Genomic DNA, 72,089 nt, shown 5'->3' with positions numbered 1-72,089 from the left:
GGCCGACTTCATATGGTAATCAAGCCCAGGCCTTCCTTTTGATCCTTTTCAGGTGAAAAGGTGCCACAGGAGGTGTCTTTCTGCTTAAGTTGGAGGGGTTATTGATTGGGCAACATGTTGGAGGTAGTGCTGGCCCAGAAAGAGACACGCACCCACCCCCCATTTCACAAATTGAAATCTACTTTATAGATAGATTACCAATTATTAACGAAGTGGTTGATGGGCCATGGCTGGGGTGGGGGTGGGGGGGATGCGGCTGGGTGTGCAGGCAGGCTAAAACACCTTAGTAGTTGATAAATAACATGCTGAATTTGGCTTCTGTCATTTTGGCTGAGGCTTGACCAAGGCGCACACACAAAAACACCCACACGTCGACCAGTTTTGAAATAAACAGTGGCAAGGTACATCTCAGCCTGAGGACCGCAAACATTGGGAATTCCCCCAGAACCTTCCCACTTCAGGGAACTGCATGTGGCAAAGATTGACCATCCTTCTCTGCTGGTGCTTTGATTCCTAATAAACTGAGTGTGTTCTGCTGTGCTCTCGGGACCCACTGACTCTTACAGTTTGCCCATTCACCTGCTGGCTTTCACTTAAAGCACATTTGATTGATTGCAGTGTGGCTCTTTGGGTAGTCTTGGAAGCCAACTGGGTACAACTCTTCCCAAGGAGCTTTCTGTCTGACTGTCTGCCTGTCTTTTGAAGAATCCTCAGGCACAAGCTAGGCCACTCAAATGGGAATCAATCAATTGGTGGAGAGAGAGCAAGGGACAGAATTGCCACCAAACTGATCGTGACTGGCGGCAGGTTTCCTCCAGGGAGAACACAGATTGGAGGGGACCGGAGAAGCGGATAGGGGTCTGAGCACCATAGTTGGAAGACATAGCGAGATGGGGTGCATATGCAGAAGAGCTTACAATGTCGCTCCAAGGACCTCTGAATGACCCAAGCAGTCAGGAGATGATGCATGGCCACCGTGTGTGTGTTTGTGTGTGTGTGATAGCCCTTCCTTGAGGATTGATGGTCGATTTCTATTGAGGGCAGGCAGACCACACTGGCAAGCCAGTAAGGACTATGCCACAGGGTTCTCCCTATCCTCCCTAACACCCACCAGGCCACCTGTCACCCGCCCCCACTGCAATCCAATCCAATTCTTACTCAAACATTTTCGTTGGCTTGTTTGTTGGGGGTGGGTGGGGAAGATCATGTGTTTGTTTTCTTTTTTAAACCCTTTTAAACTTGTACTTTAGCCGCATGTCATACCATCAATAAGCGCCATCCTATTTGATTCCATACAATTTTCTTCTTTCCTGTAGCTGTGATATTGATAGTGGTGGTGATGATGATGATCATGGTGATGCTTTTCTCATGGTGGCAATACTAGACTAGACACAACAGAACATTCTGCAATCACAACTTCCTTTTCTGTGTCCCTTTGCCAAACTCTTGAGATGGAGGAGCCGAGATCATAACTCCATACTCCCTAAAAGTAGTTTGGAAAGTGTTTGAGAGCCAGACGTATGTCCATTTTTAAAGACAGATGAAATCACCATTCTCAGATAAATCTCCTTTCAGATGGCTTTCCAGGAATCCAGGAGAGATAATCCCTTCAGGACCAGTGGTGATACCAGGAGGTGGAGGGAGGGTGGGGTGGAAAGGTGGAGTCTATTTACAAGGATCTACATAGAACCTCCTCCATGGGGGGATGGGCTACAGAAAAGTGGGTGAAGGGAGACATCGGACAGTGTAAGATATAACAAAATACTAATAATTTATCAATTATCAAGGGTTCATGAGGGAGGTGGGAGGGGGAAATGATGAGCTGATACCAAAGCTTCAGGCAGAAACCAAATGTTTTGAGAATGATGATGGCAACACATGTACAAATGTGCTTGACACAATGGATGGATGGACGGTTGGATGGATGGATGGGTTTAATCTGTCTGTAAAAATAGATACACTTTTGCTCTTGAGAACTATTAAAACTGTTTTTACAGAGCAGGGTGTTGTGAGATCAGCTCTTCCTTCTGAAAAGTTTGCCAAAGAGACACAGAAAAGAAAATCATCATCATCACCACCACCATCATCATCAATCCCAGCTGCAGGGAAGAAGGAAAGGTTCTAGAAACTAATAGGATGACAAGAGGATGGCTGTAATGATGGTATGACATGTGGCTAATACGCAAGTTTAAACGGTTTTAAAAAAAATAAAACAAAACACCCGATTTGCCTCCACAAACCTAACCAATACGCCAACCAAAAAGGTAGTGCAAGAATTGGATTGCATTGTGGGAGTGGCAGGGCATAGGCGGGCAGATAGGTGTTAAGAAGGATAGGGAGAACCCAGGAGGCATAGTCCTCAGGGGCTTTCATGGGCAAAAAATGCCAGGCAAAATTTTTATTCCAAATGACAGTAAAAGGGCAGGCAGGGCACTGGAGACTGATCTAGGGATAAATCTGAGGTGGTTTGCTTTGATACAATATAATCCTCACAGGTTACATTCTACCACTGTATGTGTGAGTGTATGTCCCTTTTAGACATGCAATTTTGAATTTCCCGCCCAGGGGGCCCCCATTTGGTGACACTACAGGCAGGGAACAATGCTGGACCTAGGAGCAAAGAATGGACTTCTCTGCAGTGCAACTCCAAAAGTGTCTCAGGATTACTGCTTCTGACAGTTAACATTTACCCCAAACGACCCTCAAGATTACCGCCAGGGAACTTAACCAAATAACTCAATCACGAAAATGATGGCAATGGGTTTCAAAAAGAAAAGGAAAAGGAAAAAAAAAACTCTGATCAGATTCAGCAAGGTGGCAGGACAAGCAAAATCCAAGGAAGGCAGCCCTCACACAAAAGTTCCTTCAGCCCTGGGAAGTGAGCAGAAAAGGTCAGGACACCTGGAAGACCTCCGGCAGATAAGAGAACATCCAAGTCTAAAGGAAAGCCATCTTTAAAAAAAAATTGTTATTGGAAGCTCGTACAACTCTTATCAAAATCCATCCATCCATCAAATGTGTCAAGCACATTTATACCAGTGTTGCCATCATCATTCTCAAAATATTTGCTTTCTGCTTGAGCCTTTGCTATCAGCTCCTCATTTCCCCCCTCCCTCCCCGCTCCCCCCCCACCTCATGAACCCTTGATATTTAAAAATTATTAGTATTTTGTTATAACTTACACTGTCCAATGTCTCTTTTCACCCTTTTTTTCTTCTTCATCTCCCCAGAAAGGAGATTCTAAGTAGATACTTGTAAATTGGTTCCTGTTTTCCACCTCACCCTTCCTCTACCCTTCTGGTATCCTCACTGTTGCTGAGGGAATTATCTCTCTTGGATTGCAGGAAATCCATCTGAAAGGTTATATTCACCTGAGAAGGGTGATTTCTTCTGTCTGTAAAAATAGACACACATCTGGCTCTCGAGATCTTTTAAAACACTCTTTAGGGAATAGGGAGTTAGGAGATCGGCTCTTCCGTCTCAAACGTTTGTCAAAGAGACACATAAGAGAACGTTTTGATTGCAGAATGTTCTGTTGTGTCTAGTCTAGTATTGCCACGATTGGAAAATCATCATCATCATCGTCATCATCACCACGACCTTCATCATCAGCCACAGTTAAAGGGAAGAAAAATATTCTAGAATTTAAAAGCATGACAATAGGATGGCGGTATTGATGGTATGACATGCGGCTAAAGTGCAAGTTTAAACGGTTTAAAACCGAACGATACAAACAAGCAAAACACCTGATCTTTTCCCACATCCCCAAAAAACAAACCAACCAAAAAATTTGTGTAAGAATTTGAGTGTTTGTGCGGGAGGCAAGAGATGATGGCTTGTGGGGGTGTTTGGTGTTAGGTGGGACAGGGAGAACTCAGGTGGAATAATCCACAGTGGCTTGCCTGGGTCGTATGCCGGACCTCAATGGAAATCTATATCACTCCTCAAGCAAGGGCTATCACACACACACACACACACACACACACACTCACACATGTGCGCGTGCGCACGCGCAGTGTGCATGGGTCATCTGCTGACTGCTTGGGTCAGTCAGATTCCTGGAGCCACATTGTAAGCCCTTTGGCATATGTGCCCCATCTCTCTATGTGTTCCAATCACGGTGGTCTGACCCCTGCCTGCTACTCTGGTGCCACTCATAACTGTGATTTCTGGAGGGGAAACCCATCGCAGCCAGTCACGATCAGTTTGGTGGCAATTCTGTCCTTTTGTTCTCAACTCCACCGATTAATTGATTCCCATTTGAGCGGCCTAGCTAGTGACTGAGAATCGTCAACAGACAGGCCGACAGACAGGCAGACAGGCAGATACACAGACGGACAGATGCTTGGGAAGAGTTGCACCCGGTTGATTTCAAAGACAGTCCAATGAGCCACAACACAAGAAATCATACGAGCTTCTAGTGAAAGCCAGCGGGTGAATGGGCAACCCAGAGGAGTGAGTGGGTCGCGAGAGCACATCAGAATACACTCAGCTTATTGGGCATCAAACCACCAGCAGGGAAGGATGATCAATCCTTACCACACCCAGGACCTAGAAGTGAGAATGTTTTTGGGGAATTCCCAATGTTTGCAGTCCTCAGGCTGGGGTGTTCCTAGCTACTGTTTATTTCATAATTGGTCAATGTATGTGTGAGAGAGAGAGCGTGGCGGGAGATGTGGATGTATTAGGCCATAAGCTGGTCCATGTGTTTCTTGGTGTGTGACTAGTCCCCTTTGCCTCTGTTTACCTTGTAACAAAAAGAGTTGTGAGATAACTCAATTCTTTATGACCTTGCAGCTAAAAGCAGTGTGAGATAACTCAGTTATTTATGACCTCTTGAGATTCTTTTGAACCTTGCATGTCCTTGTGCTTATCTTAGAATATAGTGGTGTTATTATTCAAATGTTTAGAAAGTGTGACTCCTTCAGTAACATTTGCATAGATAAGAGGTTAGGGATGTTTTTCAAAGCAAGTTCTCTGATGTTCGTTTTGTAACCATTCCCTTGTTAGAAGAGTGTAAAAACCAAGGTTTGAACATACTTCAGTCCATCAGACTGTTGTCCTCCCAATCCCATGCTTTCTATATGGCTCTTTCTTTTATTCTTTCATCTGCACGCATCATTTCAGACGCGGTTTGATGGGGGATAGCTGGTCTAATCACCCGCATTTTTGGCGCCCAACAGGGGGCTTTGAAAACTGAGCATCCCGTGACAGAAACCACTGAATAGCAAGGCCGTGAATCTTTACAGTGAAAATTAGGGTAAGTGGTGAAACGTTGGGAGTAACAAATAATGGGACAGACTTCTAGTAAATGTATGTATGTAAATATGCTTCCAAATATGTTAAGAGCTAGAGGAGCAAAAGTAACCAACCAAAGATTAGAAGAGCCTTTTGATTTTGTGGTTAGGGTATGTCACCTCCTGCTGCTGACCTGCAGGGTACTGATCTGCTTCAGCTTAGACCAAATTATGGTCTAATACTGAGAGCCTCGTGCATTGGAGCAAACATTGTGGCAAACAGTGAGGGAAGATGGACCCCGCGGGTTGGAGGGCACTCAGAATGGGACTGATGCCACAGTACAGCTGCAGCTAGGTCCACGGGTCCCTCAAGGTGGGTCACGGTGTCGGCGAGTGAGAGGCAGAAACCACACGACTCAAAGGTTGCATGTGATTGTTCCAATTTTATTCATGCAAAGCTTCAACTTATATATTCTTTTCCTAAGCTTAAATCTTATGGCTTGAGGTCATACATGGGGAAATTCTCAAGACCATGACCAGTTACATAATCACATTTCTTTACTCTCCATCAGATACTCTGCATGATTCCTGGTTAAAATTTAGTACATCTTGAAACGAAAACTGTCTCAAACACAAGTGTGATAAACATAAACCTTCTAACAATAAGTGAGCACACTTTATCACACTAGGGCATATTGTTCGAACTATGAAATCAATAAAGCATTAATGCATTTCATTATCAAACACAAAAATTACTTGACAGACTTTGGCTGTTCCTTCTTCAGGTGTTCCTCTAGGGCTTTCATTTATTGTTTTCTTTCCCACTAAGTTCCCATAAATCAAACTCCCACTGGTCTTTCTGTACCAAGGCATGAGTTGCCTCAAATAGGCAGCTTTGCTTCAGTGGAAGTCAAGTTGCCCTACAATAGGTAGCTTTACTTCATTGGACTTCGACCACCACGGGGGCTTCAGCGCCTTGCAATGAAGATCAGGGAGTCTTGCAAGCAAGGACAGGGCCCGTGGCCAACTGACATCTCGTGAGTAACTCCAATCATTTCTCACTTGGGGAGGGTCCGTGGGAACTTTCGTCAGCGTGGGTGTCCTGCTGAGTAGCTTGACTTGTCCTCTCATTCCGCTGTTGCTTCTCAGTTTGTAGTATCAGCACGTCCATCCGAACATAGGTTTTGGCAGTGTTTTGGTAAACCTCCTCAGCCAGCGTGTCCTTGGGTGAAGCCCTGCCGGTGCATGATGCAACTATCCTTTTCGGGCACGCTTGTGTGCGCGCATACACACACACACACACACACACACACACACACACACTCACTCAGACAGTCAGGATTTGTGCACTTCTGAAACGCGCAACCCCCCGGGTTTTTAAATAATACTTCGAAATATAAACAGTTTTAATTTAAAAATAAAAGGGATACATTTTTACCTTTTAAATTGGAAGGGATTTCTTTGAGAAATGAAACCGGAAACCAGAACTATGCAGAAGGAGGGGGAGGTGAATGCTCTTTGGTGCTCCCCAGACAGTTGCAAACACGTGCCTCTTCCCTATTGGCTGTGCTCATTCCTGTCGCCAATCACATCTTGTATATCGAATGAGGTGCTCGAAGGGAATGGTATTTAAGAGCGGCGGCTGGCCCTCTCCTCCGGAGAGCTCAAGTTCCGCTGGCCTGTCGGAGCCCACAGCCCTCTCTTCTCCCCCGAAACTGCTCCTTCTTCCGCAGCATGGCTTCGAAAGACCCTCCTGCTCATTCTAAGCGAACCCAAGACCGAAGAAAGAGGACTGTCTGGAATGCTTCTCAATCTGACATCTTACAAGCCTCATTTGCTCGAGACCCGTATCCAGGCTTCACGGCCAGAGAAGAACTTGCCAGAGCCATCGGCGTGGCAGAGGACAGAATCTTCCTGTGGTTCAAAAACCGCAGAAGTCGACAGCTCAGGAGGAGCCGACTGAGCTCCGTGCCCCCTCCGGGACAGCCGTGCCCCGTGCCGCCTCGCACCACCTCTCCAGCCAGGGCGCCGACGGCAGACAGACGCAAGAGGACTGTCATCAGCAAAGATCAAAGTGCCCACCTGGTGCAAGCGTTTGAGAAGCAGCCATTCCCCGGCGTGAAAGCCAGGCAAGAACTGGCACGCCAGACAGGCCTTCCGGAAGCTCGGATTGACACGTGGTTCCAGAACCGAAGGGCTCGACACCCACATCACGCCAGGGTGCAGCTGGATCACCGCGGGCCCCAGCAATGCAGCTCCAGCCCGGTCTTCGCATGTCCGGTTCTGCAGCCACCTGAGCAAAGCACACCCATAGATGCCCAGAGACCGCCCTCCCTGGGCTTCGTAGGCGGCGGCGGAGGTGATGGAGACAGCAATCCGTTAGCTTGCGTCATGGGAGGCCAAGCCTCTGTGGGCCCGGTGACCCATCAGGGGCAAATGCCACAGGAGTTCACCCAGGCGGGAAGCACTCCGGAGACAAGGACACTCTACTTGGACCTTTCCAGCTGCGGAAACCAAGGTCCCGAACAACAAGACATTCTTTCGGATGCCGGGCAGTGGAAAGGCACTTCATTGTGGGAGCATCCAAACCTGTTCTGGCAGAGACCGGCTCCTGCACACACACCAGCCCCAGTGGGATGGGGGCCTTGCCTGGCCGTCAGCATGAGTGCCCAGCGGCAGCTGACTGGGCACAACCAGCAGGCAACACTGCTGCAGGAAAACCATCCTCTGCTTGCCCAAGCCTCTCCACAAGGCACTAGCTTCTTGGACCAACTCCTCGACGACCTGGAAATTCAGGAGAATGCCCAGCCCTTGGTGAATCAACAGGAAGCAGGCCTGCAATGTGAGCCACCACTGCAATTCCCTATCAGCGAGGAGCTCTATCAGGAGTACCTAAGAGACTTTTAAAACGCCCCGAATGCCCGGGAGACTCACTAAAACCCTCTGAAAAGCACCAATCATACCTTATACGTTAAAAAAAAAGAAAACACGAAGCAGATTTAAAACCATCTTAAATGCCCCACAAATCAGTAAGAAACAACAGCAACACAATGATACCCTAAAAAAGGCACCCTTAAGGAGTAGATATCTATGTATATTTATATAATATATAAGTGATTCTATGTAAACGATTAATATATAATATGTACACTATTTATACATCATAGATCATTTTTTACATATAGTACATATAAAAACTGAAACCCCTCCAAAACCATTCATAAACCATGGAATACATTTAAAAAGACCCAAAGGGACCAAAGAAGCCCTTTAGGACCCCTTGCAGATCATTCGTAATTTCCTCCCTGCAAGAGAGTAAAACCCTACATAGAGTTGATCAGGTGTCCAGTGAGCTTCTTCATGTCCCCGGCCCCACCAATTGAGGTCATCGAGCTGCAAGCTGATTAACAGGCTAAATGCCACCCCTTCACTCTCAAGAGCCTCAAGTTGAGAGCACATCATGTATCTCTTGCAGCACACGTGTGGCAGGAAAGCCCACCCCTAACTGGATGGGAGGGCTCTAGAGTCAAGATTGACAAGCTAAGCTTGGTCTCTGAGTCTGCTTGACCTTAGGTGTCTTTGAATTCTTCTCCAGGGCATAATCTATGGGCCTTATGGGAAGGGTGTGGAGTCTTCTTCGGGTGGGGCAGGAAACGGGTCTCAATGCTTTTGATAGCTGACAACACTCAGGAATGTAGCCTTCAAGAAGTTGCCCTGGGAATTCATGTAGCAGCATAGCAACCCTGTGCAGTGAAGTGCCTTAAGACTGGCATTGTTATGGTGCGTGGTGGTGGTGGTGGCGGGGACACGGTCAGGAGCGACTTTGACTTCGGAGACCGTGAGTGGGATACACCTCCAACCCAGGAAAGTGAAGGTCCCCTCCAGGGGAGCCCCAGCCTCCCAGACTACTTAACGGATGAACACTGACAGTTGGTTCTCACACACGGTCTTGCGGGTTGTGTTTCACACACTCTGGTGACTATGAAATGCCCAGATCTATGCTTGAGTCTCCGTGTGAATGAATGGATTCCATTTGAGCTTCCATTCTGAGCACTGCGTGGACGGTGGAAGACCAACAAGCACTTTTCAGTGGATTTGCCTCTGTGGCTCTGACGACTGGATAAGGGGGTAGATTGGCAAAGGTCTAAAGCTTTGCCCAGATAGAAGGCAGTCTGTGAGTGTGTGTGTGACTTATTGCAAACACTTCCTCCCTCACCACCCGGCCAGGGAGGAGCATTCTGGTCTGCAGCTCCTTGCCCAGGGTGAACATACCCCCGAGGTAAATCGGGCTGGAGTGTGGGTGGCTGTATAATACCAGCACCACTTGGTCAGGGGTCAGGAGGACCTAGAACCAAGCTCTGCAATATTGGCAATCCTGTTACAGCACCACTATCACCACCACCACCATGGCCAACCGCACCCCAACCCCCACCCAGGATGTTGAGGGAACATTCAGTTATGCTACCACCACTGGTCACCCACTGTTGGTATTGAGCCAAGCTTATAAAACACAGGGACATCGCATGTCTCTGTCGTGTTGTTTAGATTTTCATATTCACCACAATCAATAGTCAGACGTGTATAGAGGATATGAAGGTCAAAACACACACTTCTGTCCTTCCCACCCGATTCACACAGGCACCCTGCTTTTGGTGAAAACAGATAGCTCATGGAGAGAAAGACAGACAGATAAGTAAGTAGACTGTTAGAAAGGTAGACACAGCTATAAGATGATAGATAGATACATAGATACATAGATACATAGATACATAGATAGATAGATAGATAGATAGATAGATAGATAGATAGATAGATAGATTGACGATACATAACATCACCAAGAAGGCCTTCAACAGGCTCTCAGAGGAAAGCTTCACACTGTCTGTGAAGCCTTACTTAGGCAAGTAGGCCAATAGTAACCTAAGAGGGGAGTTTCATCAGGTCACAGCTTGATTCGAGTGCTAGGAGAGAAAAGTCTTTTCAAGTCCCTTCCCTTCTGGCTTCCTCCCTGGTGATGGGAGAGTTGAGCTGCTGCCCTGGCCTGTGCTGCACTACCTGTGGCTCAAGCCAAACCACTGATCGGTTAGGTTTTGAGGTTTTTTGGAGACCTTTGTCGCCACACTGCAGCTGTGTGCATCCCTTGAGCTTGTGGCTGGTGTATATTGCCTGCTGCCCCACTCCCCACCTCTGAACCCTCTTGCCCTCCCGCCAAGCGCGTCCTGCAAGGCTCCACCTGGTGACCCAGTGCCTCCTTGGCCAAGAGATCGGGCTGGCCTTGCGCGGGGAGACATGCACCCCGGTTGGCCTTTCTCACCTCCAAGTGACAGCGCGTGGCAGAAGCACAGAGGTCAGCAGACCGCACACTGTCTTTCCCTCTTGGCCGACTTAGAGGGACGTAGGCGCGCCTGGCTCCCTCTCGCTGGGTTGACCAGAGAGAACCAGGACCGCGGAGAGCAGCGAGGGAAAGGATAAGAGAAGAGTAGAGAAGAGAAGAGAAACAGAGTGGAGTAGCATATGGGGGCGGCCGGGATATGAGAGTTAGTTAGAGCAACAGCCACAGAGAAGGGATCTTGTCATCCACCTGGTCACAGCTAGGGGGAACCGGAGGGAGTCCAATTCAGGTGACCCTTAGACCATAAGCGCATGTGCGCTATAGCACTCACATTGGAAAACCCCTCCCTCCTACACTCAGCCACTTTGATCCTTTCCTCTCAGAGACTAGAGAAGGCCCTCCTGTGTTAGGTTTCTCTGTGTCTGTCTCTCTCTCATGTACCCATCCATCCACCCATCCACCCATCCACCCATCCATCCATACAATCATCCATCATCTGTTATCACAAAGGAAGAAGGCCTGCGCGCCAAGATGTGGGTGGGAAGGGAGGCTGTATGTTTGAACCTTCATCCCCATATCCCCATATATACGATGGCAGTGAGTAATAGAACCAAAAAGTGACAAAAACAATGCGATGCTTCTCTACGTTAGATGGGATTTATATGCTTCAGGGGGCACCTGGTGTTGGTGAGTTAGTACATTGTGGTCAGACTGGGGCAGAAGTGGGTTCGGACTAGGTGGCGGAAAGAGGTAATGGTGGTTCTGCTGCTGCTGTGCCTGCATGATTGCATTGACTGAAGCGTGGTCATGACACTCCTAAAACTTGACCAGGTGGGCCTGGTACTGTACACACACACACACACACACACACACACACACACACAGACACATAACCAGCCATCCTCCGAAGCACACACATACCGGGTTCCTAAAATGTTTGCCAAATCCTCCCTCACCCCTTCTAAGCACTCAGGTCCCAACCCACTCAACTCATAAAGCAGTGGGACCTCTGGTCTCATCAGAAAAACTGCTGGAGATTCGCAAGAGAGGGTCTAGAGTCTGAGCTGCTTTTCGACTGAATCCCAGTGCTGGCGGTTGGAGGCTCCGCCAGGTGGCAGGCCTTCGGAATTAAGGGTGGGCCAGTGGGACCAGGCCACACTCCTGTGGACCACTCAAGCCTCCCTCTTCCTTGACTTTGCAGGTGGAGAGATTGGAGTTCCCCTAGGGCTCTTCTCCATGGATCGCTGCCTCCTCCCACTCCCTTCCCATCCCAGCCCATCCTGGGTGTCCCCGAAACAAGCAGTGTCTAGTTCGCTTGCCCAAGGTAGTGTCAAAGTCCAACTTCAGATCAACAACAGAATAAAACAAAACAAAACACAAAACGGTCACCCTGACAGCAATGACCATGCCTCTCTAGCCAGAGACCAGGTTATTGAGATGCTAAAACGGCCGGCTTCATATGGTAATCAAGCCCAGGCCTTCCTTTTGATCCTTTTCAGGTGAAAAGGTGCCACAGGAGGTGTCTTTCTGCTTAAGTTGGAGGGGTTATTGATTGGGCAACATGTTGGAGGTAGTGCTGGCCCTGAAAGAGACATGCACCCACCCCCCCATTTCACAAATTGAAATCTACTTTATAGATAGATTACCAATTATTAACGAAGTGGTTGATGGGCCATGGCTGGGGTGGGGGTGAGGTGGATGCGGCTGGGTGTGCAGGCAGGCTAAAACACCTTAGTAGTTGATAAATAACATGCTGAATTTGGCTTCTGTCATTTTGGCTGAGGCTTGACCAAGGCGCACACACAAAAACACCCACACGTCGACCAGTTTTGAAATAAACAGTGGCAAGGTACATCTCAGCCTGAGGACCGCAAACATTGGGAATTCCCCCAGAACCTTCCCACTTCAGGGAACTGCATGTGGCAAAGATTGACCATCCTTCTCTGCTGGTGCTTTGATTCCTAATAAACTGAGTGTGTTCTGCTGTGCTCTCGGGACCCACTGACTCTTACAGTTTGCCCATTCACCTGCTGGCTTTCACTTAAAGCACATTTGATTGATTGCAGTGTGGCTCTTTGGGTTGTCTTGGAAGCCAACTGGGTACAACTCTTCCCAAGGAGCTTTCTGTCTGTCTGTCTGCCTGTCTTTTGAAGAATCCTCAGGCACAAGCTAGGCCACTCAAATGGGAATCAATCAATTGGTGGAGAGAGAGCAAGGGACAGAATTGCCACCAAACTGATCGTGACTGGCGGCAGGTTTCCTCCAGAGAGAACACAGATTGGAGGGGACCGGAGAAGCGGATAGGGGTCTGAGCACCATAGTTGGAAGACATAGCGAGACGGGGTGCATATGCAGAAGAGCTTACAATGTCGCTCCAAGGACCTCTGAATGACCCAAGCAGTCAGGAGATGATGCATGGCCACCGTGTGTGTGTTTGTGTGTGTGCGATAGCCCTTCCTTGAGGATTGATGGTCGATTTCTATTGAGGGCAGGCAGACCACACTGGCAAGCCAGTAAGGACTATGCCACAGGGTTCTCCCTATCCTCCCTAACACCCACCAGGCCACCTGTCACCCGCCCCCACTGCAATCCAATCCAATTCTTACTCAAACTTTTTCGTTGGCTTGTTTGTTGGGGGTGGGTGGGGAAGATCATGTGTTTGTTTTCTTTTTTAAACCCTTTTAAACTTGTACTTTAGCCGCATGTCATACCATCAATAAGCGCCATCCTATTTGATTCCATACAATTTTCTTCTTTCCTGTAGCTGTGATATTGATAGTGGTGGTGATGATGATGATCATGGTGATGCTTTTCTCATGGTGGCAATACTAGACTAGACACAACAGAACATTCTGCAATCACAACTTCCTTTTCTGTGTCCCTTTGCCAAACTCTTGAGATGGAGGAGCCGAGATCATAACTCCATACTCCCTAAAAGTAGTTTGGAAAGTGTTTGAGAGCCAGACGTATGTCCATTTTTACAGACAGATGAAATCACCATTCTCAGATAAATCTCCTTTCAGATGGCTTTCCAGGAATCCAGGAGAGATAATCCCTTCAGGACCAGTGGTGATACCAGGAGGTGGAGGGAGGGTGGGGTGGAAAGGTGGAGTCTATTTACAAGGATCTACATAGAACCTCCTCCATGGGGGGATGGGCTACAGAAAAGTGGGTGAAGGGAGACATCGGACAGTGTAAGATATAACAAAATACTAATAATTTATCAATTATCAAGGGTTCATGAGGGAGGTGGGAGGGGGAAATGATGAGCTGATACCAAAGCTTCAGGCAGAAACCAAATGTTTTGAGAATGATGATGGCAACACATGTACAAATGTGCTTGACACAATGGATGGATGGACGGTTGGATGGATGGATGGATTTAATCTGTCTGTAAAAATAGATACACTTTTGCTCTTGAGAACTATTAAAACTGTTTTTACAGAGCAGGGTGTTGTGAGATCAGCTCTTCCTTCTGAAAAGTTTGCCAAAGAGACACAGAAAAGAAAATCATCATCATCACCACCACCATCATCATCAATCCCAGCTGCAGGGAAGAAGGAAAGGTTCTAGAAACTAATAGGATGACAAGAGGATGGCTGTAATGATAGTATGACATGTGGCTAATACGCAAGTTTAAACGGTTTTAAAAAAAATAAAACAAAACACCCGATTTGCCTCCACAAACCTAACCAATACGCCAACCAAAAAGGTAGTGCAAGAATTGGATTGCATTGTGGGAGTGGCAGGGCATAGGCGGGCAGATGGGTGTTAAGTAGGATAGGGAGAACCCAGGAGGCATAGTCCTCAGGGGTTTTCATGGGCAAAAAATGCCAGGCAAAATTTTTATTCCAAATGACAGTAAAAGGGCAGGCAGGGCACTGGAGACTGATTTAGGGATAAATCTGAGGTGGTTTGCTTTGATACAATATAATCCTCACAGGTTACATTCTACCACTGTATGTGTGAGTGTATGTCCCTTTTAGACATGCAATTTTGAATTTCCCGCCCAGGCGGCCCCCATTTGGTGACAATGCAGGCAGAGAACAATGCTGGACCTAGGAGCAAAGAATGGACTTCTCTGCAGTGCAACTCCAAAAGTGTCTCTGGATTACTGCTTCTGACAGTTAACATTTACCCCAAACGACCCTCAAGATTACCGCCAGGGAACTTAACCAAATAACTCAATCACGAAAACGATGGCAATGGGTTTCAAAAAGAAAAGGAAAAGGAAAAAAAAAACTCTGATCAGATTCAGCAAGGTGGCAGGACAAGCAAAATCCAAGGAAGGCAGCCCTCACACAAAAGTTCCTTCAGCCCTGGGTAGTGAGCAGAAAAGGTCAGGACAACTGGAAGACCTCCGGCAGATAAGAGAACATCCAAGTCTAAAGGAAAGCCATCTTTAAAAAAAAATTGTTATTGGAAGCTCGTACAACTCTTATCAAAATCCATCCATCCATCAAATGTGTCAAGCACATTTATACCAGTGTTGCCATCATCATTCTCAAAATATTTGCTTTCTGCTTGAGCCTTTGCTATCAGCTCCTCATTTCCCCCCTCCCTCCCCGCTCCCCCCTACCTCATGAACCCTTGATATTTAAAAATTATTAGTATTTTGTTATAACTTACACTGTCCAATGTCTCTTTTCACCCTTTTTTTCTTCTTCATCTCCCCAGAAAGGAGATTCTAAGTAGATACTTGTAAATTGGTTCCTGTTTTCCACCTCGCCCTTCCTCTACCCTTCTGGTATCCTCACTGTTGCTGAGGGAATTATCTCTCTTGGATTGCAGGAAATCCATCTGAAAGGTTATATTCACCTGAGAAGGGTGATTTCTTCTGTCTGTAAAAATAGACACACATCTGGCTCTCGAGTTCTTTTAAAACACTATTTAGGGAATAGGGAGTTAGGAGATCGGCTCTTCCGTCTCAAACGTTTGTCAAAGAGACACATAAGAGAACGTTTTGATTGCAGAATGTTCTGTTGTGTCTAGTCTAGTATTGCCACGATTGGAAAATCATCATCATCATCGTCATCATCACCACGACCTTCATCATCAGTCACAGTTAAAGGGAAGAAAAAATATTCTAGAATTTAAAAGCATGACAATAGGATGGCGGTATTGATGGTATGACATGCGGCTAAAGTGCAAGGTTAAACGGTTTAAAACCGAACGATACAAACAAGCAAAACACCTGATCTTTTCCCACATCCCCAAAAAACAAACCAACCAAAAAATTTGTGTAAGAATTTGAGTGTTTGTGCGGGAGGCAAGAGATGATGGCTTGTGGGGGGGTTTGGTGTTAGGTGGGACAGGGAGAACTCAGGTGGTATAATCCACAGTGGCTTGCCTGGGTCGTATGCCGGACCTCAATGGAAATCTATATCACTCCTCAAGCAAGGGCTATCACACACACACACACACACATACACACACACACACTCACACATGTGCGCGTGCGCACGCGCAGTGTGCATGGGTCATCTGCTGACTGCTTGGGTCAGTCAGATTCCTGGAGCCACATTGTAAGCCCTTTGGCATATGTGCCCCATCTCTCTATGTGTTCCAATCACGGTGGTCTGACCCCTGCCTGCTACTCTGGTGCCACTCATAACTGTGATTTCTGGAGGGGAAACCCATCGCAGCCAGTCACGATCAGTTTGGTGGCAATTCTGTCCTTTTGTTCTCAACTCCACTGATTAATTGATTCCCATTTGAGCGGCCTAGCTAGTGACTGAGAATCGTCAACAGACAGGCCGACAGACAGGCAGACAGGCAGATACACAGACGGACAGATGCTTGGGAAGAGTTGCACCTGGTTGATTTCAAAGACAGTCCAATGAGCCACAACACAAGAAATCATACGAGCTTCTAGTGAAAGCCAGCGGGTGAATGGGCAACCCAGAGGAGTGAGTGGGTCGCGAGAGCACATCAGAATACACTCAGCTTATTGGGCATCAAACCACCAGCAGGGAAGGATGATCAATCCTTACCACACCCAGGACCTAGAAGTGAGAATGTTTTTGGGGAATTCCCAATGTTTGCAGTCCTCAGGCTGGGGTGTTCCTAGCTACTGTTTATTTCATAATTGGTCAATGTATGTGTGAGAGAGAGAGCGTGGCGGGAGATTTGGATGTATTAGGCCATAAGCTGGTCCATGTGTTTCTTGGTGTGTGACTAGTCCCCTTTGCCTCTGTTTACCTTGTAACAAAAAGCGTTGTGAGATAACTCAATTCTTTATGACCTTGCAGCTAAAAGCAGTGTGAGATAACTCAGTTATTTATGACCTCTTGAGATTCTTTTGAACCTTGCATGTCCTTGTGCTTATCTTAGAATATAGTGCTGTTATTATTCAAATGTTTAGAAAGTGTGACTCCTTCAGTAACATTTGCATAGATAAGAGGTTAGGGATGTTTTTCAAAGCAAGTTCTCTGATGTTCGTTTTGTAACCATTCCCTTGTTAGAAGAGTGTAAAAACCAAGGTTTGAACATACTTCAGTCCATCAGACTGTTGTCCTCCCAATCCCATGCTTTCTATATGGCTCTTTCTTTTATTCTTTCATCTGCACGCATCATTTCAGACGCGGTTTGATGGGGGATAGCTGGTCTAATCCCCCGCATTTTTGGCGCCCAACAGGGGGCTTTGAAAACTGAGCATCCCGTGACAGAAACCACTGAATAGCAAGGCCGTGAATCTTTACAGTGAAAATTAGGGTAAGTGGTGAAACGTTGGGAGTAACAAATAATGGGACAGACTTCTAGTAAATGTATGTATGTAAATATGCTTCCAAATATGTTAAGAGCTAGAGGAGCAAAAGTAACCAACCAAAGATTAGAAGAGCTTTTTGATTTTGTGGTTAGGGTATGTCACCTCCTGCTGCTGACCTGCAGGGTACTGATCTGTTCAGCTTAGACCAAATTATGGTCTAATACTGAGAGCCTCGTGCATTGGAGCAAACATTGTGGCAAACAGTGAGGGAAGATGGACCCCGCGGGTTGGAGGGCACTCAGAATGGGACTGATGCCACAGTACAGCTGCAGCTAGGTCCACGGGTCCCTCAAGGTGGGTCACGGCGTCGGCGAGTGAGAGGCAGAAACCACACGACTCAAAGGTTGCATGTGAGTGTTCCAATTTTATTCATGCAAAGCTTCAACTTATATATTCTTTTCCTAAGCTTAAATCTTATGGCTTGAGGTCATACATGAGGAAATTCTCAAGACCATGACCAGTTACATAATCACATTTCTTTACTCTCCATCAGATACACTGCATGATTCCTGGTTAAAATTTAGTACATCTTGAAACGAAAACTGTCTCAAACACAAGTGTGATAAACATAAACCTTCTAACAATAAGTGAGCACACTTTATCACACTAGGGCATATTGTTCGAACTATGAAATCAATAAAGCATTAATGCATTTCATTATCAAACACAAAAATTACTTGACAGACTTTGGCTGTTCCTTCTTCAGGTGTTCCTCTAGGGCTTTCATTTATTGTTTTCTTTCCCACTAAGTTCCCATAAATCAAACTCCCACTGGTCTTTCTGTACCAAGGCATGAGTTGCCTCAAATAGGCAGCTTTGCTTCAGTGGAAGTCAAGTTGCCCTACAATAGGTAGCTTTACTTCATTGGACTTCGACCACCACGGGGGCTTCAGCGCCTTGCAATGAAGATCAGGGAGTCTTGCAAGCAAGGACAGGGCCCGTGGCCAACTGACATCTCGTGAGTAACTCCAATCATTTCTCACTTGGGGAGGGTCCGTGGGAACTTTCGTCAGCGTGGGTGTCCTGCTGAGTAGCTTGACTTGTCCTCTCATTCCGCTGTTGCTTCTCAGTTTGTAGTATCAGCACGTCCATCCGAACATAGGTTTTGGCAGTGTTTTGGTAAACCTCCTCAGCCAGCGTGTCCTTGGGTGAAGCCCTGCCGGTGCATGATGCAACTATCCTTTTCAGGCACGCTTGTGTGCGCGCATACACACACACACACACACACACACACACACACACACTCACTCACTCACTCAGACAGTCAGGATTTGTGCACTTCTGAAACGCGCAACCCCCCGGGTTTTTAAATAATACTTCGAAATATAAACAGTTTAAATTTAAAAATAAAAGGGATACATTTTTACCTTTTAAATTGGAAGGGATTTCTTTGAGAAATGAAACCGGAAACCAGAACTATGCAGAAGGAGGGGGAGGTGAATGCTCTTTGGTGCTCCCCAGACAGTTGCAAACACGTGCCTCTTCCCTATTGGCTGTGCTCATTCCTGTCGCCAATCACATCTTGTATATCGAATGAGGTGCTCGAAGGGAATGGTATTTAAGAGCAGCGGCTGGCCCTCTCCTCCTGAGAGCTCAAGTTCCGCTGGCCTGTGGGAGCCCACAGCCCTCTCTTCTCCCCCGAAACTGCTCCTCCTTCCGCAGCATGGCTTCGAAAGACCCTCCTGCTCGTTCTAAGCGAACCCAAGACCGAAGAAAGAGGACTGTCTGGAACGCTTCTCAATCTGACATCTTACAAGCCTCATTTGCTCGAGACCCGTATCCAGGCTTCACGGCCAGAGAAGAACTTGCCAGAGCCATCGGCGTGGCAGAGGACAGAATCTTCCTGTGGTTCAAAAACCGCAGAAGTCGACAGCTCAGGAGGAGCCGACTGAGCTCCGTGCCCCCTCCGGGACAGCCGTGCCCCGTGCCGCCTCGCACCACCTCTCCAGCCAGGGCGCCGACGGCAGACAGACGCAAGAGGACTGTCATCAGCAAAGATCAAAGCGCCCACCTGGTGCAAGCGTTTGAGAAGCAGCCATTCCCCGGCGTGAAAGCCAGGCAAGAACTGGCACGCCAGACAGGCCTTCCGGAAGCTCGGATTGACACGTGGTTCCAGAACCGAAGGGCTCCACACCCACATCACGCCAGGGTGCAGCTGGATCACCGCGGGCCCCAGCAATGCAGCTCCAGCCCGGTCTTCGCATGTCCGGTTCTGCAGCCACCTGAGCAAAGCACACCCATAGATGCCCAGAGACCGCCCTCCCTGGGCTTCGTAGGCGGCGGCGGAGGTGATGGAGACAGCAATCCGTTAACTTGCGTCATGGGAGGCCAAGCCTCTGTGGGCCCGGTGACCCATCAGGGGCAAATGCCACAGGAGTTCACCCAGGCGGGAAGGCCTCCGGAGTCAAGGACACTCTACTTGGACCTTTCCAGCTGCGGAAACCAAGGTCCCGAACAACAGGACATTCTTTCGGACGCCGGGAAGTGGAAAGGCACTTCATTGTGGGAGCATCCAAACCTGTTCTGGCAGAGACCGGCTCCTGCACACACACCAGCCCCAGTGGGATGGGGGCCTGGCCTGGCCGTGAGTGTGAGTGCCCAGCGGCAGCTGACTGGGCACAACCAGCAGGCAACACTGCTGCAGGAAAACCCTCCTCTGCTTGCCCAAGCTCTCCACAAGGCACCAGCTTCTTGGACCAACTCCTCGACGACCTGGAAATTCAGCAGAATGCCCAGCCCTTGGTGAATCAACAGGAAGCAGGCCTGCAATGTGAGCCACCACTGCAATTCCCTATCAGCGAGGAGCTCTATCAGGAGTACCTAAGAGACTTTTAAAATGCCCCGAATGCCCGGGAGACTCACTAAAACCCTCTGAAAAGCACCAATCATACCTTATACGTTAAAAAAAAGAAAACACGAAGCAGATTTAAAACCACCTTAAATGCCCCACAAATCAGTAAGAAACAACAGCAACACAATGATACCCTAAAAAAGGCACCCTTAAGGAGTAGATATCTATGTATATTTATATAATATATAAGTGATTCTATGTAAACGATTAATATATAATATGTACACTATTTATACATCATAGATCATTTTTTACATATAGTACATATAAAAACTGAAACCCCTCCAAAACCATTCATAAACCATGGAATACATTTAAAAAGACCCAAAGGGACCAAAGTAGCCCTTTAGGACCCCTTGGAGATCATTCGTAATTTCCTCCCCGCAAGAGAGTAAAACCCTACATAGAGTTGATCAGGTGTCCAGTGAGCTTCTTCATGTCCCCGGCCCCACCAATTGAGGTCATCGAGCTGCAAGCTGATTAACAGGCTAAATGCCACCCCTTCACTCTCAAGAGACTCAAGTTGAGAGCACATCATGTATCTCTTGCAGCACACGTGTGGCAGGAAAGCCCACCCCTAACTGGATGGGAGGGCTCTAGAGTCAAGATTGACAAGCTAAGCTTGGTCTCTGAGCCTGCTTGACCTTAGGTGTCTTTGGATTCTTCTCCAGGGCATAATCTATGGGCCTTATGGGAAGGGTGTGGAGTCTTCTTCGGTTGAGGCAGGAAACGGGTCTCAATGCTTTTGATAGCTGACAACACTCAGGAATGTAGCCTTCAAGAAGTTGCCCTGGGAATTCATGTAGCAGCATAGCAACCCTGTGCAGTGAAGTGCCTTAAGACTGGCATTGTTATGGTGCGTGGTGGTGGTGGTGGCGGGGACACGGTCAGGAGCGACTTTGACTTCGGAGACCGTGAGTGGGATACACCTCCAACCCAGGAAAGTGAAGGTCCCCTCCAGGGGAGCCCCAGCCTCCCAGACTACTTAACGGATGAACACTGACAGTTGGTTCTCACACACGGTCTTGCGGGTTGTGTTTCACACACTCTGGTGACTATGAAATGCCCAGATCTATGCTTGAGTCTCCGTGTGAATGAATGGATTCCATTTGAGCTTCCATTCTGAGCACTGCGTGGACGGTGGAAGAACAACAAGCACTTTTCAGTGGATTTGCCTCTGTGGCTCTGACGACTGGATAAGGGGGTAGATTGGCAAAGGTCTAAAGCTTTGCCCAGATAGAAGGCAGTCTGTGTGTGTGTGTGACTGATTGCAAACACTTCCTCCCTCACCACCCGGCCAGGGAGGAGCATTCTGGTCTGCAGCTCCTTGCCCAGGGTGAACATACCCCCGAGGTAAATCGGGCTGGAGTGTGGGTGGCTGTATAATACCAGCACCACTTGGTCAGGGGTCAGGAGGACCTAGAACCAAGCTCTGCAATATCGGCAATCCTGTTACAGCACCACTATCACCACCACCACGGCCAACCGCACCCCAACCCCCACCCAGGAGGTTGAGGGAACATTCTGTTATGCTACCACCACTGGTCACCCACTGTTGGTATTGAGCCAAGCCTATAAAACACAGGGACATCGCATGTCTCTGTCGTGTTGTTTAGATTTTCATATTCACCACAATCAATAGTCAGACGTGTATAGAGGATATGAAGGTCAAAACACACACTTCTGTCCTTCCCACCCGATTCATACAGGCACCCTGCTTTTGGTGAAAACAGATAGCTCATGGAGAGAAAGACAGACAGATAAGTAAGTAGACTGTTAGAAAGGTAGACACAGCTATAAGATGATAGATAGATAGATAGATAGATAGATAGATAGATAGATAGATACATAGATAGATAGATTGACGATACATAACATCACCAAGAAGGCCTTCAACAGGCTCTCAGAGGAAAGCTTCACACTGTCTGTGAAGCCTTACTGTGGCAAGTAGGCCAATTGTAACCTAAGAGGGAAGTTTCATCAGGTCACAGCTTGATTCGAGTGCTAGGAGAGAAAAGTCTTTTCAAGTCCCTTCCCTTCTGGCTTCCTCCCTGGTGATGGGAGCGTTGAGCTGCTGCCCTGGCCTGCGCTGCACTACCTGTGGCTCAAGCCAAACCACTGATCGGTTAGGTTTTGAGGTTTTTTGGAGACCTTTGTCGCCACACTGCAGCTGTGTGCATCCCTTGAGCTTGTGGCTGGTGTATATTGCCTGCTGCCCCGCTCCCCACCTCTGAACCCTCTTGCCCTCCCGCCAAGCGCGTCCTGCAAGGCTCCACCTGGTGACCCAGTGCCTCCTTGGCCAAGAGATCGGGCTGGCCTTGCGCGGGGAGGCATGCACCCCGGTTGGCCTTTCTCACCTCCAAGTGACAGCGCGTGGCAGAAGCACAGAGGTCAGCAGACCGCATACTGTCTTTCCCTCTTGGCCGACTTAGAGGGACGTAGGCGCGCCTGGCTCCCTCTCGCTGGGTTGACCAGAGAGAACCAGGACCGCGGAGAGCAGCGAGGGAAAGGATAAGAGAAGAGAAGAGAAGAGAAGAGAAGAGAAACAGAGTGGAGTAGCATATGGGGGCGGCCGGGATATGAGAGTTAGTTAGAGCAACAGCCACAGAGAAGGGATCTTGTCATCCACCTGGTCACAGCTAGGGGGAACCGGAGGGAGTCCAATTCAGGTGACCCTTAGACCATAAGCGCATGTGCGCTATAGCACTCACATTGGAAAACCCCTCCCTCCTACACTCAGCCACTTTGATCCTTTCCTCTCAGAGACTAGAGAAGGCCCTCCTGTGTTAGGTTTCTCTGTTTCTGTGTCTCTCTCATGTACCCATCCATCCACCCATCCACCCATCCACCCATCCATCCATACAATCATCCATCATCTGTTATCACAAAGGAAGAAGGCCTGCGCGCCAAGATGTGGGTGGGAAGGGAGGCTGTATGTTTGAACCTTCATCCCCATATCCCCATATATACGATGGCAGTGAGTAATAGAACCAAAAAGTGACAAAAACAATGCGATGCTTCTCTACGTTAGATGGGATTTATATGCTTCAGGGGGCACCTGGTGTTGGTGAGTTAGTACATTGTGGTCAGACTGGGGCAGAAGTGGGTTCGGACTAGGTGGCGGAAAGAGGTAATGGTGGTTCTGCTGCTGCTGTGCCTGCATGATTGCATTGACTGAAGCGTGGTCATGACACTCCTAAAACTTGACCAGGTGGACCTGGTACTGTACACTCACACACACACACACACACACACACACACACAGACACATAACCAGCCATCCACCGAAGCACACACATACCGGGTTCCTAAAATGTTTGCCAAATCCTCCCTCACCCCTTCTAAGCACTCAGGTCCCAACCCAATCAACTCATAAAGCAGTGGGACCTCTGGTCTCATCTGAAAAACTGCTGGAGATTCGCAAGGGAGGGTCCAGAGTCTGAGCTGCTTTTCGACTGAATCCCAGTGCTGGCGGTTGGAGGCTCCGCCAGGTGGCAGGCCTTCGGAATTAAGGGTGGGCCAGTGGGACCAGGCCACACTCCTGTGGACCACTCAAGCCTCCCTCTTCCTTGACTTTGCAGGTGGAGAGATTGGAGTTCCCCTAGGGCTCTTCTCCATGGATCGCTGCCTCCTCCCACTCCCTTCCCATCCCAGCCCATCCTGGGTGTCCCCGAAACAAGCAATGTCTAGTTCGCTTGCCCAAGGTAGTGTCAAAGTCCAACTTCAGATCAACAACAGAATAAAACAAAACAAAACACAAAACGGTCACCCTGACAGCAATGACCATGCCTCTCTAGCCAGAGACCAGGTTATTGAGATGCTAAAACGGCCGGCTTCATATGGTAATCAAGCCCAGGCCTTCCTTTTGATCCTTTTCAGGTGAAAAGGTGCCACAGGAGGTGTCTTTCTGCTTAAGTTGGAGGGGTTATTGATTGGGCAACATGTTGGAGGTAGTGCTGGCCCAGAAAGAGACACGCACCCACCCCCCATTTCACAAATTGAAATCTACTTTATAGATAGATTACCAATTATTAACGAAGTGGTTGATGGGCCATGGCTGGGGTGGGGGTGGGGGGGTTGCGGCTGGGTGTGCAGGCAGGCTAAAACACCTTAGTAGTTGATAAATAACATGCTGAATTTGGCTTCTGTCATTTTGGCTGAGGCTTGACCAAGGCGCACACACAAAAACACCCACACGTCGACCAGTTTTGAAATAAACAGTGGCAAGGTACATCTCAGCCTGAGGACCGCAAACATTGGGAATTCCCCCAGAACCTTCCCACTTCAGGGAACTGCATGTGGCAAAGATTGACCATCCTTCTCTGCTGGTGCTTTGATTCCTAATAAACTGAGTGTGTTCTGCTGTGCTCTCGGGACCCACTGACTCTTACAGTTTGCCCATTCACCTGCTGGCTTTCACTTAAAGCACATTTGATTGATTGCAGTGTGGCTCTTTGGGTTGTCTTGGAAGCCAACTGGGTACAACTCTTCCCAAGGAGCTTTCTGTCTGTCTGTCTGCCTGTCTTTTGAAGAATCCTCAGGCACAAGCTAGGCCACTCAAATGGGAATCAATCAATTGGTGGAGAGAGAGCAAGGGACAGAATTGCCACCAAACTGATCGTGACTGGCGGCAGGTTTCCTCCAGAGAGAACACAGATTGGAGGGGACCGGAGAAGCGGATAGGGGTCTGAGCACCATAGTTGGAAGACATAGCGAGACGGGGTGCATATGCAGAAGAGCTTACAATGTCGCTCCAAGGACCTCTGAATGACCCAAGCAGTCAGGAGATGATGCATGGCCACCGTGTGTGTGTTTGTGTGTGTGCGATAGCCCTTCCTTGAGGATTGATGGTCGATTTCTATTGAGGGCAGGCAGACCACACTGGCAAGCCAGTAAGGACTATGCCACAGGGTTCTCCCTATCCTCCCTAACACCCACCAGGCCACCTGTCACCCGCCCCCACTGCAATCCAATCCAATTCTTACTCAAACTTTTTCGTTGGCTTGTTTGTTGGGGGTGGGTGGGGAAGATCATGTGTTTGTTTTCTTTTTTAAACCCTTTTAAACTTGTACTTTAGCCGCATGTCATACCATCAATAAGCGCCATCCTATTTGATTCCATACAATTTTCTTCTTTCCTGTAGCTGTGATATTGATAGTGGTGGTGATGATGATGATCATGGTGATGCTTTTCTCATGGTGGCAATACTAGACTAGACACAACAGAACATTCTGCAATCACAACTTCCTTTTCCGTGTCCCTATGCCAAACTCTTGAGATGGAGGAGCCGAGATCATAACTCCATACTCCCTAAAAGTAGTTTGGAAAGTGTTTGAGAGCCAGACGTATGTCCATTTTTACAGACAGATGAAATCACCATTCTCAGATAAATCTCCTTTCAGATGGCTTTCCAGGAATCCAGGAGAGATAATCCCTTCAGGACCAGTGGTGATACCAGGAGGTGGAGGGAGGGTGGGGTGGAAAGGTGGAGTCTATTTACAAGGATCTACATAGAACCTCCTCCATGGGGGGATGGGCTACAGAAAAGTGGGTGAAGGGAGACATCGGACAGTGTAAGATATAACAAAATACTAATAATTTATCAATTATCAAGGGTTCATGAGGGAGGTGGGAGGGGGAAATGATGAGCTGATACCAAAGCTTCAGGCAGAAACCAAATGTTTTGAGAATGATGATGGCAACACATGTACAAATGTGCTTGACACAATGGATGGATGGACGGTTGGATGGATGGATGGATTTAATCTGTCTGTAAAAATAGATACACTTTTGCTCTTGAGAACTATTAAAACTGTTTTTACAGAGCAGGGTGTTGTGAGATCAGCTCTTCCTTCTGAAAAGTTTGCCAAAGAGACACAGAAAAGAAAATCATCATCATCACCACCACCATCATCATCAATCCCAGCTGCAGGGAAGAAGGAAAGGTTCTAGAAACTAATAGGATGACAAGAGGATGGCTGTAATGATGGTATGACATGTGGCTAATACACAAGTTTAAACGGTTTTAAAAAAAAATAAAACAAAACACCCGATTTGCCTCCACAAACCTAACCAATACGCCAACCCAAAAGGTAGTGCAAGAATTGGATTGCATTGTGGGAGTGGCAGGGCATAGGCAGGCAGATGGGTGTTAAGTAGGATAGGGAGAACCCAGGAGGCATAGTCCTCAGGGGCTTTCATGGGCAAAAAATGCCAGGCAAAATTTTTATTCCAAATGACAGTAAAAGGGCAGGCAGGGCACTGGAGACTGATCTAGGGATAAATCTGAGGTGGTTTGGTTTGATACAATATAATCCTCACAGGTTACATTCTACCACTGTATGTGTGAGTGTATGTCCCTTTTAGACATGCAATTTTGAATTTCCCGCCCAGGCGGCCCCCATTTGGTGACACTGCAGGCAGAGAACAATGCGGGACCTAGGAGCAAAGAATGGACTTCTCTGCAGTGCAACTCCAAAAGTGTCTCAGGATTACTGCTTCTGACAGTTAACATTTACCCCAAACGACCCTCAAGATTACCGCCAGGGAACTTAAACAAATAACTCAATCACGAAAACGATGGCAATGGGTTTCAAAAAGAAAAGGAAAAGGAAAAAAAAAAACTCTGATCAGATTCAACAAGGTGGCAGGACAAGCAAAATCCAAGGAAGGCAGCCCTCACACAAAAGTTCCTTCAGCCTTGGGAAGTGAGCAGAAAAGGTCAGGACACCTGGAAGACCTCCGGCAGATAAGAGAACATCCAAGTCTAAAGGAAAGCCATCTTTAAAAAAATTGTTATTGGAAGCTCGTACAACTCTTATCAAAATCCATCCATCCATCAAATGTGTCAAGCACATTTATACCAGTGTTGCCATCATCATTCTCAAAATATTTGCTTTCTGCTTGAGCCTTTGCTATCAGCTCCTCATTTCCCCCCTCCCTCCCCGCTCCCCCCTACCTCATGAACCCTTGATATTTAAAAATTATTAGTATTTTGTTATAACTTACACTGTCCAATGTCTCTTTTCACCCTTTTTTTCTTCTTCATCTCCCCAGAAAGGAGATTCTAAGTAGATACTTGTAAATTGGTTCCTGTTTTCCACCTCGCCCTTCCTCTACCCTTCTGGTATCCTCACTGTTGCTGAGGGAATTATCTCTCTTGGATTGCAGGAAATCCATCTGAAAGGTTATATTCACCTGAGAAGGGTGATTTCTTCTGTCTGTAAAAATAGACACACATCTGGCTCTCGAGTTCTTTTAAAACACTATTTAGGGAATAGGGAGTTAGGAGATCGGCTCTTCCGTCTCAAACGTTTGTCAAAGAGACACATAAGAGAACGTTTTGATTGCAGAATGTTCTGTTGTGTCTAGTCTAGTATTGCCACGATTGGAAAATCATCATCATCATCGTCATAGTCACCACGACCTTCATCATCAGTCACAGTTAAAGGGAAGAAAAAATATTCTAGAATTTAAAAGCATGACAATAGGATGGCGGTATTGATGGTATGACATGCGGCTAAAGTGCAAGTTTAAACGGTTTAAAACCGAACGATACAAACAAGCAAAACACCTGATCTTTTCCCACATCCCCAAAAAACAAACCAACCAAAAAATTTGTGTAAGAATTTGAGTGTTTGTGCGGGAGGCAAGAGATGATGGCTTGTGGGGGGGTTTGGTGTTAGGTGGGAAAGGGAGAACTCAGGTGGTATAATCCACAGTGGCTTGCCTGGGTCGTATGCCGGACCTCAATGGAAATCTATATCACTCCTCAAGCAAGGGCTATCACACACACACACACACACACACACACACACACACACACACACACTCACACACACGTGCGCGTGCGCATGCGCAGTGTGCATGGGTCATCTGCTGACTGCTTGGGTCAGTCAGATTCCTGGAGCCACATTGTAAGCCCTTTGGCATATGTGCCCCATCTCTCTATGTGTTCCAATCACGGTGGTCTGACCCCTGCCTGCTACTCTGGTGCCACTCATAACTGTGATTTCTGGAGGGGAAACCCATCGCAGCCAGTCACGATCAGTTTGGTGGCAATTCTGTCTTTCTGTTCTCAACTCCACCGATTAATTGATTCCCATTTGAGCGGCCTAGCTAGTGACTGAGAATCGTCAACAGACAGGCCGACAGACAGGCAGACAGGCAGATACACAGACGGACAGATGCTTGGGAAGAGTTGCACCCGGTTGATTTCAAAGACAGTCCAATGAGCCACAACACAAGAAATCATACGAGCTTCTAGTGAAAGCCAGCGGGTGAATGGGCAACCCAGAGGAGTGAGTGGGTCGCGAGAGCACATCAGAATACACTCAGCTTATTGGGCATCAAACCAGCAGCAGGGAAGGATGATCAATCCTTACCACACCCAGGACCTCGAAGTGAGAATGTTTTTGGGGAATTCCCAATGTTTGCAGTCCTCAGGCTGGGGTGTTCCTAGCTACTGTTTATTTCATAATTGGTCAATGTATGTGTGAGAGAGAGAGCGTGGCGGGAGATGTGGATGTATTAGGCCATAAGCTGGTCCATGTGTTTCTTGGTGTGTGACTAGTCCCCTTTGCCTCTGTTTACCTTGTAACAAAAAGCGTTGTGAGATAACTCAATTCTTTATGACCTTGCAGCTAAAAGCAGTGTGAGATAACTCAGTTATTTATGACCTCTTGAGATTCTTTTGAACCTTGCATGTCCTTGTGCTTATCTTAGAATATAGTGGTGTTATTATTCAAATGTTTAGAAAGTGTGACTCGTTCAGTAACATTTGCATAGATAAGAGGTTAGGGATGTTTTTCAAAGCAAGTTCTCTGATGTTCGTTTTGTAACCATTCCCTTGTTAGAAGAGTGTAAAAACCAAGGTTTGAACATACTTCAGTCCATCAGACTGTTGTCCTCCCAATCCCATGCTTTCTATATGGCTCTTTCTTTTATTCTTTCATCTGCACGCATCATTTCAGACGCGGCTTGATGGGGGATAGCTGGTCTAATCCCCCGCATTTTTGGCGCCCAACAGGGGGCTTTGAAAACTGAGCATCCCGTGACAGAAACCACTGAATAGCAAGGCCGTGAATCTTTACAGTGAAAATTAGGGTAAGTGGTGAAACGTTGGGAGTAACAAATAATGGGACAGACTTCTAGTAAATGTATGTATGTAAATATGCTTCCAAATATGTTAAGAGCTAGAGGAGCAAAAGTAACCAACCAAAGATTAGAAGAGCTTTTTGATTTTGTGGTTAGGGTATGTCACCTCCTGCTGCTGACCTGCAGGGTACTGATCTGCTTCAGCTTAGACCAAATTATGGTCTAATACTGAGAGCCTCGTGCATTGGAGCAAACATTGTGGCAAACAGTGAGGGAAGATGGACCCCGCGGGTTGGAGGGCACTCAGAATGGGACTGATGCCACGATACAGCTGCAGCTAGGTCCACGGGTCCCTCAAGGTGGGTCACGGCGTCGGCGAGTGAGAGGCAGAAACCACACGACTCAAAGGTTGCATGTGATTGTTCCAATTTTATTCATGCAAAGCTTCAACTTATATATTCTTTTCCTAAGCTTAAATCTTATGGCTTGAGGTCATACTTGAGGAAATTCTCAAGACCATGACCAGTTACATAATCACATTTCTTTACTCTCCATCAGATACACTGCATGATTCCTGGTTAAAATTTAGTACATCTTGAAACGAAAACTGTCTCAAACACAAGTGTGATAAACATAAACCTTCTAACAATAAGTGAGCACACTTTATCACACTAGGGCATATTGTTCGAACTATGAAATCAATAAAGCATTAATGCATTTCATTATCAAACACAAAAATTACTTGACAGACTTTGGCTGTTCCTTCTTCAGGTGTTCCTCTAGGGCTTTCATTTATTGTTTTCTTTCCCACTAAGTTCCCATAAATCAAACTCCCACTGGTCTTTCTGTACCAAGGCATGAGTTGCCTCAAATAGGCAGCTTTGCTTCAGTGGAAGTCAAGTTGCCCTACAATACGTAGCTTTACTTCATTGGACTTCGACCACCACGGGGGCTTCAGCGCCTTGCAATGAAGATCAGGGAGTCTTGCAAGCAAGGACAGGGCCCGTGGCCAACTGACATCTCGTGAGTAACTCCAATCATTTCTCACTTGGGGAGGGTCCGTGGGAACTTTCGTCAGCGTGGGTGTCCTGCTGAGTAGCTTGACTTGTCCTCTCATTCCGCTGTTGCTTCTCAGTTTGTAGTATCAGCACGTCCATCCGAACATAGGTTTTGGCAGTGTTTTGGTAAACCTCCTCAGCCAGCGTGTCCTTGGGTGAAGCCCTGCCGGTGCATGATGCAACTATCCTTTTCGGGCACGCTTGTGTGCGCGCATACACGCACACACACACACACACACTCACTCACTCAGACAGTCAGGATTTGTGCACTTCTGAAACGCGCAACCCCCCGGGTTTTTAAATAATACTTCGAAATATAAACAGTTTAAATTTAAAAATAAAAGGGATACATTTTTACCTTTTAAATTGGAAGGGATTTCTTTGAGAAATGAAACCGGACACCAGAACTATGCAGAAGGAGGGGGAGGTGAATGCTCTTTGGTGCTCCCCAGACAGTTGCAAACACGTGCCTCTTCCCTATTGGCTGTGCTCATTCCTGTCGCCAATCACATCTTGTATATCGAATGAGGTGCTCGAAGGGAATGGTATTTAAGAGCGGCGGCTGGCCCTCTCCTCCGGAGAGCTCAAGTTCCGCTGGCCTGTCGGAGCCCACAGCCCTCTCTTCTCCCCCGAAACTGCTCCTCCTTCCGCAGCATGGCTTCGAAAGACCCTCCTGCTCGTTCTAAGCGAACCCAAGACCGAAGAAAGAGGACTGTCTGGAACGCTTCTCAATCTGACATCTTACAAGCCTCATTTGCTCGAGACCCGTATCCAGGCTTCACGGCCAGAGAAGAACTTGCCAGAGCCATCGGCGTGGCAGAGGACAGAATCTTCCTGTGGTTCAAAAACCGCAGAAGTCGACAGCTCAGGAGGAGCCAACTGAGCTCCGTGCCCCCTCCGGGACAGCCGTGCCCCGTGCCGCCTCGCACCACCTCTCCAGCCAGGGCGCCGACGGCAGACAGACGCAAGAGGACTGTCATCAGCAAAGATCAAAGCGCCCACCTGGTGCAAGCGTTTGAGAAGCAGCCATTCCCCGGCGTGAAAGCCAGGCAAGAACTGGCACGCCAGACAGGCCTTCCGGAAGCTCGGATTGACACGTGGTTCCAGAACCGAAGGGCTCGACACCCACATCACGCCAGGGTGCAGCTGGATCACCGCGGGCCCCAGCAATGCAGCTCCAGCCCGGTCTTCGCATGTCCGGTTCTGCAGCCACCTGAGCAAAGCACACCCATAGATGCCCAGAGACCGCCCTCCCTGGGCTTCGTAGGCGGCGGCGGAGGTGATGGAGACAGCAATCCGTTAGCTTGCGTCATGGGAGGCCAAGCCTCTGTGGGCCCGGTGACCCATCAGGGGCAAATGCCACAGGAGTTCACCCAGGCGGGAAGCACTCCGGAGACAAGGACACTCTACTTGGACCTTTCCAGCTGCGGAAACCAAGGTCCCGAACAACAGGACATTCTTTCGGACGCCGGGCAGTGGAAAGGCACTTCATTGTGGGAGCATCCAAACCTGTTCTGGCAGAGACCGGCTCCTGCACACACACCAGCCCCAGTGGGATGGGGGCCTGGCCTGGCCGTGAGCGTGAGTGCCCAGCGGCAGCTGACTGGGCACAACCAGCAGGCAACACTGCTGCAGGAAAACCCTCCTCTGCTTGCCCAAGCCTCTCCACAAGGCACCAGCTTCTTGGACCAACTCCTCGACGACCTGGAAATTCAGCAGAATGCCCAGCCATTGGTGAATCAACAGGAAGCAGGCCTGCAATGTGAGCCACCACTGCAATTCCCTATCAGCGAGGAGCTCTATCAGGAGTACCTAAGAGACTTTTAAAACGCCCCGAATGCCCGGGAGACGCACTAAAACCCTCTGAAAAGCACCAATCATACCTTATAAGTTAAAAAAAAAAGAAAACACGAAGCGGATTTAAAACCACCTTAAATGCCCCACAAATCAGTAAAAAACAACAGCAACACAATGATACCCTAAAAAAGGCACCCTTAAGGAGTAGATATCTATGTATATTTATATAATATATAAGTGATTCTATGTAAACGATTAATATATAATATGTACACTATTTATACATCATAGATCATTTTTTACATATAGTACATATAAAAACTGAAACCCCTCCAAAACCATTCATAAACCATGGAATACATTTAATAAGACCCAAAGGGACCAAAGAAGCCCTTTAGGACCCCTTGGAGATCATTCGTAATTTCCTCCCCGCAAGAGAGTAAAACCCTACATAGAGTTGATCAGGTGTCCAGTGAGCTTCTTCATGTCCCCGGCCCCACCAATTGAGGTCATCGAGCTGCAAGCTGATTAACAGGCTAAATGCCACCCCTTCACTCTCAAGAGCCTCAAGTTGAGAGCACATCATGTATCTCTTGCAGCACACGTGTGGCAGGAAAGCCCACCCCTAACTGGATGGGAGGGCTCTAGAGTCAAGATTGACAAGCTAAGCTTGGTCTCTGAGCCTGCTTGACCTTAGGTGTCTTTGAATTCTTCTCCAGGGCATAATCTATGGGCCTTATGGGAAGGGTGTGGAGTCTTCTTCGGGTGGGGCAGGAAACGGGTCTCAATGCTTTTGATAGCTGACAACACTCAGGAATGTAGCCTTCAAGAAGTTGCCCTGGGAATTCATGTAGCAGCATAGCAACCCTGTGCAGTGAAGTGCCTTAAGACTGGCATTGTTATGGTGCGTGGTGGTGGTGGTGGCGGGGACACGGTCAGGAGCGACTTTGACTTCGGAGACCGTGAGTGGGATACACCTCCAACCCAGGAAAGTGAAGGTCCCCTCCAGGGGAGCCCCAGCCTCCCAGACTACTTAACGGATGAACACTGACAGTTGGTTCTCACACACGGTCTTGCGGGTTGTGTTTCACACACTCTGGTGACTATGAAATGCCCAGATCTATGCTTGAGTCTCCGTGTGAATGAATGGATTCCATTTGAGCTTCCATTCTGAGCACTGCGTGGACGGTGGAAGAACAACAAGCACTTTTCAGTGGATTTGCCTCTGTGGCTCTGACGACTGGATAAGGGGGTAGATTGGCAAAGGTCTAAAGCTTTGCCCAGATAGAAGGCAGTCTGTGTGTGTGTGTGACTGATTGCAAACACTTCCTCCCTCACCACCCGGCCAGGGAGGAGCATTCTGGTCTGCAGCTCCTTGCCCAGGGTGAACATACCCCCGAGGTAAATCGGGCTGGAGTGTGGGTGGCTGTATAATACCAGCACCACTTGGTCAGGGGTCAGGAGGACCTAGAACCAAGATCTGCAATATCGGCAATCCTGTTACAGCACCACTATCACCACCACCACCATGGCCAACCGCACCCCAACCCCCACCCAGGAGGTTGAGGGAACATTCTGTTATGCTACCACCACTGGTCACCCACTGTTGGTATTGAGCCAAGCCTATAAAACACAGGGACATCGCATGTCTCTGTCGTGTTGTTTAGATTTTCATATTCACCACAATCAATAGTCAGACGTGTATAGAGGATATGAAGGTCAAAACACACACTTCTGTCCTTCCCACCCGATTCACACAGGCACCCTGCTTTTGGTGAAAACAGATAGCTCATGGAGAGAAAGACAGACAGATAAGTAAGTAGACTGTTAGAAAGGTAGACACAGCTATAAGATGATAGATAGATAGATAGATAGATAGATAGATAGATAGATAGATAGATTGACGATACATAACATCACCAAGAAGGCCTTCAACAGGCTCTCAGAGGAAAGCTTCACACTGTCTGTGAAGCCTTACTTTGGCAAGTAGGCCAATAGTAACCTAAGAGGGGAGTTTCATCAGGTCACAGCTTGATTCGAGTGCTAGGAGAGAAAAGTCTTTTCAAGTCCCTTCCCTTCTGGCTTCCTCCCTGGTGATGGGAGCGTTGAGCTGCTGCCCTGGCCTGTGCTGCACTACCTGTGGCTCAAGCCAAACCACTGATCGGTTAGGTTTTGAGGTTTTTTGGAGACCTTTGTCGCCACACTGCAGCTGTGTGCATCCCTTGAGCTTGTGGCTGGTGTATATTGCCTGCTGCCCCGCTCCCCACCTCTGAACCCTCTTGCCCTCCCACCAAGCGCGTCCTGCAAGGCTCCACCTGGTGACCCAGTGCCTCCTTAGCCAAGAGATCGGGCTGGCCTTGCGCGGGGAGGCATGCACCCCGGTTGGCCTTTCTCACCTCCAAGTGACAGCGCGTGGCAGAAGCACAGAGGTCAGCAGACCGCATACTGTCTTTCCCTCCTGGCCGACTTAGAGGGACGTAGGCGCGCCTGGCTCCCTCTCGCTGGGTTGACCAGAGAGAACCAGGACCGCGGAGAGCAGCGAGGGAAAGGATAAGAGAAGAGTAGAGAAGAGAAACAGAGTGGAGTAGCATATGGGGGCGGCCGGGATATGAGAGTTAGTTAGAGCAACAGCCACAGAGAAGGGATCTTGTCATCCACCTGGTCACAGCTAGGGGGAACCGGAGGGAGTCCAATTCAGGTGACCCTTAGACCATAAGCGCATGTGCGCTATAGCACTCACATTGGAAAACCCCTCCCTCCTACACTCAGCCACTTTGATCCTTTCCTCTCAGAGACTAGAGAAGGCCCTCCTGTGTTAGGTTTCTCTGTTTCTGTCTCTCTCTCATGTACCCATCCATCCACCCATTCACCCATCCACCCATCCATCCATACAATCATCCATCATCTGTTATCACAAAGGAAGAAGGCCTGCGCGCCAAGATGTGGGTGGGAAGGGAGGCTGTATGTTTGAACCTTCATCCCCATATCCCCATATATACGATGGCAGTGAATAATAGAACCAAAACGTGACAAAAACAATGCGATGCTTCTCTACGTTAGATGGGATTTATATGCTTCAGGGGGCACCTGGTGTTGGTGAGTTAGTACATTGTGGTCAGACTGGGGCAGAAGTGGGTTCGGACTAGGTGGCGGAAAGAGGTAATGGTGGTTCTGCTGCTGCTGTGCCTGCATGATTGCATTGACTGAAGCGTGGTCATGACACTCCTAAAACTTGACCAGGTGGGCCTGGTACTGTACACTCACACACACACACACACACACACACACAGACACATAACCAGCCATCCACCGAAGCATACACATACCGGGTTCCTAAAATGTTTGCCAAATCCTCCCTCACCCCTTCTAAGCACTCAGGTCCCAACCCACTCAACTCATAAAGCAGTGGGACCTCTGGTCTCATCAGAAAAACTGCTGGAGATTCGCAAGGGAGGGTCCAGAGTCTGAGCTGCTTTTCGACTGAATCCCAGTGCTGGCGGTTGGAGGCTCCGCCATGTGGCAGGCCTTCGGAATTAAGGGTGGGCCAGTGGGACCAGGCCACACTCCTGTGGACCACTCAAGCCTCCCTCTTCCTTGACTTTGCAGGTGGAGAGATTGGAGTTCCCCTAGGGCTCTTCTCCATGGATCGCTGCCTCCTCCCACTCCCTTCCCATCCCAGCCCATCCTGGGTGTCCCCGAAACAAGCAATGTCTAGTTCGCTTGCCCAAGGTAGTGTCAAAGTCCAACTTCAGATCAACAACAGAATAAAACAAAACAAAACACAAAACGGTCTCCCTGAGAGCAATGACCATGCCTCTCTAGCCATAGACCAGGTTATTGAGATGCTAAAACGGCCGGCTTCATATGGTAATCAAGCCCAGGCCTTCCTTTTGATCCTTTTCAGGTGAAAAGGTGCCACAGGAGGTGTCTTTCTGCTTAAGTTGGAGGGGTTATTGATTGGGCAACATGTTGGAGGTAGTGCTGGCCCAGAAAGAGACACGCACCCACCCCCCATTTCACAAATTGAAATCTACTTTATAGATAGATTACCAATTATTAACGAAGTGGTTGATGGGCCATGGCTGGGGTGGGGGTGGGGGGGATGCGGCTGGGTGTGCAGGCAGGCTAAAACACCTTAGTAGTTGATAAATAACATGCTGAATTTGGCTTCTGTCATTTTGGCTGAGGCTTGACCAAGGCGCACACACAAAAACACCCACACGTCGACCAGTTTTGAAATAAACAGTGGCAAGGTACATCTCAGCCTGAGGACCGCAAACATTGGGAATTCCCCCAGAACCTTCCCACTTCAGGGAACTGCATGTGGCAAAGATTGACCATCCTTCTCTGCTGGTGCTTTGATTCCTAATAAACTGAGTGTGTTCTGCTGTGCTCTCGGGACCCACTGACTCTTACAGTTTGCCCATTCACCTGCTGGCTTTCACTTAAAGCACATTTGATTGATTGCAGTGTGGCTCTTTGGGTTGTCTTGGAAGCCAACTGGGTACAACTCTTCCCAAGGAGCTTTCTGTCTGTCTGTCTGCCTGTCTTTTGAAGAATCCTCAGGCACAAGCTAGGCCACTCAAATGGGAATCAATCAATTGGTGGAGAGAGAGCAAGGGACAGAATTGCCACCAAACTGATCGTGACTGGCGGCAGGTTTCCTCCAGAGAGAACACAGATTGGAGGGGACCGGAGAAGCGGATAGGGGTCTGAGCACCATAGTTGGAAGACATAGCGAGACGGGGTGCATATGCAGAAGAGCTTACAATGTCGCTCCAAGGACCTCTGAATGACCCAAGCAGTCAGGAGATGATGCATGGCCACCGTGTGTGTGTTTGTGTGTGTGCGATAGCCCTTCCTTGAGGATTGATGGTCGATTTCTATTGAGGGCAGGCAGACCACACTGGCAAGCCAGTAAGGACTATGCCACAGGGTTCTCCCTATCCTCCCTAACACCCACCAGGCCACCTATCACCCGCCCCCACTGCAATCCAATCCAATTCTTACTCAAACTTTTTCGTTGGCTTGTTTGTTGGGGGTGGGTGGGGAAGATCATGTGTTTGTTTTCTTTTTTAAACCCTTTTAAACTTGTACTTTAGCCGCATGTCATACCATCAATAAGCGCCATCCTATTTGATTCCATACAATTTTCTTCTTTCCTGTAGCTGTGATATTGATAGTGGTGGTGATGATGATGATCATGGTGATGCTTTTCTCATGGTGGCAATACTAGACTAGACACAACAGAACATTCTGCAATCACAACTTCCTTTTCTGTGTCCCTTTGCCAAACTCTTGAGATGGAGGAGCCGAGATCATAACTCCATACTCCCTAAAAGTAGTTTGGAAAGTGTTTGAGAGCCAGACGTATGTCCATTATTACAGACAGATGAAATCACCATTCTCAGATAAATCTCCTTTCAGATGGCTTTCCAGGAATCCAGGAGAGATAATCCCTTCAGGACCAGTGGTGATACCAGGAGGTGGAGGGAGGGTGGGGTGGAAAGGTGGAGTCTATTTACAAGGATCTACATAGAACCTCCTCCATGGGGGGATGGGCTACAGAAAAGTGGGTGAAGGGAGACATCGGACAGTGTAAGATATAACAAAATACTAATAATTTATCAATTATCAAGGGTTCATGAGGGAGGTGGGAGGGGGAAATGATGAGCTGATACCAAAGCTTCAGGCAGAAACCAAATGTTTTGAGAATGATGATGGCAACACATGTACAAATGTGCTTGACACAATGGATGGATGGACGGTTGGATGGATGGATGGATTTAATCTGTCTGTAAAAATAGATACACTTTTGCTCTTGAGAACTATTAAAACTGTTTTTACAGAGCAGGGTGTTGTGAGATCAGCTCTTCCTTCTGAAAAGTTTGCCAAAGAGACACAGAAAAGAAAATCATCATCATCACCACCACCATCATCATCAATCCCAGCTGCAGGGAAGAAGGAAAGGTTCTGGAAACTAATAGGATGACAAGAGGATGGCTGTAATGATGGTATGACATGTGGCTAATACGCAAGTTTAAACGGTTTAAAAAAAAAATAAAACAAAACACCCGATTTGCCTCCACAAACCTAACCAATATGCCAACCAAAAAGGTAGTGCAAGAATTGGATTGCATTGTGGGAGTGGCAGGGCATAGGCGGGCAGATGGGTGTTAAGTAGGATAGGGAGAACCCAGGAGGCATAGTCCTCAGGGGCTTTCATGGGCAAAAAATGCCAGGCAAAATTTTTATTCCAAATGACAGTAAAAGGGCAGGCAGGGCACTGGAGACTGATCTAGGGATAAATTTGAGGTGGTTTGCTTTGATACAATATAATCCTCACAGGTTACATTCTACCACTGTATGTGTGAGTGTATGTCCCTTTTAGACATGCAATTTTGAATTTCCCGCCCAGGCGGCCCCCATTTGGTGACACTGCAGGCAGAGAACAATGCTGGACCTAGGAGCAAAGAATGGACTTCTCTGCAGTGCAACTCCAAAAGTGTCTCAGGATTACTGCTTCTGACAGTTAACATTTACCCCAAACGACCCTCAAGATTACCGCCAGGGAACTTAACCAAATAACTCAATCACGAAAATGATGGCAATGGGTTTCAAAAAGAAAAGGAAAAGGAAAAAAAAACTCTGATCAGATTCAGCAAGGTGGCAGGACAAGCAAAATCCAAGGAAGGCAGCCCTCACACAAAAGTTCCTTCAGCCCTGGGAAGTGAGCAGAAAAGGTCAGGACACCTGGAAGACCTCCGGCAGATAAGAGAACATCCAAGTCTAAAGGAAAGCCATCTTTAAAAAAAAAAATTGTAATTGGAAGCTCCTACAACTCTTATCAAAATCCATCCATCCATCAAATGTGTCAAGCACATTTATACCAGTGTTGCCATCATCATTCTCAAAATATTTGCTTTCTGCTTGAGCCTTTGCTATCAGCTCCTCATTTCCCCCCTCCCTCCCCGCTCCCCCCTACCTCATGTACCCTTGATATTTAAAAATTATTAGTATTTTGTTATAACTTACACTGTCCAATGTCTCTTTTCACCCTTTTTTTCTTCTTCATCTCCCCAGAAAGGAGATTCTAAGTAGATACTTGTAAATTGGTTCCTGTTTTCCACCTCGCCCTTCCTCTACCCTTCTGGTATCCTCACTGTTGCTGAGGGAATTATCTCTCTTGGATTGCAGGAAATCCATCTGAAAGGTTATATTCACCTGAGAAGGGTGATTTCTTCTGTCTGTAAAAATAGACACACATCTGGCTCTCGAGTTCTTTTAAAACACTATTTAGGGAATAGGGAGTTAGGAGATCGGCTCTTCCGTCTCAAACGTTTGTCAAAGAGACACATAAGAGAACGTTTTGATTGCAGAATGTTCTGTTGTGTCTAGTCTAGTATTGCCACGATTGGAAAATCATCATCATCATCGTCATCATCACCACGACCTTCATCATCAGTCACAGTTAAAGGGAAGAAAAAATATTCTAGAATTTAAAAGCATGACAATAGGATGGCGGTATTGATGGTATGACATGCGGCTAAAGTGCAAGTTTAAACGGTTTAAAACCGAACGATACAAACAAGCAAAACACCTGATCTTTTCCCACATCCCCCAAAAACAAACCAACCAAAAAATTTGTGTAAGAATTTGAGTGTTTGTGCGGGAGGCAAGAGGTGATGGCTTGTGGGGGATTTGGTGTTAGTGGGACAGGGAGAACTCAGGTGGTATAATCCACAGTGGCTTGCCTGGGTCGTATGCCCGACCTCAATGGAAATCTATATCACTCCTCAAGCAAGGGCTATCACACACACACACACACACACACACACACACACACACACACACACTCACACACACGTGCGCGTGCGCATGCGCAGTGTGCATGGGTCATCTGCTGACTGCTTGGGTCAGTCAGATTCCTGGAGCCACATTGTAAGCCCTTTGGCATATGTGCCCCATCTCTCTATGTGTTCCAATCACGGTGGTCTGACCCCTGCCTGCTACTCTGGTGCCACTCATAACTGTGATTTCTGGAAGGGAAACCCATCGCAGCCAGTCACGATCAGTTTGGTGGCAATTCTGTCTTTTTGTTCTCAACTCCACCGATTAATTGATTCCCATTTGAGCGGCCTAGCTAGTGACTGAGAATCGTCAACAGACAGGCCGACAGACAGGCAGACAGGCAGATACACAGACGGACAGATGCTTGGGAAGAGTTGCACCCGGTTGATTTCAAAGACAGTCCAATGAGCCACAACACAAGAAATCATACGAGCTTCTAGTGAAAGCCAGCGGGTGAATGGGCAACCCAGAGGAGTGAGTGGGTCGCGAGAGCACATCAGAATACACTCAGCTTATTGGGCATCAAACCACCAGCAGGGAAGGATGATCAATCCTTACCACACCCAGGACCTCGAAGTGAGAATGTTTTTGGGGAATTCCCAATGTTTGCAGTCCTCAGGCTGGGGTGTTCCTAGCTACTGTTTATTTCATAATTGGTCAATGTATGTGTGAGAGAGAGAGCGTGGCGGGAGATGTGGATGTATTAGGCCATAAGCTGGTCCATGTGTTTCTTGGTGTGTGACTAGTCCCCTTTGCCTCTGTTTACCTTGTAACAAAAAGCGTTGTGAGATAACTCAATTCTTTATGACCTTGCAGCTAAAAGCAGTGTGAGATAACTCAGTTATTTATGACCTCTTGAGATTCTTTTGAACCTTGCATGTCCTTGTGCTTATCTTAGAATATAGTGGTGTTATTATTCAAATGTTTAGAAAGTGTGACTCGTTCAGTAACATTTGCATAGATAAGAGGTTAGGGATGTTTTTCAAAGCAAGTTCTCTGATGTTCGTTTTGTAACCATTCCCTTGTTAGAAGAGTGTAAAAACCAAGGTTTGAACATACTTCAGTCCATCAGACTGTTGTCCTCCCAATCCCATGCTTTCTATATGGCTCTTTCTTTTATTCTTTCATCTGCACGCATCATTTCAGACACGGCTTGATGGGGGATAGCTGGTCTAATCCCCCGCATTTTTGGCGCCCAACAGGGGGCTTTGAAAACTGAGCATCCCGTGACAGAAACCACTGAATAGCAAGGCCGTGAATCTTTACAGTGAAAATTAGGGTAAGTGGTGAAACGTTGGGAGTAACAAATAATGGGACAGACTTCTAGTAAATGTATGTATGTAAATATGCTTCCAAATATGTTAAGAGCTAGAGGAGCAAAAGTAACCAACCAAAGATTAGAAGAGCTTTTTGATTTTGTGGTTAGGGTATGTCACCTCCTGTTGCTGACCTGCAGGGTACTGATCTGCTTCAGCTTAGACCAAATTATGGTCTAATACTGAGAGCCTCGTGCATTGGAGCAAACATTGTGGCAAACAGTGAGGGAAGATGGACCCCGCGGGTTGGAGGGCACTCAGAATGGGACTGATGCCACAGTACAGCTGCAGCTAGGTCCACGGGTCCCTCAAGGTGGGTCACGGCGTCGGCGAGTGAGAGGCAGAAACCACACGACTCAAAGGTTGCATGTGATTGTTCCAATTTTATTCATGCAAAGCTTCAACTTATATATTCTTTTCCTAAGCTTAAATCTTATGGCTTGAGGTCATACTTGAGGAAATTCTCAAGACCATGACCAGTTACATAATCACATTTCTTTACTCTCCATCAGATACACTGCATGATTCCTGGTTAAAATTTAGTACATCTTGAAACGAAAACTGTCTCAAACACAAGTGTGATAAACATAAACCTTCTAACAATAAGTGAGCACACTTTATCACACTAGGGCATATTGTTCGAACTATGAAATCAATAAAGCATTAATGCATTTCATTATCAAACACAAAAATTACTTGACAGACTTTGGCTGTTCCTTCTTCAGGTGTTCCTCTAGGGCTTTCATTTATTGTTTTCTTTCCCACTAAGTTCCCATAAATCAAACTCCCACTGGTCTTTCTGTACCAAGGCATGAGTTGCCTCAAATAGGCAGCTTTGCTTCAGTGGAAGTCAAGTTGCCCTACAATAGGTAGCTTTACTTCATTGGACTTCGACCACCACGGGGGCTTCAGCGCCTTGCAATGAAGATCAGGGAGTCTTGCAAGCAAGGACAGGGCCCGTGGCCAACTGACATCTCGTGAGTAACTCCAATCATTTCTCACTTGGGGAGGGTCCGTGGGAACTTTCGTCAGCATGGGTGTCCTGCTGAGTAGCTTGACTTGTCCTCTCATTCCGCTGTTGCTTCTCAGTTTGTAGTATCAGCACGTCCATCCGAACATAGGTTTTGGCAGTGTTTTGGTAAACCTCCTCAGCCAGCGTGTCCTTGGGTGAAGCCCTGCCGGTGCATGATGCAACTATCCTTTTCGGGCACGCTTGTGTGCGCGCATACACACACACACACACACACACACACACACTCATACACTCAGACAGTCAGGATTTGTGCACTTCTGAAACGCGCAACCCCCCGGGTTTTTAAATAATACTTCGAAATATAAACAGTTTTAATTTAAAAATAAAAGGGATACATTTTTACCTTTTAAATTGGAAGGGATTTCTTTGAGAAATGAAACCGGACACCAGAACTATGCAGAAGGAGGGGGAGGTGAATGCTCTTTGGTGCTCCCCAGACAGTTGCAAACACGTGCCTCTTCCCTATTGGCTGTGCTCATTCCTGTCGCCAATCACATCTTGTATATCGAATGAGGTGCTCGAAGGGAATGGTATTTAAGAGCAGCGGCTGGCCCTCTCCTCCGGAGAGCTCAAGTTCCGCTGGCCTGTCGGAGCCCACAGCCCTCTCTTCTCCCCCGAAACTGCTCCTCCTTCCGCAGCATGGCTTCGAAAGACCCTCCTGCTCGTTCTAAGCGAACCCAAGACCGAAGAAAGAGGACTGTCTGGAACGCTTCTCAATCTGACATCTTACAAGCCTCATTTGCTCGAGACCCGTATCCAGGCTTCACGGCCAGAGAAGAACTTGCCAGAGCCATCGGCGTGGCAGAGGACAGAATCTTCCTGTGGTTCAAAAACCGCAGAAGTCGACAGCTCAGGAGGAGCCGACTGAGCTCCGTGCCCCCTCCGGGACAGCCGTGCCCCGTGCCGCCTCGCACCACCTCTCCAGCCAGGGCGCCGACGGCAGACAGACGCAAGAGGACTGTCATCAGCAAAGATCAAAGCGCCCACCTGGTGCAAGCGTTTGAGAAGCAGCCATTCCCCGGCGTGAAAGCCAGGCAAGAACTGGCACGCCAGACAGGCCTTCCGGAAGCTCGGATTGACACGTGGTTCCAGAACCGAAGGGCTCGACACCCACATCACGCCAGGGTGCAGCTGGATCACCGCGGGCCCCAGCAATGCAGCTCCAGCCCGGTCTTCGCATGTCCGGTTCTGCAGCCACCTGAGCAAAGCACACCCATAGATGCCCAGAGACCGCCCTCCCTGGGCTTCGTAGGCGGCGGCGGAGGTGATGGAGACAGCAATCCGTTAACTTGCGTCATGGGAGGCCAAGCCTCTGTGGGCCCGGTGACCCATCAGGGGCAAATGCCACAGGAGTTCACCCAGGCGGGAAGCACTGCGGAGACAAGGACACTCTACTTGGACCTTTCCAGCTGCGGAAACCAAGGTCCCGAACAACAGGACATTCTTTCGGACGCCGGGCAGTGGAAAGGCACTTCATTGTGGGAGCATCCAAACCTGTTCTGGCAGAGACCGGCTCCTGCACACACACCAGCCCCAGTGGGATGGGGGCCTGGCCTGGCCGTGAGCGTGAGTGCCCAGCGGCAGCTGACTGGGCACAACCAGCAGGCAACACTGCTGCAGGAAAACCCTCCTCTGCTTGCCCAAGCCTCTCCACAAGGCACCAGCTTCTTGGACCAACTCCTCGACGACCTGGAAATTCAGCAGAATGCCCAGCCCTTGGTGAATCAACAGGAAGCAGGCCTGCAATGTGAGCCACCACTGCAATTCCCTATCAGCGAGGAGCTCTATCAGGAGTACCTAAGAGACTTTTAAAACGCCCCGAATGCCCGGGAGACTCACTAAAACCCTCTGAAAAGCACCAATCATACCTTATAAGTTAAAAAAAAAAAGAAAACACGAAGCAGATTTAAAACCACCTTAAATGCCCCACAAATCAGTAAGAAACAACAGCAACACAATGATACCCTAAAAAAGGCACCCTTAAGGAGTAGATATCTATGTATATTTATATAATATATAAGTGATTCTATGTAAACGATTATTATATAATATGTACACTATTTATACATCATAGATCATTTTTTACATATAGTACATATAAAAACTGAAACCCCTCCAAAACCATTCATAAACCATGGAATACATTTAAAAAGACCCAAAGGGACCAAAGAAGCCCTTTACGACCCCTTGGAGATCATTCGTAATTTCCTCCCCGCAAGAGAGTAAAACCCTACATAGAGTTGATCAGGTGTCCAGTGAGCTTCTTCATGTCCCCAGCCCCACCAATTGAGGTCATCGAGCTGCAAGCTGATTAACAGGCTAAATGCCACCCCTTCACTCTCAAGAGCCTCAAGTTGAGAGCACATCATGTATCTCTTGCAGCACACGTGTGGCAGGAAAGCCCACCCCTAACTGGATGGGAGGGCTCTAGAGTCAAGATTGACAAGCTAAGCTTGGTCTCTGAGCCTGCTTGACCTTAGGTGTCTTTGAATTCTTCTCCAGGGCATAATCTATGGGCCTTATGGGAAGGGTGTGGAGTCTTCTTCGGTTGAGGCAGGAAACGGGTCTCAATGCTTTTGATAGCTGACAACACTCAGGAATGTAGCCTTCAAGAAGTTGCCCTGGGAATTCATGTAGCAGCATAGCAACCCTGTGCAGTGAAGTGCCTTAAGACTGGCATTGTTATGGTGCGTGGTGGTGGTGGTGGCGGGGACACGGTCAGGAGCGACTTTGACTTCGGAGACCGTGAGTGGGATACACCTCCAACCCAGGAAAGTGAAGGTCCCCTCCAGGGGAGCCCCAGCCTCCCAGACTACTTAACGGATGAACACTGACAGTTGGTTCTCACACACGGTCTTGCGGGTTGTGTTTCACACACTCTGGTGACTATGAAATGCCCAGATCTATGCTTGAGTCTCCGTGTGAATGAATGGATTCCATTTGAGCTTCCATTCTGAGCACTGCGTGGACGGTGGAAGACCAACAAGCACTTTTCAGTGGATTTGCCTCTGTGGCTCTGACGACTGGATAAGGGGGTAGATTGGCAAAGTTCTAAAGCTTTGCCCAGATAGAAGGCAGTCTGTGTGTGTGTGTGACTGATTGCAAACACTTCCTCCCTCACCACCCAGCCAGGGAGGAGCATTCTGGTCTGCAGCTCCTTGCCCAGGGTGAACATACCCCCGAGGTAAATCGGGCTGGAGTGTGGGTGGCTGTATAATACCAGCACCACTTGGTCAGGGGTCAGGAGGACCTAGAACCAAGCTCTGCAATATTGGCAATCCTGTTACAGCACCACTATCACCACCACCACCATGGCCAACCGCACCCCAACCCCCACCCAGGATGTTGAGAGAACATTCTGTTATGCTACCACCACTGGTCACCCACTGTTGGTATTGAGCCAAGCCTATAAAACACAGGGACATCGCATGTCTCTGTCGTGTTGTTTAGATTTTCATATTCACCACAATCAATAGTCAGACGTGTATAGAGGATATGAAGGTCAAAACACACACTTCTGTCCTTCCCACCCGATTCACACAGGCACCCTGCTTTTGGTGAAAACAGATAGCTCATGGAGAGAAAGACAGACAGATAAGTAAGTAGACTGTTAGAAAGGTAGACACAGCTATAAGATGATAGATAGATAGATAGATAGATAGATAGATAGATAGATAGATAGATTGATTGATAGATAGATAGATTGACGATACATAACATCACCAAGAAGGCCTTCAACAGGCTCTCAGAGGAAAGCTTCACACAGTCTGTGAAGCCTTACTTTGGCAAGTAGGCCAATAGTAACCTAAGAGGGGAGTTTCATCAGGTCACAGCTTGATTCCAGTGCTAGGAGAGAAAAGTCTTTTCAAGTCCCTTCCCTTCTGGCTTCCTCCCTGGTGATGGGAGCGTTGAGCTGCTGCCCTGGCCTGTGCTGCACTACCTGTGGCTCAAGCCAAACCACTGATCGGTTAGGTTTTGAGGTTTTTTGGAGACCTTTGTCGCCACACTGCAGCTGTGTGCATCCCTTGAGCTTGTGGCTGGTGTATATTGCCTGCTGCCCCGCTCCCCACCTCTGAACCCTCTTGCCCTCCCGCCAAGCGCGTCCTGCAAGGCTCCACCTGGTGACCCAGTGCCTCCTTGGCCAAGAGATCGGGCTGGCCTTGCGCGGGGAGGCATGCACCCCGGTTGGCCTTTCTCACCTCCAAGTGACAGCGCGTGGCAGAAGCACAGAGGTCAGCAGACCGCATACTGTCTTTCCCTCTTGGCCGACTTAGAGGGACGTAGGCGCGCCTGTCTCGCTCTCGCTGGGTTGACCAGAGAGGACCAGGACCGCGGAGAGCAGCGAGGGAAAGGATAAGAGAAGAGTAGAGAAGAGAAGAGAAACAGAGTGGAGTAGCATATGGGGGCGGCCGGGATATGAGAGTTAGTTAGAGCAACAGCCACAGAGAAGGGATCTTGTCATCCACCTGGTCACAGCTAGGGGGAACCGGAGGGAGTCCAATTCAGGTGACCCTTAGACCATAAGCGCATGTGCGCTATAGCACTCACATTGGAAAACCCCTCCCTCCTAAACTCAGCCACTTTGACCCTTTCCTCTCAGAGACTAGAGAAGGCCCTCCTGTGTTAGGTTTCTCTGTTTCTGTCTCTCTCTCATGTACCCATCCATCCACCCATCCACCCATCCATCCATACAATCATCCATCATCTGTTATCACAAAGGAAGAAGGCCTGCGCGCCAAGATGTGGGTGGGAAGGGAGGCTGTATGTTTGAACCTTCATCCCCATATCCCCATATATACGATGGCAGTGAATAATAGAACCAAAACGTGACAAAAACAATGCGATGCTTATCTACGTTAGATGGGATATATATGCTTCAGGGGGCACCTGGTGTTGGTGAGTTAGTACATTGTGGTCAGACTGGGGCAGAAGTGGGTTCGGACTAGGTGGCGGAAAGAGGTAATGGTGGTTCTCCTGCTGCTGTGCCTGCATGATTGCATTGACTGAAGCGTGGTCATGACACTCCTAAAACTTGACCAGGTGTGCCTGGTACTGTACACACACACACACACACACACACACACACACACACACAGACACATAACCAGCCATCCACCGAAGCACACACATACCGGGTTCCTAAAATGTTTGCCAAATCCTCCCTCACCCCTTCTAAGCACTCAGGTCCCAACCCACTCAACTCATAAAGCAGTGGGACCTCTGGTCTCATCAGAAAAACTGCTGGAGATTCGCAAGGGAGGGTCCAGAGTCTGAGCTGCTTTTCGACTGAATCCCAGTGCTGGCGGTTGGAGGCTCCGCCAGGTGGCAGGCCTTCGGAATTAAGGGTGGGCCAGTGGGACCAGGCCACACTCCTGTGGACCACTCAAGCCTCCCTCTTCCTTGACTTTGCAGGTGGAGAGATTGGAGTTCCCCTAGGGCTCTTCTCCATGGATCGCTGCCTCCTCCCACTCCCTTCCCATCCCAGCCCATCCTGGGTGTCCCCGAAACAAGCAATGTCTAGTTCGCTTGCCCAAGGTAGTGTCAAAGTCCAACTTCAGATCAACAACAGAATAAAACAAAACAAAACACAAACCGGTCACCCTGACAGCAATGACCATGCCTCTCTAGCCAGAGACCAGGTTATTGAGATGCTAAAACGGCCGGCTTCATATGGTAATCAAGCCCAGGCCTTCCTTTTGATCCTTTTCAGGTGAAAAGGTGCTACAGGAGGTGTCTTTCTGCTTAAGTTGGAGGGGTTATTGATTGGGCAACATGTTGGAGGTAGTGCTGGCCCAGAAAGAGACACGCACCCACCCCCCATTTCACAAATTGAAATCTACTTTATAGATAGATTACCAATTATTAACGAAGTGGTTGATGGGCCATGGCTGGGGTGGGGGTGGGGGGATGCGGCTGGGTGTGCAGGCAGGCTAAAACACCTTAGTAGTTGATAAATAACATGCTGAATTTGGCTTCTGTCATTTTGGCTGAGGCTTGACCAAGGCGCACACACAAAAACACCCACACGTCGACCAGTTTTGAAATAAACAGTGGCAAGGTACATCTCAGCCTGAGGACCGCAAATATTGGGAATTCCCCCAGAACCTTCCTACTTCAGGGAACTGCATGTGGCAAAGATTGACCATCCTTCTCTGCTGGTGCTTTGATTCCTAATAAACTGAGTGTGTTCTGCTGTGCTCTCGGGACCCACTGACTCTTACAGTTTGCCCATTCACCTGCTGGCTTTCACTTAAAGCACATTTGATTGATTGCAGTGTGGCTCTTTGGGTTGTCTTGGAAGCCAACTGGGTACAACTCTTCCCAAGGAGCTTTCTGTCTGTCTGTCTGCCTGTCTTTTGAAGAATCCTCAGGCACAAGCTAGGCCACTCAAATGGGAATCAATCAATTGGTGGAGAGAGAGCAAGGGACAGAATTGCCACCAAACTGATCGTGACTGGCGGCAGGTTTCCTCCAGAGAGAACACAGATTGGAGGGGACCGGAGAAGCGGATAGGGGTCTGAGCACCATAGTTGGAAGACATAGCGAGACGGGGTGCATATGCAGAAGAGCTTACAATGTCGCTCCAAGGACCTCTGAATGACCCAAGCAGTCAGGAGATGATGCATGGCCACCGTGTGTGTGTTTGTGTGTGTGTGATAGCCCTTCCTTGAGGATTGATGGTCGATTTCTATTGAGGGCAGGCAGACCACACTGGCAAGCCAGTAAGGACTATGCCACAGGGTTCTCCCTATCCTCCCTAACACCCACCAGGCCACCTGTCACCCGCCCCCACTGCAATCCAATCCAATTCTTACTCAAACTTTTTCGTTGGCTTGTTTGTTGGGGGTGGGTGGGGAAGATCATGTGTTTGTTTTCTTTTTTAAACCCTTTTAAACTTGTACTTTAGCCGCATGTCATACCATCAATAAGCGCCATCCTATTTGATTCCATACAATTTTCTTCTTTCCTGTAGCTGTGATATTGATAGTGGTGGTGATGATGATGATCATGGTGATGCTTTTCTCATGGTGGCAATACTAGACTAGACACAACAGAACATTCTGCAATCACAACTTCCTTTTCTGTGTCCCTTTGCCAAACTCTTGAGATGGAGGAGCCGAGATCATAACTCCATACTCCCTAAAAGTAGTTTGGAAAGTGTTTGAGAGCCAGACGTATGTCCATTTTTACAGACAGATGAAATCACCATTCTCAGATAAATCTCCTTTCAGATGGCTTTCCAGGAATCCAGGAGAGATAATCCCTTCAGGACCAGTGGTGATACCAGGAGGTGGAGGGAGGGTGGGGTGGAAAGGTGGAGTCTATTTACAAGGATCTACATAGAACCTCCTCCATGGGGGGATGGGCTACAGAAAAGTGGGTGAAGGGAGACATCGGACAGTGTAAGATATAACAAAATACTAATAATTTATCAATTATCAAGGGTTTATGAGGGAGGTGGGAGGGGGAAATGATGAGCTGATACCAAAGCTTCAGGCAGAAACCAAATGTTTTGAGAATGATGATGGCAACACATGTACAAATGTGCTTGACACAATGGATGGATGGACGGTTGGATGGATGGATGGATTTAATCTGTCTGTAAAAATAGATACACTTTTGCTCTTGAGAACTATTAAAACTGTTTTTACAGAGCAGGGTGTTGTGAGATCAGCTCTTCCTTCTGAAAAGTTTGCCAAAGAGACACAGAAAAGAAAATCATCATCATCACCACCACCATCATCATCAATCCCAGCTGCAGGGAAGAAGGAAAGGTTCTGGAAACTAATAGGATGACAAGAGGATGGCTGTAATGATGGTATGACATGTGGCTAATACGCAAGTTTAAACGGTTTAAAAAAAAAATAAAACAAAACACCCGATTTGCCTCCACAAACCTAACCAATATGCCAACCAAAAAGGTAGTGCAAGAATTGGATTGCATTGTGGGAGTGGCAGGGCATAGGCGGGCAGATGGGTGTTAAGTAGGATAGGGAGAACCCAGGAGGCATAGTCCTCAGGGGCTTTCATGGGCAAAAAATGCCAGGCAAAATTTTTATTCCAAATGACAGTAAAAGGGCAGGCAGGGCACTGGAGACTGATCTAGGGATAAATCTGAGGTGGTTTGCTTTGATACAATATAATCCTCACAGGTTACATTCTACCACTGTATGTGTGAGTGTATGTCCCTTTTAGACATGCAATTTTGAATTTCCCGCCCAGGCGGCCCCCATTTGGTGACACTGCAGGCAGAGAACAATGCTGGACCTAGGAGCAAAGAATGGACTTCTCTGCAGTGCAACTCCAAAAGTGTCTCAGGATTACTGCTTCTGACAGTTAACATTTACCCCAAACGACCCTCAAGATTACCGCCAGGGAACTTAACCAAATAACTCAATCACGAAAATGATGGCAATGGGTTTCAAAAAGAAAAGGAAAAGGAAAAAAAAACTCTGATCAGATTCAGCAAGGTGGCAGGACAAGCAAAATCCAAGGAAGGCAGCCCTCACACAAAAGTTCCTTCAGCCCTGGGAAGTGAGCAGAAAAGGTCAGGACACCTGGAAGACCTCCGGCAGATAAGAGAACATCCAAGTCTAAAGGAAAGCCATCTTTAAAAAAAAATTGTTATTGGAAGCTCGTACAACTCTTATCAAAATCCATCCATCCATCAAATGTGTCAAGCACATTTATACCAGTGTTGCCATCATCATTCTCAAAATATTTGCTTTCTGCTTGAGCCTTTGCTATCAGCTCCTCATTTCCCTCCTCCCTCCCCGCTCCCCCCTACCTCATGAACCCTTGATATTTAAAAATTATTAGTATTTTGTTATAACTTACACTGTCCAATGTCTCTTTTCACCCTTTTTTTCTTCTTCATCTCCCCAGAAAGGAGATTCTAAGTAGATACTTGTAAATTGGTTCCTGTTTTCCACCTCGCCCTTCCTCTACCCTTCTGGTATCCTCACTGTTGCTGAGGGAATTATCTCTCTTGGATTGCAGGAAATCCATCTGAAAGGTTATATTCACCTGAGAAGGGTGATTTCTTCTGTCTGTAAAAATAGACACACATCTGGCTCTCGAGTTCTTTTAAAACACTATTTAGGGAATAGGGAGTTAGGAGATCGGCTCTTCCGTCTCAAACGTTTGTCAAAGAGACACATAAGAGAACGTTTTGATTGCAGAATGTTCTGTTGTGTCTAGTCTAGTATTGCCACGATTGGAAAATCATCATCATCATCGTCATCATCACCACGACCTTCATCATCAGTCACAGTTAAAGGGAAGAAAAAATATTCTAGAATTTAAAAGCATGACAATAGGATGGCGGTATTGATGGTATGACATGCGGCTAAAGTGCAAGTTTAAACGGTTTAAAACCGAACGATACAAACAAGCAAAACACATGATCTTTTCCCACGTCCCCCAAAAACAAACCAACCAAAAAATTTGTGTAAGAATTTGAGTGTTTGTGCGGTAGGCAAGAGATGATGGCTTGTGGGGGATTTGGTGTTAGTGGGACAGGGAGAACTCAGGTGGTATAATCCACAGTGGCTTGCCTGGGTCGTATGCCCGACCTCAATGGAAATCTATATCACTCCTCAAGCAAGGGCTATCACACACACACACACACACACACACACACACACACACTCACACACACGTGCGCGTGCGCACGCGCAGTGTGCATGGGTCATCTGCTGACTGCTTGGGTCAGTCAGATTCCTGGAGCCACATTGTAAGCCCTTTGGCATATGTGCCCCATCTCTCTATGTGTTCCAATCACGGTGGTCTGACCCCTGCCTGCTACTCTGGTGCCACTCATAACTGTGATTTCTGGAAGGGAAACCCATCGCAGCCAGTCACGATCAGTTTGGTGGCAATTCTGTCTTTTTGTTCTCAACTCCACCGATTAATTGATTCCCATTTGAGCGGCCTAGCTAGTGACTGAGAATCGTCAACAGACAGGCCGACAGACAGGCAGACAGGCAGATACACAGACGGACAGATGCTTGGGAAGAGTTGCACCCGGTTGATTTCAAAGACAGTCCAATGAGCCACAACACAAGAAATCATACGAGCTTCTAGTGAAAGCCAGCGGGTGAATGGGCAACCCAGAGGAGTGAGTGGGTCGCGAGAGCACATCAGAATACACTCAGCTTATTGGGCATCAAACCACCAGCAGGGAAGGATGATCAATCCTTACCACACCCAGGACCTCGAAGTGAGAATGTTTTTGGGGAATTCCCAATGTTTGCAGTCCTCAGGCTGGGGTGTTCCTAGCTACTGTTTATTTCATAATTGGTCAATGTATGTGTGAGAGAGAGAGCGTGGCGGGAGATGTGGATGTATTAGGCCATAAGCTGGTCCATGTGTTTCTTGGTGTGTGACTAGTCCCCTTTGCCTCTGTTTACCTTGTAACAAAAAGCGTTGTGAGATAACTCAATTCTTTATGACCTTGCAGCTAAAAGCAGTGTGAGATAACTCAGTTATTTATGACCTCTTGAGATTCTTTTGAACCTTGCATGTCCTTGTGCTTATCTTAGAATATAGTGGTGTTATTATTCAAATGTTTAGAAAGTGTGACTCGTTCAGTAACATTTGCATAGATAAGAGGTTAGGGATGTTTTTCAAAGCAAGTTCTCTGATGTTCGTTTTGTAACCATTCCCTTGTTAGAAGAGTGTAAAAACCAAGGTTTGAACATACTTCAGTCCATCAGACTGTTGTCCTCCCAATCCCATGCTTTCTATATGGCTCTTTCTTTTATTCTTTCATCTGCACACATCATTTCAGACGCGGCTTGATGGGGGACAGCTGGTCTAATCCCCCGCATTTTTGGCGCCCAACAGGGGGCTTTGAAAACTGAGCATCCCGTGACAGAAACCACTGAATAGCAAGGCCGTGAATCTTTACAGTGAAAATTAGGGTAAGTGGTGAAACGTTGGGAGTAACAAATAATGGGACAGACTTCTAGTAAATGTATGTATGTAAATATGCTTCCAAATATGTTAAGAGCTAGAGGAGCAAAAGTAACCAACCAAAGATTAGAAGAGCTTTTTGATTTTGTGGTTAGGGTATGTCACCTCCTGCTGCTGACCTGCAGGGTACTGATCTGCTTCAGCTTAGACCAAATTATGGTCTAATACTGAGAGCCTCGTGCATTGGAGCAAACATTGTGGCAAACAGTGAGGGAAGATGGACCCCGCGGGTTGGAGGGCACTCAGAATGGGACTGATGCCACAGTACAGCTGCAGCTAGGTCCACGGGTCCCTCAAGGTGGGTCACGGCGTCGGCGAGTGAGAGGCAGAAACCACACGACTCAAAGGTTGCATGTGATTGTTCCAATTTTATTCATGCAAAGCTTCAACTTATATATTCTTTTCCTAAGCTTAAATCTTATGGCTTGAGGTCATACTTGAGGAAATTCTCAAGACCATGACCAGTTACATAATCACATTTCTTTACTCTCCATCAGATACACTGCATGATTCCTGGTTAAAATTTAGTACATCTTGAAACGAAAACTGTCTCAAACACAAGTGTGATAAACATAAACCTTCTAACAATAAGTGAGCACACTTTATCACACTAGGGCATATTGTTCGAACTATGAAATCAATAAAGCATTAATGCATTTCATTATCAAACACAAAAATTACTTGACAGACTTTGGCTGTTCCTTCTTCAGGTGTTCCTCTAGGGCTTTCATTTATTGTTTTCTTTCCCACTAAGTTCCCATAAATCAAACTCCCATTGGTCTTTCTGTACCAAGGCATGAGTTGCCTCAAATAGGCAGCTTTGCTTCAGTGGAAGTCAAGTTGCCCTACAATAGGTAGCTTTACTTCATTGGACTTCGACCACCACGGGGGCTTCAGCGCCTTGCAATGAAGATCAGGGAGTCTTGCAAGCAAGGACAGGGCCCGTGGCCAACTGACATCTCGTGAGTAACTCCAATCATTTCTCACTTGGGGAGGGTCCGTGGGAACTTTCGTCAGCGTGGGTGTCCTGCTGAGTAGCTTGACTTGTCCTCTCATTCCGCTGTTGCTTCTCAGTTTGTAGTATCAGCACGTCCATCCGAACATAGGTTTTGGCAGTGTTTTGGTAAACCTCCTCAGCCAGCGTGTCCTTGGGTGAAGCCCTGCCGGTGCATGATGCAACTATCCTTTTCGGGCACGCTTGTGTGCGCGCATACACACACACACACACACACACACTCATACACTCAGACAGTCAGGATTTGTGCACTTCTGAAACGCGCAACCCCCCGGGTTTTTAAATAATACTTCGAAATATAAACAGTTTTAATTTAAAAATAAAAGGGATACATTTTTACCTTTTAAATTGGAAGGGATTTCTTTGAGAAATGAAACCGGACACCAGAACTATGCAGAAGGAGGGGGAGGTGAATGCTCTTTGGTGCTCCCCAGACAGTTGCAAACACGTGCCTCTTCCCTATTGGCTGTGCTCATTCCTGTCGCCAATCACATCTTGTATATCGAATGAGGTGCTCGAAGGGAATGGTATTTAAGAGCGGCGGCTGGCCCTCTCCTCCGGAGAGCTCAAGTTCCGCTGGCCTGTCGGAGCCCACAGCCCTCTCTTCTCCCCCGAAACTGCTCCTCCTTCCGCAGCATGGCTTCGAAAGACCCTCCTGCTCGTTCTAAGCGAACCCAAGACCGAAGAAAGAGGACTGTCTGGAACGCTTCTCAATCTGACATCTTACAAGCCTCATTTGCTCGAGACCCGTATCCAGGCTTCACGGCCAGAGAAGAACTTGCCAGAGCCATCGGCGTGGCAGAGGACAGAATCTTCCTGTGGTTCAAAAACCGCAGAAGTCGACAGCTCAGGAGGAGCCGACTGAGCTCCGTGCCCCCTCCGGGACAGCCGTGCCCCGTGCCGCCTCGCACCACCTCTCCAGCCAGGGCGCCGACGGCAGACAGACGCAAGAGGACTGTCATCAGCAAAGATCAAAGCGCCCACCTGGTGCAAGCGTTTGAGAAGCAGCCATTCCCCGGCGTGAAAGCCAGGCAAGAACTGGCACGCCAGACAGGCCTTCCGGAAGCTCGGATTGACACGTGGTTCCAGAACCGAAGGGCTCGACACCCACATCACGCCAGGGTGCAGCTGGATCACCGCGGGCCCCAGCAATGCAGCTCCAGCCCGGTCTTCGCATGTCCGGTTCTGCAGCCACCTGAGCAAAGCACACCCATAGATGCCCAGAGACCGCCCTCCCTGGGCTTCGTAGGCGGCGGCGGAGGTGATGGAGACAGCAATCCGTTAACTTGCGTCATGGGAGGCCAAGCCTCTGTGGGCCCGGTGACCCATCAGGGGCAAATGCCACAGGAGTTCACCCAGGCGGGAAGCACTCCGGAGACAAGGACACTCTACTTGGACCTTTCCAGCTGCGGAAACCAAGATCCCGAACAACAGGACATTCTTTCGGACGCCGGGCAGTGGAAAGGCACTTCATTGTGGGAGCATCCAAACCTGTTCTGGCAGAGACCGGCTCCTGCACACACACCAGCCCCAGTGGGATGGGGGCCTGGCCTGGCCGTGAGCGTGAGTGCCCAGCGGCAGCTGACTGGGCACAACCAGCAGGCAACACTGCTGCAGGAAAACCCTCCTCTGCTTGCCCAAGCCTCTCCACAAGGCACCAGCTTCTTGGACCAACTCCTCGACGACCTGGAAATTCAGCAGAATGCCCAGCCCTTGGTGAATCAACAGGAAGCAGGCCTGCAATGTGAGCCACCACTGCAATTCCCTATCAGCGAGGAGCTCTATCAGGAGTACCTAAGAGACTTTTAAAATGCCCCGAATGCCCGGGAGACTCACTAAAACCCTCTGAAAAGCACCAATCATACCTTATACGTTAAAAAAAAAAGAAAACACGAAGCAGATTTAAAACCACCTTAAATGCCCCACAAATCAGTAAGAAACAACAGCAACACAATGATACCCTAAAAAAGGCACCCTTAAGGAGTAGATATCTATGTATATTTATATAATATATAAGTGATTCTATGTAAACGATTATTATATAATATGTACACTATTTATACATCATAGAATATTTTTTACATATAGTACATATAAAAACTGAAACCCCTCCAAAACCATTCATAAACCATGGAATACATTTAAAAAGACCCAAAGGGACCAAAGAAGCCCTTTAGGACCCCTTGGAGATCATTCGTAATTTCCTCCCCGCAAGAGAGTAAAACCCTACATAGAGTTGATCAGGTGTCCAGTGAGCTTCTTCATGTCCCCGGCCCCACCAATTGAGGTCATCGAGCTGCAAGCTGATTAACAGGCTAAATGCCACCCCTTCACTCTCAAGAGCCTCAAGTTGAGAGCACATCATGTATCTCTTGCAGCACACGTGTGGCAGGAAAGCCCACCCCTAACTGGATGGGAGGGCTCTAGAGTCAAGATTGACAAGCTAAGCTTGGTCTCTGAGCCTGCTTGACCTTAGGTGTCTTTGAATTCTTCTCCAGGGCATAATCTATGGGCCTTATGGGAAGGGTGTGGAGTCTTCTTCGGTTGAGGCAGGAAACGGGTCTCAATGCTTTTGATAGCTGACAACACTCAGGAATGTAGCCTTCAAGAAGTTGCCCTGGGAATTCATGTAGCAGCATAGCAACCCTGTGCAGTGAAGTGCCTTAAGACTGGCATTGTTATGGTGCGTGGTGGTGGTGGTGGCGGGGACACGGTCAGGAGCGACTTTGACTTCGGAGACCGTGAGTGGGATACACCTCCAACCCAGGAAAGTGAAGGTCCCCTCCAGGGGAGCCCCAGCCTCCCAGACTACTTAACGGATGAACACTGACAGTTGGTTCTCACACACGGTCTTGCGGGTTGTGTTTCACACACTCTGGTGACTATGAAATGCCCAGATCTATGCTTGAGTCTCCGTGTGAATGAATGGATTCCATTTGAGCTTCCATTCTGAGCACTGCGTGGACGGTGGAAGACCAACAAGCACTTTTCAGTGGATTTGCCTCTGTGGCTCTGACGACTGGATAAGGGGGTAGATTGGCAAAGTTCTAAAGCTTTGCCCAGATAGAAGGCAGTCTGTGTGTGTGTGTGACTGATTGCAAACACTTCCTCCCTCACCACCCAGCCAGGGAGGAACATTCTGGTCTGCAGCTCCTTGCCCAGGGTGAACATACCCCCGAGGTAAATCGGGCTGGAGTGTGGGTGGCTGTATAATACCAGCACCACTTGGTCAGGGGTCAGGAGGACCTAGAACCAAGCTCTGCAATATCGGCAATCCTGTTACAGCACCACTATCATCACCACCACCATGGCCAACCGCACCCCAACCCCCACCCAGGATGTTGAGGGAACATTCTGTTATGCTACCACCACTGGTCACCCACTGTTGGTATTGAGCCAAGCCTATAAAACACAGGGACATCGCATGTCTCTGTCGTGTTGTTTAGATTTTCATATTCACCACAATCAATAGTCAGACGTGTATAGAGGATATGAAGGTCAAAACACACACTTCTGTCCTTCCCACCCGATTCACACAGGCACCCTGCTTTTGGTGAAAACAGATAGCTCATGGAGAGAAAGACAGACAGATAAGTAAGTAGACTGTTAGAAAGGTAGACACAGCTATAAGATGATAGATAGATAGATAGATAGATAGATAGATAGATAGATAGATAGATTGATTGATAGATAGATAGATTGACGATACATAACATCACCAAGAAGGCCTTCAACAGGCTCTCAGAGGAAAGCTTCACACTGTCTGTGAAGCCTTACTTTGGCAAGTAGGCCAATAGTAACCTAAGAGGGGAGTTTCATCAGGTCACAGCTTGATTCCAGTGCTAGGAGAGAAAAGTCTTTTCAAGTCCCTTCCCTTCTGGCTTCCTCCCTGGTGATGGGAGCGTTGAGCTGCTGCCCTGGCCTGTGCTGCACTACCTGTGGCTCAAGCCAAACCACTGATCGGTTAGGTTTTGAGGTTTTTTGGAGACCTTTGTCGCCACACTGCACCTGTGTGCATCCCTTGAGCTTGTGGCTGGTGTATATTGCCTGCTGCCCCGCTCCCCACCTCTGAACCCTCTTGCCCTCCCGCCAAGCGCGTCCTGCAAGGCTCCACCTGGTGACCCAGTGCCTCCTTGGCCAAGAGATCGGGCTGGCCTTGCGCGGGGAGGCATGCACCCCGGTTGGCCTTTCTCACCTCCAAGTGACAGCGCGTGGCAGAAGCACAGAGGTCAGCAGACCGCATACTGTCTTTCCCTCTTGGCCGACTTAGAGGGACGTAGGCGTACCTGGGCCCTCTCGCTGGGTTGACCAGAGAGGACCAGGACCGCGGAGAGCAGCGAGGGAAAGGATAAGAGAAGAGTAGAGAAGAGAAGAGAAACAGAGTGGAGTAGCATATGGGGGCGGCCAGGATATGAGAGTTAGTTAGAGCAACAGCCACAGAGAAGGGATCTTGTCATCCACCTGGTCACAGCTAGGGGGAACCGGAGGGAGTCCAATTCAGGTGACCCTTAGACCATAAGCGCATGTGCGCTATAGCACTCACATTGGAAAACCCCTCCCTCCTACACTCAGCCACTTTGATCCTTTCCTCTCAGAGACTAGAGAAGGTCCTCCTGTGTTAGGTTTCTCTGTTTCTGTCTCTCTCTCATGTACCCATCCATCCACCCATCCACCCATCCACCCATCCATCCATACAATCATCTATCATCTGTTATCACAAAGGAAGAAGGCCTGCGCGCCAAGATGTGGGTGGGAAGGGAGGCTGTATGTTTGAACCTTCATCCCCATATCCCCATATATACGATGGCAGTGAGTAATAGAACCAAAACGTGACAAAAACAATGCGATGCTTCTCTACGTTAGATGGGATTTATATGCTTCAGGGGGCACCTGGTTTTGGTGAGTTAGTACATTGTGGTCAGACTGGGGCAGAAGTGGGTTCGGACTAGGTGGCGGAAAGAGGTAATGGTGGTTCTGCTGCTTCTGTGCCTGCATGATTGCATTGACTGAAGCGTGGTCATGACACTCCTACTTGACCAGGTGGGCCTGGTACTGTACACTCACACACACACACACACACACACACACACACACACACACACACACACAGACACATAACCAGCCATCCACCGAAGCACACACATACCGGGTTCCTAAAATGTTTGCCAAATCCTCCCTCACCCCTTCTAAGCACTCAGGTCCCAACCCACTCAACTCATAAAGCAGTGGGACCTCTGGTCTCATCAGAAAAACTGCTGGAGATTCGCAAGGGAGGGTCCAGAGTCTGAGCTGCTTTTCGACTGAATCCCAGTGCTGGCGGTTGGAGGCTCCGCCAGGTGGCAGGCCTTCGGAATTAAGGGTGGGCCAGTGGGACCAGGCCACACTCCTGTGGACCACTCAAGCCTCCCTCTTCCTTGACTTTGCAGGTGGAGAGATTGGAGTTCCCCTAGGGCTCTTCTCCATGGATCACTGCCTCCTCCCACTCCCTTCCCATCCCAGCCCATCCTGGGTGTCCCCGAAACAAGCAATGTCTAGTTCGCTTGCCCAAGGTAGTGTCAAAGTCCAACTTCAGATCAACAACAGAATAAAACAAAACAAAACACAAAACGGTCACCCTGACAGCAATGACCATGCCTCTCTAGCCAGAGACCAGGTTATTGAGATGCTAAAACGGCCGGCTTCATATGGTAATCAAGCCCAGGCCTTCCTTTTGATCCTTTTCAGGTGAAAAGGTGCCACAGGAGGTGTCTTTCTGCTTAAGTTGGAGGGGTTATTGATTGGGCAACATGTTGGAGGTAGTGCTGGCCCAGAAAGAGACACGCACCCACCCCCCATTTCACAAATTGAAATCTACTTCATAGATAGATTACCAATTATTAACGAAGTGGTTGATGGGCCATGGCTGGGGTGGGGGTGGGGGGATGCAGCTGGGTGTGCAGGCAGGCTAAAACACCTTAGTAGTTGATAAATAACATGCTGAATTTGGCTTCTGTCATTTTGGCTGAGGCTTGACCAAGGCGCACACACAAAAACACCCACACGTCGACCAGTTTTGAAATAAACAGTGGCAAGGTACATCTCAGCCTGAGGACCGCAAACATTGGGAATTCCCCCAGAACCTTCCCACTTCAGGGAACTGCATGTGGCAAAGATTGACCATCCTTCTCTGCTGGTGCTTTGATTCCTAATAAACTGAGTGTGTTCTGCTGTGCTCTCGGGACCCACTGACTCTTACAGTTTGCCCATTCACCTGCTGGCTTTCACTTAAAGCACATTTGATTGATTGCAGTGTGGCTCTTTGGGTTGTCTTGGAAGCCAACTGGGTACAACTCTTCCCAAGGAGCTTTCTGTCTGTCTGTCTGCCTGTCTTTTGAAGAATCCTCAGGCACAAGCTAGGCCACTCAAATGGGAATCAATCAATTGGTGGAGAGAGAGCAAGGGACAGAATTGCCACCAAACTGATCGTGACTGGCGGCAGGTTTCCTCCAGAGAGAACACAGATTGGAGGGGACCGGAGAAGCAGATAGGGGTCTGAGCACCATAGTTGGAAGACATAGCGAGACGGGGTGCATATGCAGAAGAGCTTACAATGTCGCTCCAAGGACCTCTGAATGACCCAAGCAGTCAGGAGATGATGCATGGCCACCGTGTGTGTGTTTGTGTGTGTGCGATAGCCCTTCCTTGAGGATTGATGGTCGATTTCTATTGAGGGCAGGCAGACCACACTGGCAAGCCAGTAAGGACTATACCACAGGGTTCTCCATATCCTCCCTAACACCCACCAGGCCACCTGTCACCCGCCCCCACTGCAATCCAATCCAATTCTTACTCAAACTTTTTCGTTGGCTTGTTTGTTGGCGGTGAGTGGGGAAGATCATGTGTTTGTTTTCTTTTTTAAACCCTTTTAAACTTGTACTTTAGCCGCATGTCATACCATCAATAAGCGCCATCCTATTTGATTCCATACAATTTTCTTCTTTCCTGTAGCTGTGATATTGATAGTGGTGGTGATGATGATGATCATGGTGATGCTTTTCTCATGGTGGCAATACTAGACTAGACACAACAGAACATTCTGCAATCACAACTTCCTTTTCTGTGTCCCTTTGCCAAACTCTTGAGATGGAGGAGCCGAGATCATAACTCCATACTCCCTAAAAGTAGTTTGGAAAGTGTTTGAGAGCCAGACGTATGTCCATTTTTACAGACAGATGAAATCACCATTCTCAGATAAATCTCCTTTCAGATGGCTTTCCAGGAATCCAGGAGAGATAATCCCTTCAGGACCAGTGGTGATACCAGGAGGTGGAGGGAGGGTGGGGTGGAAAGGTGGAGTCTATTTACAAGGATCTACATAGAACCTCCTCCATGGGGGGATGGGCTACAGAAAAGTGGGTGAAGGGAGACATCGGACAGTGTAAGATATAACAAAATACTAATAATTTATCAATTATCAAGGGTTCATGAGGGAGGTGGGAGGGGGAAATGATGAGCTGATACCAAAGCTTCAGGCAGAAACCAAATGTTTTGAGAATGATGATGGCAACACATGTACAAATGTGCTTGACACAATGGATGGATTGACGGTTGGATGGATGGATGGATTTAATCTGTCTGTAAAAATAGATACACTTTTGCTCTTGAGAACTATTAAAACTGTTTTTACAGAGCAGGGTGTTGTGAGATCAGCTCTTCCTTCTGAAAAGTTTGCCAAAGAGACACAGAAAAGAAAATCATCATCATCACCACCACCATCATCATCAATCCCAGCTGCAGGGAAGAAGGAAAGGTTCTGGAAACTAATAGGATGACAAGAGGATGGCTGTAATGATGGTATGACATGTGGCTAATACGCAAGTTTAAACGGTTTTAAAAAAAAATAAAACAAAACACCCGATTTGCCTCCACAAACCTAACCAATACGCCAACCAAAAAGGTAGTGCAAGAATTGGATTGCATTGTGGGAGTGGCAGGGCATAGGCGGGCAGATGGGTGTTAAGTAGGATAGGGAGAACCCAGGAGGCATAGTCCTCAGGGGCTTTCATGGGCAAAAAATGCCAGGCAAAATTTTTATTCCAAATGACAGTAAAAGGGCAGGCAGGGCACTGGAGACTGATCTAGGGATAAATCTGAGGTGGTTTGCTTTGATACAATATAATCCTCACAGGTTACATTCTACCACTGTATGTGTGAGTGTATGTCCCTTTTAGACATGCAATTTTGAATTTCCCGCCCAGGCGGCCCCCATTTGGTGACACTGCAGGCAGAGAACAATGCTGGACCTAGGAGCAAAGAATGGACTTCTCTGCAGTGCAACTCCAAAAGTGTCTCAGGATTACTGCTTCTGACAGTTAACATTTACCCCAAACGACCCTCAAGATTACCGCCAGGGAACTTAACCAAATAACTCAATCACGAAAATGATGGCAATGGGTTTCAAAAAGAAAAGGAAAAGGAAAAAAAAAACTCTGATCAGATTCAGCAAGGTGGCAGAACAAGCAAAATCCAAGGAAGGCAGCCCTCACACAAAAGTTCCTTCAGCCCTGGGAAGTGAGCAGAAAAGGTCAGGACACCTGGAAGACCTCCGGCAGATAAGAGAACATCCAAGTCTAAAGGAAAGCCATCTTTAAAAAAAAATTGTTATTGGAAGCTCGTACAATTCTTATCAAAATCCATCCATCCATCAAATGTGTCAAGCACATTTATACCAGTGTTGCCATCATCATTCTCAAAATATTTGCTTTCTGCTTGAGCCTTTGCTATCAGCTCCTCATTTCCCCCCTCCCTCCCCGCTCCCCCCCCCACCTCATGAACCCTTGATATTTAAAAATTATTAGTATTTTGTTATAACTTACACTGTCCAATGTCTCTTTTCACCCTTGTTTTCTTCTTCATCTCCCCAGAAAGGAGATTCTAAGTAGATACTTGTAAATTGGTTCCTGTTTTCCACCTCGCCCTTCCTCTACCCTTCTGGTATCCTCACTGTTGCTGAGGGAATTATCTCTCTTGGATTGCAGGAAATCCATCTGAAAGGTTATATTCACCTGAGAAGGGTGATTTCTTCTGTCTGTAAAAATAGACACACATCTGGCTCTCGAGTTCTTTTAAAACACTATTTAGGGAATAGGGAGTTAGGAGATCGGCTCTTCCGTCTCAAACGTTTGTCAAAGAGACACATAAGAGAACGTTTTGATTGCAGAATGTTCTGTTGTGTCTAGTCTAGTATTGCCACGATTGGAAAATCATCATCATCATCGTCATCATCACCACGACCTTCATCATCAGTCACAGTTAAAGGGAAGAAAAAATATTCTAGAATTTAAAAGCATGACAATAGGATGGCGGTATTGATGGTATGACATGCGGCTAAAGTGCAAGTTTAAACGGTTTAAAACCGAGCGATACAAACAAGCAAAACACCTGATCTTTTCCCACATCCCCAAAAAACAAACCAACCAAAAAATTTGTGTAAGAATTTGAGTGTTTGTGCGGGAGGCAAGAGATGATGGCTTGTGGGGGGGTTTGGTGTTAGGTGGGACAGGGAAAACTCAGGTGGAATAATCCACAGTCGCTTGCCTGGGTCGTATGCCAGACCTCAATGGAAATCTATATCACTCCTCAAGCAAGGGCTATCACACACACACACACACACACACACACACACACACACACGTGCGCGTGCGCATGCGCAGTGTGCATGGGTCATCTGCTGACTGCTTGGGTCAGTCAGATTCCTGGAGCCACATTGTAAGCCCTTTGGCATATGTGCCCCATCTCTCTATGTGTTCCAATCACGGTGGTCTGACCCCTGCCTGCTACTCTGGTGCCACTCATAACTGTGATTTCTGGAGGGGAAACCCATCGCAGCCAGTCACGATCAGTTTGGTGGCAATTCTGTCTTTTTGTTCTCAACTCCACTGATTAATTGATTCCCATTTGAGCGGCCTGGCTAGTGACTGAGAATCGTCAACAGACAGGCCGACAGACAGGCAGACAGGCAGATACACAGACGGACAGATGCTTGGGAAGAGTTGCACCCGGTTGATTTCAAAGACAGTCCAATGAGCCACAACACAAGAAATCATACGAGCTTCTAGTGAAAGCCAGCGGGTGAATGGGCAACCCAGAGGAGTGAGTGGGTCGCGAGAGCACATCAGAATACACTCAGCTTATTGGGCATCAAACCACCAGCAGGAAAGGATGATCAATCCTTACCACACCCAGGACCTCGAAGTGAGAATGTTTTTGGGGAATTCCCAATGTTTGCAGTCCTCAGGCTGGGGTGTTCCTAACTACTGTTTATTTCATAATTGGTCAATGTATGTGTGAGAGAGAGAGCGTGGCGGGAGAGGTGGATGTATTAGGCCATAAGCTGGTCCATGTGTTTCTTGGTGTGTGACTAGTCCCCTTTGCCTCTGTTTACCTTGTAACAAAAAGCGTTGTGAGATAACTCATTTCTTTATGACCTTGCAGCTAAAAGCAGTGTGAGATAACTCAGTTATTTATGACCTCTTGAGATTCTTTTGAACCTTGCATGTCCTTGTGCTTATCTTAGAATATAGTGGTGTTATTATTCAAATGTTTAGAAAGTGTGACTCGTTCAGTAACATTTGCATAGATAAGAGGTTAGGGATGTTTTTCAAAGCAAGTTCTCTGATGTTCGTTTTGTAACCATTCCCTTGTTAGAAGAGTGTAAAAACCTAGGTTTGAACATACTTCAGTCCATCAGACTGTTGTCCTCCCAATCCCATGCTTTCTATATGGCTCTTTCTTTTATTCTTTCATCTGCACGCATCATTTCAGACACGGCTTGATGGGGGATAGCTGGTCTAATCCCCCGCATTTTTGGCGCCCAACAGGAGGCTTTGAAAACTGAGCATCCGGTGACAGAAACCACTGAATAGCAAGGCCGTGAATCTTTACAGTGAAAATTAGGGTAAGTGGTGAAACGTTGGGAGTAACAAATAATGGGACAGACTTCTAGTAAATGTATGTATGTAAATATGCTTCCAAATATGTTAAGAGCTAGAGGAGCAAAAGTAACCAACCAAAGATTAGAAGAGCCTTTTGATTTTGTGGTTAGGGTATGTCACCTCCTGCTGCTGACCTGCAGGGTACTGATCTGCTTCAGCTTAGACCAAATTAGGGTCTAATACTGAGAGCCTCGTGCATTGGAGCAAACATTGTGGCAAACAGTGAGGGAAGATGGACCCCGCGGGTTGGAGGGCACTCAGAATGGGACTGATGCCACAGTACAGCTGCAGCTAGGTCCACGGGTCCCTCAAGGTGGGTCACGGCGTCGGCGAGTGAGAGGCAGAAACCACACGACTCAAAGGTTGCATGTGATTGTTCCAATTTTATTCATGCAAAGCTTCAACTTATATATTCTTTTCCTAAGCTTAAATCTTATGGCTTGAGGTCACACTTGAGGAAATTCTCAAGACCATGACCAGTTACATAATCACACTTCTTTACTCTCCATCAGATACACTGCATGATTCCTGGTTAAAATTTAGTACATCTTGAAACGAAAACTGTCTCAAACACAAGTGTGATAAACATAAACCTTCTAACAATAAGTGAGCACACTTTATCACACTAGGGCATATTGTTCGAACTATGAAATCAATAAAGCATTAATGCATTTCATTATCAAACACAAAAATTACTTGACAGACTTTGGCTGTTCCTTCTTCAGGTGTTCCTCTAGGGCTTTCATTTATTGTTTTCTTTCCCACTAAGTTCCCATAAATCAAACTCCCACTGGTCTTTCTGTACCAAGGCATGAGTTGCCTCAAATAGGCAGCTTTGCTTCAGTGGAAGTCAAGTTACCCTACAATAGGTAGCTTTACTTCATTGGACTTCGACCACCACGGGGGCTTCAGCGCCTTGCAATGAAGATCAGGGAGTCTTGCAAGCAAGGACAGGGCCCGTGGCCAACTGACATCTCGTGAGTAACTCCAATCATTTCTCACTTGGGGAGGGTCCGTGGGAACTTTCGTCAGCGTGGGTGTCCTGCTGAGTAGCTTGACTTGTCCTCTCATTCCGCTGTTGCTTCTCAGTTTGTAGTATCAGCACGTCCATCCGAACATAGGTTTTGGCAGTGTTTTGGTAAACCTCCTCAGCCAGCGTGTCCTTGGGTGAAGCCCTGCCGGTGCATGATGCAACTATCCTTTTCGGGCACGCTTGTGTGCGCGCATACACACACACACACACACACACACACACACACACACACACTCACTCAGACAGTCAGGATTTGTGCACTTCTGAAACGCGCAACCCCCCGGGTTTTTAAATAATACTTCGAAATATAAACAGTTTTAATTTAAAAATAAAAGGGATACATTTTTACCTTTTAAATTGGAAGGGATTTCTTTGAGAAATGAAACCGGAAACCAGAACTATGCAGAAGGAGGGGGAGGTGAATGCTCTTTGGTGCTCCCCAGACAGTTGCAAACACGTGCCTCTTCCCTATTGGCTGTGCTCATTCCTGTCGCCAATCACATCTTGTATATCGAATGAGGTGCTCGAAGGGAATGGTATTTAAGAGCAGCGGCTGGCCCTCTCCTCCGGAGAGCTCAAGTTCCGCTGGCCTGTCGGAGCCCACAGCCCTCTCTTCTCCCCCGAAACTGCTCCTCCTTCTGCAGCATGGCTTCGAAAGACCCTCCTGCTCATTCTCAGCGAACCCAAGACCAAAGAAAGAGGACTGTCTGGAACGCTTCTCAATCAGACATCTTAGAAGCGTCATTTGCTCGAGACCCGTATCCAGGCTTCACGGCCAGAGAAGAACTTGCCAGAGCCATCGGCCTGGCAGAGGACAGAATCTTCCTGTGTTTCAAAAACCGCAGAATTCGACAGCTCAGGAGGAGCCGACTGAGCTCCGTGCCCCCTCCGGGACAGCCGTGCCCCGAGCCGCCTCGCACCACCTCTCCAGCCAGGGCGCCGACGGCAGACAGACGCAAGAGGACTGTCATCAGCAAAGATCAAAGCGCCCACCTGGTGCAAGCGTTTGGGAAGCAGCCATTCCCCGGCGTGAAAGCCAGGCAAGAACTGGCACGCCAGACAGGCCTTCCGGAAGCGCGGATTGACACGTGGTTCCAGAACCGAAGGGCTCGACACCCACATCACACCAGGGTGCAGCTGGATCACCGCGGGCTCCAGCAATGCAGCTCCAGCCCGGTCTTCGCATGTCAGGTTCTACAGCCACTGGAGCAATGCACACCCATAGATGCCCAGAGACCGCCTTCCCTGGGCTTCTTAGGCGGCAGCGGAGGTGATGGAGACAGCAATCCGTTAGCTTGCGTCATGGGAGGCCAAGCCTCTGTGGGCCCGGTGAACCCATCAGGGGCAAATGCCACAGGAGTTCACCCAGGCGGGAAGGCCTCCGGAGACAAGGACACTCTACTTGGACCTTTCCAGCTGCGGAAACCAAGGTCCCGAACAACAGGACATTCTTTCGGTCGCCGGGCAGTGGAAAGGCACTTCATTGTGGGAGCATCCAAACCTGTTCTGGCAGAGACCGGCTCCTGCACACACACCAGCCCCAGTGGGATGGGGGCCTGGCCTGGCCGTGAGCGTGAGTTCCCAGCGGCAGCTGACTGGGGAGACACACCTGCACAACCAGCAGGCAACACTGCTGCAGGAAAACCCTCCTCTGCTTGCCCAAGCCTCTCCACAAGACACCAGCTTCTTGGACCAACTCCTCGACGACCTGGAAATTCAGCAGAATGCCCAGCCCTTGGTGAATCAACAGGAAGCAGGCCTGCAATATGAGCCACCACTGCAATTCCCCATCAGCGAGGAGCTCTATCAGGAGTACCTAAGAGACTTTTAAAACGCCCCGAATGCCCGGGAGACTCACTAAAACCCTCTGAAAAGCACCAATCATACCTTATACGTTAAAAAAAAAAAAAAGAAAACACGAAGCGGATTTAAAACCACCTTTAACGCCCCACAAATCAGTAAGAAACAACAGCAACACAATGATACCCTAAAAAAGGCACCCTTAAGGAGTAGATATCTATGTATATTTATATAATATATAAGTGATTCTATGTAAACGATTAATATATAATATGTATACTATTTATACATCATAGATCATTTATATATATAGTACATATAAAAAGTGAAACCCCCCAAAGCCATTCATAAACCATGGAATACATTTAAAAAGACCCAAAGGGCCCCAAAACGCCCTTTAGTACCCTCTGGTGATACTTAGGAATATTTCCCCCCAAGAGAGTAAAACCCTACATAGAGTTGGTCAGGTGTCCAGTGAGCTTCTTCATGTCCCTGGCCCCACCAATTGACATCACCGGGCTGCAAATTGATTAACAGGCTAAACGCCACCCCTTCACTCTCAAGAGCCTCAATTTGAGAGCACATCACGTGTCTCTTGCAGCACACGTGTGACAGGAAAGCCCAACCCTAACAGGATGGGAGGGCTCTAGAGTCAAGGTGACAGCCTAATTTTGTCTCTGAGCTGGATTGACCTTAGGTGTATTTTAATTCTTCTCCAGGGCTTAATCTATGGGCCTTATGGGAAGGGTGTGGAGCCTACTTAGCGTGGGGGAGGAAACGGGCCTGAATGCTTTTGATAGCTGACCACACTCAGGCATGTAGCCATCAAGAAGTTGCCCTGGGAGTTCATGTAGTAGCGTAGCAACCTTGTGCTGTGAAGTGCCTTAAGCCTGGCATTGTTATGGTGTGTGGTGGTAGTGTGGTGTTGGTGGTGGAGACACAGTGGGGAGTGACATTGACTTCGGAGACCGTGAGTGGGATACACCTCCAACCCAGGAAAGTGAAGGTCCCCTCCAGGTGAGCCCCAGTCTCCCAGACTTCTTAGCGGATGAACATTGACAGTTGGATCACGCACACGGTCTCGAAGGTTGTGCTTCATACACTCTGGTGACTGTGAAACCTCCAGATCTATGCTTGAGACTCCGTGTGAATGAATGGATTCCATTTGACCTTCCATTCTGAGCACTGTTTGGACGGTGGAAGACCAACATGCAGTTTTCAGTGGATTTGCCCCTGTGGCTCTGAAGACTGGATAAGGGGGTGAATTGGCAAAGGCCTAAACTTTGCCTAGACAGATGGCAGTCTTTCTCTCTCTCTTTCTCTCTCTCTTTCTCTCTCTCTCTCTCTCTCTCTCTCTCTCTCTCTCTCTCTCTCTCTCTCTCTCTCACACACACACACACATATACACACACTCACAGGGGTCATGCATTATCTCTTGACTGCTTGGGTCAGTCAGAGTTTTCTGGAGCCACCTTGGAAGCTCTTCTGTGCATGGATCCCATCTCTCTTGGTGTTCCATTCACAGTGGTCAGACCGGTGCCCGCTTCTCTGATCTCATCTGCAACTGTAATCTCGTGAGTGGAAACCTGCCTCTGCCAGTCACGATCAGTTTGGTGGCAATTCTCTGATTTTGCTGTCTCTCCCCCGATCCATTGATTTCCATTTGACTGGCCTAGCTAGTGAGTGAAAATTCACCAACATGCAGTCAGACAGACACCTCCTTCGGAAGAGTTGTACCTGTTTGGTTTCACAGACAGTCCACAGAGCCACATCGCAATCAATCAAGTGAGATTTTAGTGAAAGCCAGTGGGTGAATGGGTGAACTGGAAGAGTCAGTGGGTCACAAGTGCACAGCAGAACACACTCAGCTTTTTAGGCATCAAACGGCTAGCAGGAAAGGATCATCAATCCGTGACATGAGCAGTTCCTCGAAGTGGGAACATTCTGGGGGAATTCCCACTGTGTGCAGTCCTCAGGATGAAGTGTTCCAAGCCAATGTTTATTTCAAAACAAGTTGGGTTGTGTGTAGGTAGGGGTGGTTGTGCACGCGGCAGGGTTTGTGGTGCACATTTATCTGGTTTAAACCACCATTTTTTGCTAAAGTGAGGCTTTATTGATGCCATGGGCAAAAAGTTTCCAGCAGAAACTTTGCCAAATGACAGTAAAAGGCAAGGAAGAGCCCTGGAGACTGATCTAGGGCAGGTCAGTGGTGATTTGATTTGAAATAATGTAATCCTCACAGGTTACGCTCATCAATGTGTGTGTGTGTGTGTGTGTGTGTGTGTGTGTGTGTGTGTGTGTTTTGGATATCCCACCCAATTCTGCTTCCGTACAGCAACACTGCACGAAGAGAAAATCGCTGGACCAGGTAGCAGTTAAGTAATCCCGAGTGTGGATCCGGATTACTGCTTTTGAACGTTAACATTTACCCTGAGGCATCCTCGAGTTACTGCCAGGGAGCTTAACAATATAACACAATCACAAACAAAATGGCTATGGGTTTCAATAAAGAAAAGGGAATGAAAAACAAATGCTGATAAATTTCAGCAAGGTGGCAGGGCAGGCAAGGTCCCAGGAAGTCACGCCTCACACAGAAGTCCCTTGAGTCCAGGGAAGTGAGCAGAAAATGACAGGAGACTTGGAAGATGCCTACGGACAAGAGCATGTCCAAGTCCAAAGGAAAGCCATCTCTTTTTTAATCCTTTTATTGGAGGCTCACACAACTCTTATCAAATTCCATCCATGCATCTATTCTTCCATCCATTCATCCATCCATCCATCCATCCATCCATCCATCCATCCATCCATTGTATCAAGGACATATGTATATGTGTTGCCATCATCATTCTCAAAACATTTGCTTTCTGCTTGAGCCCTTTCTATCACCTCCTCATTTTCCCCCTTCCTCCCATCTCCCCCTACCTCATGAACCATTGATATTTAAAACTTATTAGTATTTTGTTATAACTTACACTGTCGAATGTCTCCTTTCACATTCTTTTTCTTCTCCATCTCCCCAGAAAGGAGATTATATGTAGATATTTTTAATTGGTCCCCGTTTTCCACCTCACCCTTCCTCTACCCTTCTGGTATCCTCATTGGTCCTGAAGGAATTATCTCTCTTGGATTCCAGGAAATCCATCTGAAAGGAGATTCACCTGAGAAGGGTGATTTCTTCTGTCTGTAAAAATAGACACACATCTGGCTCTTGAGTTCTTTTAAAACTGTATTTAGGGAATAGGGAGTTAGCAGAACGGCTCTTCCGTCTTAAAAGTTTGTCAAAGAAACAAAGAAGAGAACGTTTTGATTGCAGAATGTTCTGTTGTGTCTAGTCTAGTATTGCCACGATTGGAAAATCATCATCATAATCACCATCCGCTTCATCATCAATCACAGTTAAAGGGAAGAAAAATGTTCTAGAATTTAAAAGGATGACAATAGCTTGGCGGTATTGATGGTATGACATGCGGCTAAAGTGCAACTTTAAACGGTTTTAAAAAAGTACAAACAAGCAAAACACCTGATCTTTTTCCCCATCCCCAACAAACAAACCCACCCAAAAATGTGTGTAAGAATTTGAGTGTTTGTGCGGGAGGCAAGAGGTGGCTTGTGGGGGGTCGGTGTTAGGCAGGACAGGGAGAACTCAGGTGGTATAATCCACAGTGGCATGGCTGGGTGGTGTGTCTGTCCTCAATGGAAATCGATATCACTCCTCAAGCAAGGGCTATCACACACACACACACACACACACACACAAAGACGGTGTGCCTGGGTCATCTGCTGACTGTTTGGGTCAGTCAGATTTTTGGTGCCACATTGTAAGCTCTTTGGCATATGTGCCCCAACTCTCTATGTGTTCCAATCACGGTGGTCTGACCCCTGCCTGCTACTCTGGTCCCACTGAAACTGTGATTTTAGGAGGGGCACCCATCGCAGCCAATCATGATCGGG

This window comes from Tenrec ecaudatus, chromosome 15 (genome assembly GCF_050624435.1).
Source record: "Tenrec ecaudatus isolate mTenEca1 chromosome 15, mTenEca1.hap1, whole genome shotgun sequence".
Taxonomy (NCBI): domain Eukaryota; kingdom Metazoa; phylum Chordata; class Mammalia; order Afrosoricida; family Tenrecidae; genus Tenrec; species Tenrec ecaudatus.
The sequence above is the reverse complement of the archived record's forward strand: the minus strand, read 5'-3'. Positions refer to the sequence as shown.